The sequence below is a fragment of the Eptesicus fuscus genome, chromosome 14, assembly GCF_027574615.1.
Source record: "Eptesicus fuscus isolate TK198812 chromosome 14, DD_ASM_mEF_20220401, whole genome shotgun sequence".
In the NCBI taxonomy this organism is placed as follows: domain Eukaryota; kingdom Metazoa; phylum Chordata; class Mammalia; order Chiroptera; family Vespertilionidae; genus Eptesicus; species Eptesicus fuscus.
In genome coordinates this window covers 26,326,159-26,398,247 of record NC_072486.1, presented here as the reverse complement: position 1 = coordinate 26,398,247, position 72,089 = coordinate 26,326,159, and the positions used below count along the sequence as shown (strand labels likewise).

General features: G+C 39.2%; 1 protein-coding gene and 2 long non-coding RNA genes across 3 annotated transcripts; 1 reads left to right on the top strand and 2 right to left on the bottom strand.

The window, feature by feature from the left end:
- The first annotated feature begins 36,362 nt into the window (after positions 1-36,362).
- On the top strand, positions 36,363-71,614 carry COL1A2 (collagen type I alpha 2 chain). Its single transcript, XM_008149004.3, has 52 exons — positions 36,363-36,651; positions 39,171-39,181; positions 39,764-39,778; positions 40,410-40,445; positions 41,596-41,688; positions 42,970-43,023; positions 45,925-45,969; positions 46,087-46,140; positions 46,232-46,285; positions 46,603-46,656; positions 47,068-47,121; positions 47,615-47,668; positions 49,220-49,264; positions 49,556-49,609; positions 49,714-49,758; positions 50,101-50,154; positions 50,654-50,752; positions 50,888-50,932; positions 51,080-51,178; positions 51,583-51,636; positions 51,794-51,901; positions 52,281-52,334; positions 52,434-52,532; positions 53,445-53,498; positions 53,908-54,006; positions 54,398-54,451; positions 54,908-54,961; positions 55,114-55,167; positions 55,436-55,489; positions 56,451-56,495; positions 57,915-58,013; positions 59,356-59,463; positions 60,125-60,178; positions 61,039-61,092; positions 61,804-61,857; positions 61,952-62,005; positions 62,104-62,211; positions 62,578-62,631; positions 63,369-63,422; positions 64,384-64,545; positions 65,264-65,371; positions 66,033-66,140; positions 66,529-66,582; positions 66,666-66,773; positions 66,916-66,969; positions 67,353-67,460; positions 67,935-67,988; positions 68,104-68,211; positions 68,524-68,782; positions 68,920-69,104; positions 69,832-70,074; positions 71,149-71,614. The coding sequence occupies exons 1-52, from the start codon at positions 36,582-36,584 to the stop codon at positions 71,293-71,295; spliced, it is 4,101 nt and encodes a 1,366-aa protein (XP_008147226.1). The 5' UTR covers positions 36,363-36,581; the 3' UTR covers positions 71,296-71,614.
- Positions 47,849-54,618, bottom strand: LOC129151410 (uncharacterized). Its single transcript, XR_008558093.1, has 3 exons — positions 54,414-54,618; positions 54,150-54,306; positions 47,849-47,949 (listed from the first exon to the last, which is right to left on the bottom strand). It is a non-coding gene; the product is annotated as an uncharacterized LOC129151410 (long non-coding RNA).
- Positions 61,784-63,319, bottom strand: LOC129151411 (uncharacterized). Its single transcript, XR_008558094.1, has 3 exons — positions 63,303-63,319; positions 61,948-62,031; positions 61,784-61,855 (listed from the first exon to the last, which is right to left on the bottom strand). It is a non-coding gene; the product is annotated as an uncharacterized LOC129151411 (long non-coding RNA).
- Positions 71,615-72,089: the final 475 nt, after the last annotated feature.

The following is a 72,089-nucleotide window of genomic DNA, read 5'->3' as shown; positions in this document are numbered from 1 at the left end:
GAGAAAGGGAGGAGGATCCAAAGCGATAAGACATGAGGAAGAAAGATAGAAACAAAAAACATAACTCACTGTGTTTAGACTCTTCTTATTCAGAAGTTATACCTTTGCAAAAAATGTTGGCTTGGATTTTGGCTGATGTTTTACTTAGTTCAGCACAGGGAAAATTCCAACTTGGCCTTTTCCCTCAGGAACATTTATGAGGAGTTAAGAGTTATATGATGATGTGAAGTAAAGAAAATCAATTCACACATACCCTTCTTCAAAGTAAAAGCAGCTAAATGCCACCAAGTAAATCACCTCTCCTCTAAAAGCTCTGCCTGCTCACCTTCAAAACAATTTCAGTCTACTGAGCCAGATTGATTTGTCACCATTAAAAAACAATTTATTTAACCATTTTGTGCCTTAAGAGTAGTTTGGAACTATATTTAGGGCTGCAATTTCTCCTCTCTAGCAATTAAAAGTTTTAAACCTTTTCAGTCTGATAATTAAAATACCACATCATTTCACCTAAATAATGTTCTGGAAATTTCACCATGTACCCCCAAATCTTGTGTAGACTGGTTTTGCCTCAGCTCCACTGAATCACTCAGTATCATGTTTCTCATAGGCAGCAGCTGAAATGAAATACTCTCACTATGTAATTGGAAAAAGATTCTGCCTCGTTTGCTTCAGCTGTTCCTCCTTGTTGGAAATGCAGAGAGAAGGCAGGTAGCAAGAACACCCTCCTTATGACAATGTAGAAGAAACGCCATCACCACAGAGCCACATCAGCAGGGGCCGGGCTGAGTTCCCTGCAGGTTTCTAACAAGACCCTCACACCTCACGTTCCCTTGACACTGAATGAGAAGAGTTTCCATCAAGCAATATGGTGTGCAATTACAAGACCCATCTTAAGTGCCCCCACTCCTTGGCTCTGTTCCACTTCCAAAATGCTCTTGTTCAGCTTTTCCAAGAAAAAATTTTACCTCTAGCCAAAGTGCCACATGTGCAGAGAAAGAACACATTCTGTTTTTATTTCTTTATGTTTCCATAATCCTGGTAATAAAACAGATTAAAATGAGAATCTTCCTCATTAGGCTGAGGTTTATATGGGAGATGATTTAAAATTTTATGAATTTACTATCACTTTTATTTTCAGTTCTCTATTATTTAGAATTTAATTGTGCAATTCATGAAATAATTATAGCTAGCACTTATTGCACTTTCCAGGAGCCAGGCACTGTTCTAAGTGCCTCATGTATATTAATTTTGTCCTCAAAAGGATCCTATGAGGTAGGGGCTATTATTATCACTCCTATGTTTACAGATAAGATAATTAAAGCTCAGAGAGGTTAAATAACTTGCTCACATCACCAGCTAGTAATTGGTACTCATATCCTAGTGCCTATTATTTATACAGGCCACCATAAATGTGTCTACCACTTCTTTTTTCCTCCTTTTATGTTCCCTGTAGGGCCATTTTTTATTGAGTGTTCTTTTAGAGAATACTTACCTTTAGAGAATGTCATCAGTGAGCGGAGGAGATACAATGGGCACACCCCTAGAGTCACGGAAGTAAGGGAAATAGATTGGACTCAGAGGATCCTTCAGAACACGTGGCAGAGGCAGCCGGTGCTCTCCCGAGTATCTATGGGTTCCTTACTTTGTTAGGTTTCCTTGAAGTTGGAGGGAGCCATGTGACTAGTTCTCACCAATGGTGTTTGAGCAGAAATAAAACCAAGTGAAAAAGTGAACTAGGAGGAAAATGTTTAACTGTGTCAAATGCCACTGATAGATCAGCTATGGTGGGAATTGAATTGGTTATGGGATTTAGCAATAGGGAGGCCATTACTGAGCATAATAATGAGAGAACAGTTTCTCTATGGAAGTCCATTGAATCAGCAATAAGAGTGTAAGAAACTGCTTTGCTTGTGAGTACAGAATCGGGGTATATTGCAGTTAATCAATTATTGGCATGGAGTTATCAAACCTCTGCTGCTCTCTTGCCTAGCCCACTCAGAAGTCTGTTTTGTTTTCCTTGTTCCATTACACATCCACATACTCACACATGTATGTCAAGTTGTCATAAAATGAATTATTGGTTCAAAGTTTTTTAGTCTCCTATAATAGTGCTATATATCTGTAACTTTGCCATAGTCTATGGTAAATAGAGTGTTCTTCTAAGCCCCTTAACTTTACACTTGGTCATGTGATTTGCTTTGGCCAATAGGACATGAGCAGAAGCAACCTGAGAATAAATATAAAAAATTTGCATGAGCAATTGAACTTGCCCTTTTGCACAATTACACAGTCCTGAGATAGTCCACATTCTCAGGGTAGTTCACTTGTCCCCTAAGGACACCCCAAGCTAACCTGCAACCTGCAGCCCACTCCAGCCAACATCGGCCAAATGTCAGCTGACCTCAGAGGCATGAGTGAGATCCAGGTGACTTTTTGCTAGAAGCTGCTGAGTTTTGCCATGGTTGGTATATAGCATTGTGGTGAATATAGCTGATTGCAACAAAAGTTGAGTTATAAAGCTTTCAAATGTCCTTTAAAAATAAGGCACAAAGTTTTGCCTGGATTCTTCTCTAATTAGGAGCCTTAGGTTGATCCCCAAATTTCATGAAGCCACTCCGCTCAGTATCCATACCATAAAGTAAAATTGATTTATTCTCCTCTTTAAAAAAACAACAACAAAAACACCTTAAGGACTGAAAGGGAACTGAGTAGTCATGTCCAACCATCTCTTTTTTTCATCTGAGAATAGCCAGCAGGTGAAATGACATGTCGAATATCACACTACTAATCACATAGCACAGCCAATAGAATCCATATTCTTGAGTGTTATTTCAGGACTATTTCCACTGTGTCACACTGCCGTCTTAATTCCAAACTTAGACTTCTCAGGTTCATGCTATATTCAGAAACAAGAAATCTAGGACTCAACATTATAAATAATCATTCCCTTGTTACCACAGTATCCTCTTTCCCTTTTTACAAACTCCTTTCTCGTCAGTGTCTGAACCACTCTAAAACACACACACATACATACACATGCACACACAAATACACATGCACACATATGCACACACACAAGAGTTTAAATTCAGTGTTAATTCTTTGTTTTGACTGATTCTATATCCTCTCTTCCACCAACAATTAACAGACATCTTTAAATTTTCTTCATTGGAAGATGTTATAAAAAATGGTACACTCGAAAGAATGATAAAGTTATTGAACTAACAACTTCATTTTACAGGCAAGTTGATTGAACCACAAAACAGTTGCCTAAGGTCATACAGTTGGAGAGCAGAAAAGAGACTGCACCCCAGGATTCCTGACTCCTCTCCAGCATCTACATGCCAATCCCTACAATTGATAACTAACAGTACACATATATTTGTGCCTTTCCGGTTACTAACCTCATTATTTTAGGTAAAGCTAAATTTGAACTTTTAAAATATATTAGCTCTAAACATTTTTTTTCTAGAATAGAGAGATGTTTTTATATTAGAATGCAATCCAAATATTCTGAATGAATTTCAAAAGTCAATATGACTTTTACTCTTTAAAAAAGGCCATCTCTCAAGAGGATAGTGACTTGCCTCTGCACTGCTGTAATTTGAAACAAAAAAATAATTTGTATATTTAAAAGGCATCTTTATCTTCTCCTCTATAGAGTTCAATACTTACAAAAGCAATTCATTAACTGTTCCTTTACCTTGTGCCTCCTTAGAAAAGAGGAGAAACTCAAACACTCAAAAACTAAGTCTTTCGCCCAAGGCTGGCTAGAAAAATCACTAATTTAACACACTGTCTCTAAAAGGCTCTGGTGTGAACTTTTGTATATTAGTTCTACTAATAATAACTCCCACAAAACTGGCATTCATTGAAGTTATACTGTGTGCTCGGCACCATGATTGACTCTTATATGCATTAACTTATTCCATGATGATGGTCATCTTAGTATTTAATATTATTATGCTTATTTTATAGATGAACAAGATGAATCTTAGAGGTGTTAAATAACTTTTCCAAGGTGACACAAGAAAATGAATATGCTCAATTTCTAGCAAAGACACCATGTCTTTTTTTTACAAAATACTAGTATTACCAGGTTAGGATAGGGAAAAGATCTTGACTCTAGCAATGAAATAGTGAACCAAATGATTTCAGAGGAAGGTTTTCATGGTGAATTGCTATAGACACACACACCTACTTGTTTGAGGCAATACAAGCCTGTGAAAAACCAAGATTTTAGCTACTTCATAAAGGTAAATTAAAAATTAGCCTTTGATGATAGAAGTCATGATCATGGTTTCCGTTGAAGCGGAAGGAGTACTCATGACTTGGAGGGAATGTTCTGTATTTTGTTGTGGGAGGTTCTATAGGTGTATTTACTTTGTGAAATGTCATTGAGCAGGACACACATAATTTATGCAGTTTTCTATGTGTATGTTTATATATATATCCATATATGTGTACACACACACACACACACATATATATATAATTAAAGTTCACATTAAAATTAATTTAACCTTCAAAAATGTCTACAAACATATGCAGAATAGATCCACCTTTGAGGAAATTTTACATTTATAGGCTGTGAAATGCAGGTTACAATTATGGACTTTAAATATGACAGGTCTTGTTCAGCTCTATCCCAATTAAAAATTTCTAAGCGTCACCATCCTTGTCTATGAAAATAAAGGGACTGCGCTCAATGAGATCGAATATAGTATTAGCTATATTCTTTGTTACTTCATCTTCTAATGAAGGTCCCTCTTTACCTTGTGTATTAGTTAAAAAATAGACACTGAAATGGACTGAAATGTGCAATAGATTTATTGGGGAAAATGTCGGAAGAGGCTGAGAGAGATGTCAGACTGCAGTGCAAGTCTGAACTTTGTGAAGGTGAGAGGGCAGGGGTTATTGAACCACATAATGTCTGAAAAGAACCAGGTTTGAGGAGAAGGAGAAATAATGAATTCAGTTTTGACATATTGAGCTCAATCCTGAAATCTGAAGGGGAAAGATGGGTCTGGAGTGTGCGACAGTGGCACACTTGTAAGTCAGCTCTATATAGGTGGTAATGGAAGCCAGAGTCATAATGAGAGAACTGAGGGACAGAGTATTGAGTGAAAAAAAAGGCCTCAAGCACTGAAGAATCTTTATATTTCTGCTTTGAAATGTTCCATTAGGGAAATCTGATGAATAAGCCAAAGAGGGTAAGAAATGCAGGTTTTGAAGCCTTAGTAAGAGGCACTGTCCTGATGCTTTGCATATAGTGCTATTTTATTTTGAATTTATAAACTGCAAATGTCTTTGGAGTATTAGAAAAAGAGTAAAGATTTTTCCAATTGGCTTAAAATATGTAATTTTGTTTCATAAAGATGAATAAAATGCTATTTTCAACCTTTAAAAAAATAAAATAAAGTCAGGAGAGAGAAGGATGAGCCTGTGAAGATAAGTTCACAAAGAGGTAGCAAGTAAGCAGAAAACGGTTGTGTCCACACAATCGAGAGAAGTAAGAAATGATCAACAATAACAAACACCACAGGCAAGTCAAGTAAGAAGCAGCCTAAAAATGTCCATTGGATTTAAACTCATGGAGGCCATTGTTGATCTTAACAAGAAATGCCACAGCTCAGTGATGGGGACAGGCCAATCTCCCTACATAGCGGTGGTAGGAGGCGGCTAGGGAGACAGAGATGGAGTACAATTCTAAAGAGCAAGGGAGCAGATTGGCTTTCAGAGGATGCAAACAGCTCCTCTATTAAACAGGCGGAAATGAGAATAGATTAGGTACAGATTCAGGCAGAGATATGTTTGGAAATGGGAAGATGAGAGATCACAATCTTGTCTAATCATTTTCATTTTTCTCTGTGAAAACATCATCCTCTGAGAGCAGTGGAAAGGATAAAGAAGTTGGAGGATAATGGAGAACAGAGAGTTTGGAACTGTTTTAAGAAAATGCTGATGGGTATGAACCAAAAACATGCAGCAAATTAAAATGTCCAGTTGCCATTGTAAATTATACATTTATAACAGATCCAATGAGCCCTCTGTGGGACCACCTATAGCCAGGTCGAGCTGTTAGATGCAAACACAGAAGGACAGATCTTTGGGTTAATCAGGGACTGACTTTAGGCCTGATGGGTGCAATGAAAAGCCAAAGGTGAATGTATTTAAGTGGTGTTGGTCATAGTGTTACTGAAATAATAATGCATGGACGTGGTTAAGGAGGGAAGGAAAGGAATGATGGATTAAGAGAATTCAGGATTCATGGAGAGAACCCCAGTTCATGTTTTGTCCTCTAAAGCCAATCAGTTTGATTCCTAGCAAAAATCATGTTAAAAATCTTACATTTGAGTAATCAACTGCATTTGTATTAGCAAACACACACATACAAAATTTGCTTGCTTTCATGAAGTTTGTATTCTAGGAAAGTCAAATAATAATATTTATTCTAGAGCAATATTATCCAATGGAAATATCATGGGAGCCATTTTTGCCATTTCAAATTTTCTAGAAGTCATATTAAAAGGAGTAAAGAAAACAGGCACACTTACCAGGTAATCAATAGGAATATACTTACATTAAAAATTTATTTATTTTTGTCTGAAATTCAAATTCTACTGGGCATCTTAAGATTCTGTTTCTTTTTTATCACTTCCACAATTTGAGGTATTTTAAATTTTAATTAATTAAAAATAAGTCAAAGTAAAAAGTCAGTTTTTCATTCACACAAACCACTCTTCAAGTGTCCAGTTGTCACGTGTCTAGTGGCTACTGTATTGGACAGAACAGTTCCAGACTATAAACTCCTGAAGTCATAGACAGTGTTCACCTTCATAAATCTCCACGTTAGCAAGGCTCTATAGGAACCACCAACAGAAAGAGACATATCTGAAGAGAAAAACGACACAACAGATATAAAATAATGAGCAGAGAAGAGAAATGCTGTATGTATTGAACAAAATAACCTTCTAGAAACCAAATAAATTTTACCCTTTGGACAGAAACATATAGAAAAGATGGTCCTTAGAGAAAGAGTTTCATAACCAACTGGAATCTAATTTTAAAGAAGGGGAAAAAGTCTATTCCAGCAATATAAACAGAGAAAAGAAAAAGGGGTCTTTAAAGAAAGTTTCTGTCTCAACATACGCCAGGCATCTCTTTCTCTGAATTTTACGTGGAGCTTAATTCCTAACATTAATGTATGTTCCACAAGAACAGCGTAAGATAAGAACGTCCATCCCTGTTAAGACTGCAAAGAAAAAGCCTCCCTAAAAATTCCACAGAGAAAAGAGTGGGAAGTTGGGTATCTCTGAGGAGCCTGGCTACTTCCTCTAAATCCTCTTCGGGTGTTTCCTGTTTTCCAAAATGAAAGCAACTTGGAAATTATTTACTTTATGGTGGAGACCCAGAAGAAGAGGCATGGCAGGCTGACTCACAAAAGAGAAGGCTGAGGCTGTCCTTTTCCCCAGGGAAAACTAATCTGAGTCCGATGCAATGCAGTCATTTTTTCCCTGGCACTCTTTCTCTCTGCCGGAAGCTGTGCTCTCTCTCTTAGGCCATTCATCAAGCAGTCCTTTCTTGGTTAGCAGAGAGGACTCTGTTTGAATTCTAACCCCACAATCTGATCCACCCTGGAGAAGGAGAACGTAAGGAAAGAGGAAGGGAGATGGTGTTTGTATTGATATTTACATTTCCCAGAACATATAAAACTTTAAAATTAATTGCTTACCAGACTAGGATCCAACTGGGAAATTGTTTTTTTTTCAGAGAGGAGAGTGACCTGTAGCCCCTTTACATCAGAGACACTGTTTTAATTATTCTCCTGTCTTCACTCCTCAAATGAGCCTCCCCTTAATAATTCAATTCCATTCCCCTCCTCTGTATTTTTAGTCCGCTGAAGTTTAGAACTCATTAGATCATTTTTCATTAGTTTAAAGGTTAATTTTATAAACTTCTGAACCAACAAAACAATAATTGCTTTCCAGTCTATAAACGGATTTTTTTTTTTACAGTGACAATTGCAGGACCAATTCTTGAAGTTAGAATCTACCTGTAGTGGTAAGGTTAATATCCTGATGTGTGGTAGAAGGATGATTTAAAATTTTTAATGATCTTACAGTGGTTGGGTAATGTTTGAATGTTGGAAAGATGACACCTAGGTATACTTCCCACTGGTAGTTTATTGAGGCATGATTTCAGAAGCAATAACCTGAAAAGAAAGGTCACCATTTAGTAGAGAATCATTTATTTCCACTACTTAGCATTTACTAAGAACTGACAAGTTATGAGTCCTTGCATACATTCAGCACTCAAGAACTCTTCTAACATTTCTCTTATCTTTAATCTCCCAAATCAGTATAACAACCTTCCAGAAAGGTGACATGGAATTAGAGTCCGGGCTGGAAATAATTCTACTCTCCTTCATCCAAAAGTAATGTACTACCAGCTCTGTTGTATATGTAAAAATTATTGAGAGATGATTTTCTGTGGGGCTCACATTTCTGCACATTTTGCAACAGAAGCACTGATTGATCTTTTATTCTGGATTATATTTTTAAGGATGTTTCTATAGCAAACAGCCTTGTGGGGGGAAAAGACAGAATCTATCTCTGGAGCAAGGGAAGATACTTAGTGTGTTAGTGAATTAAAGATAACGCCTCCCTAGGAGCAAACACAGGAGTACGTACTGCCCTTTGTGAAATATTTGGGTTCCCCAAATTCCGGATTCATTTCTGTAATGCAACCTACCACATATGCAGATGTGTCCTTTGGCCCGTTTTGCTTTGCATCATCCTATAGAGAGCTCAGGGAACCAGTCAAAAAAAAAAAAAAAAAAAAAAGGAGTTACTTATACTCTGACCATTGCTATTCTAGTGAGTAATAAACAGTCCTTTGTCTCTTACCCGGGCATCTCTGTCCTCTCTCAGTAATCCTTATTAGTTGTCTTACTTATTAGTTAGAGAGCAGGGTAAAATCTCAAACCCTTCACAGTTCTTCGGAAAAATCAGTTAAGAAAAGCTGCACTGCGATAGAGGCTTTGACCACTCAAATACCTTTTGACGTGTTCCTTCATGTTGAGGCTGGAGAGGGCCGGAGAGTGGGGGCTTTCGGGGGACAGCTTCTTACCGGTTACAGCACACAGGTGCACTGCAGACCTTTGTCAGTGTACAGTTTGGGCTCAATATGTAAAATGTGTTTTTGCTGCAACTGAGGACATACACCCTTACAGTGATGTCCTCAGATAGGATACTGAACTGACTGACCACCCAGTGTGATATAGAGTAGACCTTGCTGGGAGTAAGAGATGAGAGGTTCACCTCAATCCAGCATCAAAGGGACACTGAGGGTTTGCTGGAACATACGACGATCTTGCTTCCTGAATATAAAAGTGCTGTCAGAGCATTTAAAACCTTGACTCAAATAGAGACTTGAGTTGAAGACTCTAAGGCAGTGGTTCTCAACCTTTTTAATGCCGCGACCCTTTAATAAAGTTCCTCATGTTGTGGTGACCCCCAACCATAAAATCATTTTCGTTGCTACTTCATAACTGTAATTTTGCTACTGTTATGAATCGTAATGTAAATATCTGTGTTTTCCGATGGTCTTAGGCAACCCTGCTAGCAGTTCTCAACCTGTGGGTTGCGACCCACTGCTGTAGAGAACCGCTGCTATAGAACCTAAGAGCCATCAGAAAACACAGATATTTACATTACATTTCATTAACAGTAGCAAAATTACAGTTATGAAGTAGTAACAAAGATAATTTTATGGTTGGGGGTCACCACAACATGAGGAACTGTGTTAAAGGGTGGCGGCATTAAAAAGGTTGAGAACTACTGCTCTAAGGGTTACTAGTTGAAGAGGGTGGTAACTTCAGTAAATTTTTTCAGTTTTCCAAAACTATTCTTTTTAAAAAAAAACACAATTCACCTTTTCACCTTTTCAAGTGTTTCCCCCAATTAGAATCCAGATGTATGGGGCAAGACACACAAGATGTGAACCACAGACCTGGAATGTCCATAGCTATTCATTGGGTTGGTATTGCCAACCTCAGTATCCCCAAGAAACCACTTCTGCCAGGCTGGTTCTCAAAGGAATGAGTAAGTCACACCGGGGACCAAATACAGAACTAAGCAGGTAAATGCCACGTACCCAGCACCCTTTCACTTGATGTCCGTTCAGAAGCAGTGGGGAAATGCCCTCTTTTCAACCTTCTAAATCCCCTCTGACTCTCAAATTAGCTCAGCATAGATGCTATATAAACAAGTTTAGAGATTAGACCTTTATTCCTCTGGAGTAAGCCCCAGACGATGTATATGTATATGTATATGTATATGTATATGTATATGTATATGTATATGTATATGTATACGTGTAGCTTTACCAGGCATCCCTAAGGGATAAGATAAGAGAGATACAGATCATGAATTCTTGCCACAGGGAGGCCTCCCAAAGGATCTCAGGCCTCTGGAGAGAATTCCCAAGATAAGGGAGGGATTCCACATACCACAGCCAATAAAGTGACATGATGCAGGGAGGACCAAATCAGCTTGACTGAGCCTATCCCTGCCCTTCCCTTTAGAGAATGCGACAAACACTAACATGGGAGGGCTCGTCCCATGCCAGTCAGAACGCACTGCTGCGCTCAAACACTGGGGTTTTTTTTCTTAATGAAAAGGTAAAAAATAACCTCCCCACCCATGAAGCCCTGGAGCTTGAGCTATAGGAACTGACCTCCTCTGACGTTAGCTGGGGAACAAAGAAAAATGACTTCTCTTAGGAATAATTTCACTCTTCACCTTTGATTAAAAGTAAAAACAAAAACCAAAGCAGATAAATATTTTAGGTTAACGTGCTAATTGGCCACCTGTTATGTCTACAATTTTACTCTGTAAAGAAAAACCCTGCTGTCTTTCTACTAACGATGCCTTTAAAAAATAAAGCCCTTCTCAGGAAAGTCCAATTTGAGCATGGCTGTATGTTTTAATGAAGACTTTTGACCCCTGGGAAATATAAAAGGACCATCCAGAAATAGTGATAATAGATTTTCTGTCTTTGAATCCTGGTGGGAAAAGCTTATTTTGAAGAATTTCAATTCTTAATGAAGATACACAACAGATGACAGGACTGATTAACTGCTAAGAGCTCAGTTCTTCCCCAGCCATCTATTCAGGGTTTGATCCCTTATTAAAGCTCAATTCCTAGGTCCACCAGTGAGAGAAGGAAGGAGAATACTGTCTCTGGCTTCAGACTCATAATGGCTTGCAGCTCTGCTTTGCCCACTTTAAGTAAATTGCTTGGTTTGGCGATTTAGACTGTTTTTTCTGGAAACGGCTCATACTTTTTCTGGGTTGCACTCCTAAACCACTGGAAGTAGTCAGGCTGAGAGGAGTCCAAGTACCTTTTTATGACTTTATTTTACCTGCTCCTTTTGAGCACCCTGCACTTAAAATTTAGCAAATACAGAACATAGATTTATTGACAACTGTTTACAATGAAGTCCTCCGGGATGACTCTGCTGTTACCCACTCCCGCTTTCCGTGTTTTACTGCAAAAGAAGAAGCGCTGCCCACTCCAGCTGGTGAGTCCCATGGAAAAGTTGACCACAGAAACATTTGCAATCAGTTAAGACGTTGGTCCCATGATGCTTAGCAAAGGAAGCTGAAGACACTTCAGAATGGAAATAGAATTCTATATGCCAAACCCTAGAGCTCAGCTTTCAGGAGCCACCCCTGGAAGACGTGTATTTTTCTCCTTGTTGGGGACATGGCAAATGGAGATAGCTATGTCTTTAAGATTTTTATTCGCTCTATTCATGTCTGCATCTGTATAGAACATTATCTTCCACTTGGCAGGTCACCTAGACTTGCCCACATCTGTTTCTGCTTTCATTTCTATTACCCTATTCCTTCTGGCCAGAACTCAGGAAGAACTGCAAGTTTATAAGTGCCACGAAGGCATATAGTGGGAGGGAATATTTTCCCTTTTACCAAGCACTTATTTTTGTTTTAAAATTTTCCTACTATTTTTCACTTAATTAGGAGTAATCACAACTGAGTACAGGCTTCTATCAATATTGTGGAAAATGGCATTTTTAAAGAGGCATTTTAGAGTGATATATTCTTAGAAATTTTATTTTTCCTACTGAACTAGAGACCATGGGAGAGGTAGCTCTTGATTGAAAGACCTTGAGATTCAGAGGTAGGCAAAATTCATTTGGATCCTACTGGCTATCTGACCTGAATCTTAGATTTTTCTCATCTACATTTATGTGATTTTTTAAAAAAGTACATCTTTAGGCTTTGATGAAGATTAACTACAAATACATGCAGAATATCTGGTAAAATGGAAGTATTAATAAAGAGTAGCTCTTAATATTTTGCAGTAGCAAAATATGACATTCTGATCACACTCAGCAATTCCAAGAAAACCTTGCTGGTTATCATCTTTATATAAATCTAACTATTATATAGAGCTTTTCCATTAGGCCCAATAGAATATCATTGCTAATAATAAAGGCAAAGGTTTACTGAAGCAGAGAAGTTACATTTGCTTAATGTGAGAGAATGGGCCCAAGGACAATATATTTATGGTTTAGGAAAGAGAAACAAGTTGCTATAAAAGCAATAGCATGCTGAACATGTTGGAGAAAAATACAACACTGATAAGCACAAAAATAAGTCCTGATACCAGAATAACATAAACAGTGATTATTTACTGAATATCCAGAGAGTAGACCTAAATAAAACAGACGGAATTAGGGGAAGAAAACCATTCTCCATCTCTCTCCTCCATTCTCTTGATTATAATTAGCTTTGGCTTTTAACTAAAGGGTAAAGGAAGGCTGCAGCTAGGCCAGGCCAATGCCAATCTTGTTTAACCATTTGAGGTGACTACGTGAAGTTGTCTCAGAATGTCAATTTTAGTTTTGCCTGTAAGTAATAAAATTATGCACGGGGACTCATCTAACACAATCGTAAACATAAAAGAGACTGAAGTTTAAAATAAAGGATGTAAACAAGATTTAAAAAACACACACCACATTTTAGGTGTTTATTTCACTTCTGGGGTCAAGCAAAGTTGAGTGAGATATATTGTACAATTTTGATAGAATTTGCATAACCAGCTTGATATAAAGGTGGCTTCTTCCATGTGGGAAATGGTGTTTTCTGTTTCAGAGGAGACGTTTATGATTCTTATCCTTAAAGCAGTGATTATTTCCTACGTTTCCGAACTATTTTATCAGGCACCCCCAGGCAGCCACACTCATCTATCTAAATTCTCTAAAAATACGTTTTGTTTCTTCTCTCAGGTGAAGTTGACTCTCATAAAGAAAGACAGGGATTCTGGTAAACAATGGAGTTTTTCTTTAATCAGTTTTCTTGTCTCCCTTACTTCCCTCTGGGCCATTTCAATGAAATTAGACTTCACCATGCCATACAAAATAAAGGAAAAGAGGAGTATGAATTAATGAAGTTTGGGTAATATAATTCTTTTAATGAAAGTCAGGCTTATTGCTTTAAAGAAACTATGGCAATTAAAACTAGACTGAGAATTGCTTCATTGAGATTCAAATTTAATAAATAACGAAGCAAGATTTGCAATTAGTTTATCATATCCAGTCACCAGCCCAAGTATTGCCAATGTCTACTTATATTGTAAGTATGCAATCTTATTCATTCATTCTTTCAACACAAATTTATTGATCACATATTATTTGCCAAGAACTATAATAGATGCTAAGGATAGAATGATTAACAGGAGAGAATTATTTCTTTGCCTTCTTGCTTCTTGTAAACTTGGAAAAAACTTTCCTTTGATTAATCTTTCCTCTTATGCTTTTATTTATATTATTCCATGTACTTATATAATCACAAACTCAAAATTAGGTCTAAATTAATAAGGGTTTTTTTCTACTTATTTTTCAAGGGCAAAAACTTTCTCTTTGGCTGTGGGTCTTTAAAAAATAAACAGATTAAAAGCTATCTATCCCTGGCTGGGTGGCTCAGTTGGTTGGAGCATCCCATACATCAAAAGGCTTCAGGTTCTATTCCCCATCAGGGCACATACCTAGGTTGTGGGCTTGATCTCCAATCAGGGCATGTTATGTACTGGAGGCAAGTGGTCAATGTTTCTCTCTCACATCAATGGTTTTTTTTCTCTCTCTCTCCTCCCTCCTCTCTCTCTAAAATCAATAAACATATCCTCAAGTGAGAATTTTTTAAAAAAAGACTAAAAGCTGTCAGAATCTATTTTCTTTTTCTGTAACAATTTGCAGGAAATAGATGACTATTGATTGGAAACGACTTATGTAAGTGTTTTTTTTTTTTCTGTAGCATTGTTACAAGAGTTCTAACAAGCAACAAGTTAAGAGAAATATATGAAGTCAAGAAAATATTATACAGTCAATACGTGGGGGAAATACATTTTGAGGGAAAGAAGCTGAAACCTCCAATAGTTCATAATACCGTTGTTCCAGGTGACAAGATGACTTTGGAAAGTGAAGCGCACACATGTTTTATGTACAGTGCTCAGAAGCACACTGGACGCCCTCAGCACAACGCACTAGCCATAAAGGGCATGGAGTCCTGGACGAAGAAAGGATCTGGTGGCCCTGGTTCTGACCTGACTTTGGGCCAGTCACCTCACCTATGGAGAATGTGGGATATTCCAAAGCACAGGAGTTGAAATCAGAAGCCTGATCCGGTCTGTGACTGTGGATACAGCTCTTTCCAACACGGGCTCCTCTGTCAAAATGCTGAGGTCAGGCCAGAAGTTCTCACAGAGAGCACCGTAAGAAAGGATGAAGTCTGTGACAACATAGGTGGATCTTGAGACTATCATGCTAAGTGAAATAAGTCACATGGAAAAGAACAACAACCATATGATTTCACTCATGTGTGGATATAAAACAGAAAGCAACAAACAAAACAAACACACACACAACAGAAAGGTAGTTATCAGAGGTGGAAGGGGTGGAGGGAGGATGGAGAGGGTAAAGGTGACAGACGGAGGCTTTGGGTGATGAGCACACAATGTAATGATGAGCACACAGATGATGAGTTAAAGAATTGTACACCTGAAACTTACATAATGCTATTAACCAATGTCACCCCAATAAACTTACTTTTTAAAAAAGAGCCTCCAGTGCTAGTATTCTTTATTTCTAGATTAGAATTAATATCAAAGTTGTTTCCCAAGTGGAAAAATTTTATTAAAGTTCTGAATGGCACCTGTCCCACTAATTACTCTCCTTCACACCGCTCCTTTAGAGGTAATTAGACCATCCAAAGGCAAAGAAAAAGATAGTAATCTCCCAAATTTGAATGTTGAATCACAACCCCCAGTACATCAGTATGTGACCTTATTTGAAGGTAGAGTTTTTAAAGAGGTAATCAAGTTAAAATGAAGGCATTAACATGAGCTTTAATCCAAGATGACAGGTGTCTTTTTATAAAAAGGGGACACAGAGATACATACAGAGGAAAGATAATATGGAGACACAGGAGAAGACAGCCACCTACAAGCCAAGGAGAGAGGTGTGGAACAGATCCTTCTCTCACAGCCCTCAGAAGAAATCAGTCCAGCCAACACCTTGAACTCAGACATCCAGCCTCCAGAACTGTGAGATGATACACTTCGTTGTTTAAGTCATGCAGTTTCTGATGCTTTGTACAAAAGCCCTATTAAGCTAGTGCATCCCATAAGCTAGTTCCAAGAAAATAAAAAAGAGGTCTAACTACCCCAAATAGCAGTAGGCTTGGACCCTAGAGTTCTTGCCCCTTCTAAACACACACCCCGGATTGGAGTTTTCCTTTCGTGACATATCTCCTTCTTCCATATCTCCCCAACTCCCCTAAACTGCTTATTTTAACCAGATATAAATACAATGATGTGGTGTCATGGATTTATAATCTGATTTGCCCAAGCTTCCCTACTTCGCCTCCCTGGCCCAGAATAGTCACCTTTGTAAAACTAGTTGGTTAAACTTGACAGTGAGGATCCTTCTGTATAAACGTATGTGGCAGATAACAGGAACCTCTGAGACGCTTGGACAGGAGTGGTGACATGATTACAATGATGCTTTAGGAAGATAATTAGTGACAATGTGAAGAAGGGATTCGGAGGAGAGAGAAATAGAGGCTGAGAAACAATTGCCATTGCTCAAACAGGCGATATGACCAAGTAGTCAACAGAATTAGACTAGGTCAGTGGTTCTCAAACTTGAACATGTGCCAGAATTGCCTGGAAGGCTTGTTAAAACACACATTGTTGGGCCTGGATACTGATAGTCTGTGTTGTTTCAGAAGGTCTGGGGAAGAGGACTGGAATTTCTCTTTTTAGCAGGTTTCCTAAGTGATGCTGATTCTACTGATTTAGGTATCACACTTTGGGAATTACTGGGCTAGACTGTCACAGCTACAATGCTTTAGAAAACTGGGGCCACCATCTTACTTCTTAAAAATCTTTTTTTTTTTTTCAGCTTGGCTTTTCAGAAAAACAGGGTTTATTTTTGCTTTTGAATTTGTTTTGGCCTGAAATATTCAAGCTGTTAAATACACAAGAGAGCCAACTCACTGATAATTGATCATGTAAAATTCTGTCTTATTTGGGGCCATATTAACTAGGAATTAGAAGCCTCAGAACCTAAAACTAAAGGAAAGGAAAGGATGAATTGGTGTCTTCAAATTTGGCAACAGTCTCCTTTAACTTGAAAACCTGGGTGACTACCACTCCTGTTCTTCCGTCTTTCCCACCTCCATGGAGAACCACTGATTTATAATTTTCAAAGCTTTTGCCCTTGATTTTAAAGAGTAATTAATGACTTCAAAAATAATGGTTCTGTTCATCATTCTATGTATGTAGGCTGAGAAAATATTATCCCAATGTACAGACACAAGAAGAGTCTTAAAGAGAATTTTACCCTTGTCTCATTTCTGCTCTTGCCAAGATTTTAATAATTTGCCAGAAAAGATTAATGTTCCAGCTTCAGAAGTTTCCCTTGACATATATGATAGGAACACTATTAGACTGATCATTAAATTTATACAACCAATTTAAAGCAAATTGCCACATAATTAGAGTTCGTTAAAACCAGCCAATCAGCCCAACTTACTTCTCTATTGGTAAATTATGGATTCTGCTTGAATATTCATTCTATATGATTGATCAAATTTCTCTTTCTTTTATCTGTGTTCTTACAATCGACTTTATATAAAGTGGCTTCCAGCTACAGATTCAGCAAATGAGGAGAAAATAAGCTTCATTTTTCTGGTTTCCTTCAAGTGCAAGAAGAGAAAATCCCAAGAACTGTACTTTCTATTGAATTGAGAAGAGAGATGTGTAATAAGGAAAGAATTTGGTGCAACAATAGCAGCAGTGCCACATAGCTGACCGGCTGGAGCCTAGCCCAGCTGCGCCCGACAGCCCTCCCTTCCAGAGAGAAGCCAGCGTGGCTGAACAGGGGAGCCCTGACAGAGCATTCACATAGCCTCCACCCAATACACCAGCCATCTCCTTCTGTAGCAGAATTTAGGTATTTATAAAACTTTTGCTCCCTCCGCCTCCAAATCTTACCTTTTGAAACAGTTTTGTGGCTATCATGTGAGAAAATTAGTATATTGGGTCCACCCAAGCTATCCTTGGATTTAAATGAAAAATAAGTTGCCTTTATTTCCTTGGGGATTTAATTTTACTCCAAAGATGGAGGTTATACACTGACACTTTATCTTCATGAGAGAGAGAGAGAGAGAGAGAGAGAGAGAGCAAGAGAGAGACAGAGGCTGAGAGACCAAGAGACAGATGGACAGACAGAGAGAGAATGGGAGAGAGAGAGAGAGGCCATTCTGAGACCAACATTTCAACATTTCCTTCCTGATTGCTATTTAAAGCACTTATTCTGACTCTGAGAAAATGTAATATATAGTTCCTTCATGTGTTTAAGTGAAGGACCTCATGAGTCATGTGGATTTCTCTACAACCTAAGTGGTTATTATGTTGACCCGAGGGTGTGCCATTTTGTGGACACTTCATCTATGTGTCCCTGCTTACTTGTAGCGAGCAAGCTCAGTTCTGTAAGACACTGATTAGAGGGACAATGGAAGTTGTTATCTACTGGAGGTTGCATACAGCAAAAAGCTCCAACTAGTGTTCACATAATTGAATATGCCGAGCTTTTAGACTTGATTGTGATTTGGGTTTGGAACTTCCGATTCTAGCTCAGGCTCTCATCTCAAAAAGACCAAGACTGCTCCTTATCCTAAACTATTCCTTTCAGGAGCAACACTAACCATGAATCTTGGAGACTGCAAAACCTCCTCTTTAACTACAACAATCTCATTTTTAGTCTTCCCCAAACTGATGTACTAGATCTGCTTCCCTTGTTTACCACCGGATTTCGACTTTACAAAGATTTTACTAAGTGAAATGGCGGCGGGGGATGGTGATGGCCGAGAGTTAGTGCAGCTCTGAGCTGAACGTGAGGGAAGCTGCTGTGCTCTCTCACCAGCTGTTATACATCAAGAAGAGACAGGCTTCTGTAACCCTTTCCTGGAACGCGAGTGCAAAACAAAAGCCAGACATTCAGTTTTCATGAAGATTGTGCTGTGAAAACATGCACACAGCATAACACCTCTTTCCCTCTGAGGTGTAGGTTAGGAAAACACAAATCCGAAATATAGAAAGGAAAAGGCTAGGGCTGGCCTTGCTCCTGGTCAAATCTCAGAAGTGTATTCAGATGTGCTGCCCTTAAGAGTTAAGCACAGGGCACCTCCCAGGAAATGACAAATGGTTCCACAGCCCAAGTTTGGCTCATTCCCCTGCCCCCAATATCCATCCAGACTTCCAGACTTCAAATAGTTCGAAAGAGTGTTTGGTTTGAAATAATTCCTGAGGTTTAGTTTGCCTCACAAACCACATTCTTTTTACCCTCCTCCCCCAGCCCAGTTTAAAAAAGAAAAAATGAGGGAAAGGAAAATAGCTTGGAGTTCTGATGATAGACTTGCTTAAAATTGTCCACGTTGCTTGCTAAGGCAAAAAAAAAAAAAGAAAAAATCTAAAGTATATGACTTTTTCTGTAGTTGCTAAAACGTTTGTCTTCAATTAGAGATACTCGTCTTCGATATTTATACTTTCTTACATCTTGAATTCTTACTGTAGTTTTTATTTTGCAATTTTCCATTTTAACAACTTAATTCCATTTTAGCCCTACCCCCATGAAGACGTCAACTTTTCTGGGAAACCCAAGGTTTCTGAATATACTAAAACCATTAAGTCAGTGTCCATGAGTTTATTTGTTTTTATCCTGCAGATGCCTGGGGTCCACCGTTAAAAATTCTCATTCAGTAAGTCTGATTTGGGGCCTTAAAAAGTGTAATTAGTCCTCCAGTGATTTTAATGCTAAGCTTGGCTTGGAAAACACTCCTACATAGTGTATCCACCCACCCACCCCCACACACATGCACAAATGCACACATTACTCCCACTTAATGACTAGCATCAGAGAACAGTCAGCATTAAGAGTTATATTTGTAATTCTATTGCAGATGATATCCTATTTTTTTCTCTATTGCTAAACTTCTTTAAAAAGTGGCCAGTCTGCCCTCAATATTCCTACTTCGTAACCCTGTCACCCACTTATACTGGGTACAATCTAGCTTTCCTCCTAATAATTCTTAGATCAGTGACCTCTTAATCGTAAAATTCAACAGTCTTCTTCAGTCCCCTGCTTCTTAGGCATATTTCCAGCCATAGTACTTGACCACCTTCACCTACTTGAGGCCCCTTCCTCCTTCAGAGTAGGGAGCTCCGCACTCCCTCAGGTCTCTTCCTGTCTCTTTCTTTGTTCTTTCTCTGAATCTTCATGCTCTTTCTGCTGCAAAAATTCCCCACAAATCTGTCCTTGGTTCTTTTGTTTTTCATCAATTCACAACTTCTCCTCTGGCAAGCTTGTTCAACCCCACTGAAGCTCTCTTTACAATTACAGAATGTCATGGAAGTGACAGTGCGTGACTTCCATGGCTAAGACAGCAGAAGTCTTGCAGCTTCTGCTTTAGTCTCTTAGAACACTCTGCAGGAGCCAAATAAGCACCTCCTCATCAGGAGGCTCCCAAATAGACCTCTCTATTCCTGACCTCTCTCCCAGCCTCCATTTCTCTCCTTTTATAGTTTGCAAGATTCCATCTGGCTCTTCCTCTGTAACAAAGTAACATATTCAAATAAAAATTAATCTTGCCTCCCAAACCCAGTGCTCAGCTGGTGTTTTGTGATTCTGTAAATATTAGCTCAATGTTGATACTTCCACCCAAATAGTTCCAACTCAGTCTCCTCTTTGCTAGTCCTATTGCCAGACTATAAAATGCTGTTTGATTTTAAATATAGGAAAGATTTTTGAGGACAAGAGTATTCAGAGAAAGATTCAAAATGCTCATGATGAGACTGAACCATCCTTGAAGAACAGGAAGGATTTAGGTAAAACAAAGGAGAGATGGGATGGAATCAGGTAAGAAGATCAACATGTGCAGTTGTCCAGATGCAGGAATAAGTATGACAGGTACAGGTATAATAAGAATATCTTTAACTAAAGTTGTGTGTTTATTAGTCTCCAAAAGTAACGCCCTAATCAACAATGCTTCTAGGTAAGCATTCTCTTGGGTAGTCCCATCCTCCTGAATCTCAGTTGCCACTGAAGTTCTCTTTATGATTATAGAATGTCATGAAAGTGACACTGCATGACTTCCATGGCTAAGACAGCAGAAGTCTTGCAGCTTCTGCTTTAGTCTCTTAGAACACTCTGCAGGAGCCAAATAAGAAATTCGACTGCTGTGCTAGAGATGCCACATGGAGGCATTTCTGTCAACAGGCCCAGCTGAGCTCATCTCTGCTAAGGCAACAGATATATGAACAAAGCCATCTTGGACCAGTTGGACATGACCAGCTGCCAGCTGAACCCTGAGTGACCTCAGTTCATACAAAGTAGAACAAGATAATCACCCAGTTAAGACCTACTTGAATTCCTGATCCATAAATCAAAAATTTGTAGTTTTAAGCCACTAAGTTTTGAGCTAGTTTGTTAGGCAGTAAAAGATAACCAAAGCACAAAGGCAAATTTTGTTGAGTAGTTGAAAATAAGATTAAATATGTATGAAGGTTCCAAATTATGGAGAGCCTTGGAAACGTCAAGCAGGGAGGCTCTTCTTGCTGATATAAGATAATAGGGAGTTAATGAGAGCTTTTAAACAGTAGAATAATAATCATTGCATTGTATGAAAGGTAGTTTGGAAGATATACACAAAATGCATAGACAAATGCCAAGCTTTGGGCAATTTTATATAGATGATCTCGGGTCTAAACTTGGCTTTGTGGATATTGAGAAAGTCATTAACTTGAGCTTGCTACTAACTCAAGGGATTGTTGTGATGACTAAATGGGTCATAATATGATAGTACTTTCAAAAACAGCTAGAAAGCTGGAACAGTAATCTGGGTGTAGTGTGACACATTCTTTATTTAGGATAATTGATTTGGTCTATCTCTACCCTTATTTCCAGCCACATTCTGCTACATAATTTGTGCCCTAGCCCTGCTAACTGGGGAGGGTGGCTGCAACATGCCATACCTTTTCTAAACTCCAACATTCTGTTCTTGCCGTGTCCCCTACCTCTAGATCTTTTTCTTCTTATCCACCATGCCATTCCAATCTTTCAAGATTCAGCTAGGGTTTTGCTTCTTTTGTAAACTTTTATTGATTTTTATCGTTTGAATTAATTGCTTGTTTATTGGGGCCTCTACTATATACCGCACTCTATAATTATTTCATTACGCTATAATAATCTATGGTATTAAATAGCATTTGTTGGTTTTCATATTTATCTTTCCAGTGGTAGTACACTCTGAGTGATTTTGATTACCCGGCACATAGTAGGGTCTCAACAAATGTTTTTAATTTTCTTTTTATCAACTAGAACATTAGGGATAGCGACATAAGAAGAATTGAAACAAGTGGCATCCTACGGGGCGGGCGGGGGCGGGGGAGGACTTTATGATTAACTGGATTTAGACAACGCAGATTATGGGAGAGTCTGATGATCCTGAAGTTTCAGATGTGTACAACTAGTAGAACATGATTGCACAAAGAGACTCTGGAAAACTGATAATGACTCTGGATATAATGGAAGAATTTTGGACAGCCTAGATATGAATATGTTGAACTGAAAAAAATGGCAGAACATCCAAATTGAAATATCCAGAATTAGTTGTCTGCATAAGGCTAACATTGAGTTCATAGAACAAGAACCAGCCTTTAGCAGTAGTGCTCTTGTTATCTCTTTGATAAAAGGTCTTTACTGAGGAAATGTACAGAGGAAAGAGGAGGCTTATCTATAGGGACCAAGAGAAAGAAAGGAGTGATAGAGGGAAACTGTAATAGTCATCATTAATAAGACTACCAATGGTGATGTCACAGAAGCCAGGACAATTACCTGCTAGTCAGCAACAGATGGATGTCCTGCATTATCTCAAACATACAAGGTGCAAATCTAAATTCAAATTCATAAGCCTGCCTTTCCTTCCCCCATCTCTGTTCATGTCACCACCATCCACTCAGTGTTCCAAAGGACGTTTAGGAATCTTCACAATTTTTTTCCTTTATCTGATAGTCTCTCAACAAATTCTATGAACCTGTCCTTGAAATATACAAGTCTCCTCCTCCTTCTCCTGTTCAACCCACCACCATCATGTTATGTGATGCAATTGCTTTGTAACTGCCTGCCTCCAATCACAACTCCCTATGATCCATCCTTCTCACTGCCAGAATCAAAGTTCTAAAACACAAATGAAAGCACAGAAATGCCCTGCGGAGAATCCCGCAATGATTCTCCATCCTTCAAGATAAACTTTGTCCTCCTTGACATTATTTACCATAAGCAACCCGCATGTTCCAGCCATGGGAAATTATATGCAATAATTTCAGACACAATATACCTGAAAAGGAATTCATTCATTTTTCAAACTCAAAAACACTCTTCAGCCAAGATTTTCTAACTCAGAAATGTTACCACAACAAGGCAAAACCCTGGTAGTCATATTTAATTCCTCCTTCTTCCTGATTCTTACATCCCAAATGTACCTAATTTTCTTCATCCCCAAAGTTATCACCCCAAGTCCCACTACCATTCATCTCTCATCTGGAAGAGTCTCTTAAAGGGTTGTGTCCCACTCACCTATCTTCAACCCATTCTTTAGACCACAGGCAAAGGTATCTTTCTAAACAAACTCTGATCATGATTAGAGTTAGAGTTAGAGGGTTAGGGTTAATGTTTGGTTAGAGTTTAATATTCTTTGGTGGATTCTCACTGATGCTAGGATATATTTCTTAATATGCCTTGATTATCCTCTGGCTTACCTGAAGCATACCTCCATGGATTCAACCCCATCTCACTGATCCTCCTTCCTTTGGCTAAATGGTACCTCTTTGTTATGGACTGAAGATTTGCGGACCACCCCCTCTTCCCCCAAATTCAAATGCGATGTATTTAGAGGTGGTGTTTGGGTTAGATGATGTCATGAGGGTGAGACCTCCATGAAGGGATAAGTCCTTTTAAGAAGAGGAAGAGGCACCTGAGTCTCTCTCTCTCTCTCTCTCTCTCTCTCTCTCTCTCTCTCTCTCTCTCTCTCTTCCAGCAAGAAGGCAACAGTCTGCAAACCAGGAAGAGTGTTCTCACCAGGAACCAAATCTGTGGGCCCCTTTGATATTAGACTTCCTGGCCTCCAGAACTGTGAGAATCAAATGTGTGTTGTTTAAGCTACCCAGTCTATGGTAGTTTGTTATTGGAGCTCAAACTGACTAAGACATCATTCTAGTTCTGAGTTTGTCATTTCCTCAGAGTCCAGTCTTGTGTCCCATGGCTAGAGTCCCTGCCATGTACTCCCATAGCACCGTACAGATTTCCTGTCCAATGACTCATCACAGTTTATGGTACAGACTTGTTTCATGCCTATCTTTTCCGCTAGACTTTAAGATCAAGAGAGCAGGGATACTCCCACCTTAGATTATCAATGCCTGTCACTGTGCCTGAGACATAGTGGGCACAAAATAAATGTGTAATAAATAAATAAATTTATTCCATCATGTTGTTATGATTTTGCATATTCTTGTGTATTTCCTGCAGTGACAACCTAAAAAACCCTCAACCGCCAAGACTCATCATTTTCTCTTGGGGACCCTACTTAATATTCTTAGGCAAAGTTAGATACCTCTTTTCTGTTTTTCCACAGAAAGACCTTTATCACATTGTTTCTCTCTCACACATCCCCACTAAATTATGAGCAACTTGAAGGCAATTATCATCGTAAGCATTTTTCTCTCCTCAATGCCCATGATTCAATACCTGTTTGTGGAATAAATGGATAAATGATTCGCTTGAGAAAGAGGTAGGTTAAAGTAATATTTCTTCCAATATTGAGAAATGGAGCTATTCTAACTGTTCAATGATTTCAGTTGCTCATTACCATATTTGAAAGGTATTATAAATATACAAGAAACAATATTCCATTTTTAAAAAGAGGTATATAAAATAAGGGTGTAAATATACTCATTTTACATTTCACATTAGGAAACTACCTTCAGTTAATGGTGAAACCATTCTGCCAATTCCTGAAACATGTTCACTACAGTACATATTTTAGCCCGCTCTTTATTTTTAAAAACAATTTTTAGGTAGTGCACATTTCTTAATGCTCTTTGGAAAATCCATCTAAAACATTAAAGACCATACAATTTTAAGTTGTGTCATAAGGTTCCACTATTCTTTCACGATTATTTTTCTATTTTTATTTCTTTGAACTACCAGTATCATGTTCTGACTGTACTTTGTACAAATATTTTGGAGATAAAGTTTATAGAAGGAAAAGATTAAAGTTCCCAGAATCAGTGAATTGTACTATTTCAGATCTTTGCCATTGACTGGTCACAAGGCATTGATGGAAGCACTTTGTGTCTCTGGAACGACTCCATTAGGCCTCACATGAAGTGTAGCAATCAAGACTGTAAAAATATACCAAATGGTCTCTTAAGGCCCTTCTTGCTCCCCGCTCCTACTATGGGCTTTCATAGCTGCCTCGGCTTTCTCCAGCTTGAAGAACATTTTGTATTGTTTGGGACAATTATAGATGGCTCACATTGATTTGCCATATTATTTTTTTAAATATATTTTTATTGATTTCAGAGAGGAAGGGAGAAGGAAAGGGTAATGGAAATACACATGCTTATGCACACACACATACACACATACACTCACTCAGACTGGGACAATTGACATGCACCTGTTCACCTCACATGCACATCTATGGAGAAATTCCATATAGACATGAGGAGAACAGCGAACTCCATACGGACAGCTGTAATGGCCAGGAATCAATTATTTTCTCATTAACATTGTAATGAAATGATGTCAAAAGAAAAGACATTCTTTAAGGACCTGCTGTATTTCCCCTCCTCAGACATTCCTTCTTCTCTTTCATGTTAAATGAGTACCAACTCTGCCTCCAACCACACTAGGTGCTATTGACACAGAGGTGAATAAAACAGGCGAGGTCCCAGCCCTCATGGGACATACCTTAGAGAGCAGTGACACTATTGACATTTGAGGTGAATAATTATGTGTTACAGAGTCTGTCCTGTGTATGTAGGATAGTTAGCAGCATCCCTGACCTCTATCCAATAGTACACCACTCACCCTCCTGTTGTGACAGCAAAACACTCTCTCCAGATATTGCCAAAATCTGGGCAAAAATCACTCTGGGTTGAGAACCACTATTTTAGAGGGAATTATAACAGAAATTATTTTCAATTAGAAATCATGATAAATGTCACCTGCCTCTTCACATGTTGTACCATCTCCAGAGAAAGGGTTTTCCTTTTCTTCCTGGCTGGTAAATTCTTCCAAGATTCAGTTTCAATGTCCCTTCCCCTACTCAACCTTTCCAAGAAAAATCTACCCCTTGCTCTTTGATCTTCCTTGTGGACTCCATTAGACTTTCTTAATAAATTGTTCACTGAATAAATACAAAATATCTTTGTTTTATTGCGAGATCAAATATCTTTGTTCTGTCTCTTTACTCGTCCATCAACCCGAAACCTGTTGCTTGTTAGTAATGCTTATCTCAAAGACCCTGGGGAATTAGCTCTATAATCTTAAAAACATTATATGTTTTCATATTAACAATTTATTACCTTTTTAATTTAAGTGTAGTTAGTATACAATCTTATATTGGTTATATTCATTTCAGATGTACAATATAGTAATCTGACATTTTTATACCTTACTATTACAATGTGATCACCTCACAAATTCTAGTAATCCTCTGCCACTGTATAAACTTACCACAATATTCTTGACTACATTCCCCTTTCCATTTTCACCTGTCTCCCTACCTCCACCCTTCTGGGTTTCACTTATAGGTGGAATCTAAAAAACGAACAACCAAAACAAAAATAGACTCCTAGAAACAGAGGTCACTATACCTTTATTTTCATGTACTAATGCACCGTTTGCTCCCGTTAGGTAAAGTAATTCCTCCCCATTAGTGAATCGACCCTACTTCAAATGTTAGTGAACAAAAGATTCCAGTATATACAGATTTGGTTTTGTATATTTTTTCCAACCACAAGAATCTTAATTTCAATATGTAAGAATTATGAGTCACTCCTATTGGGAATAATTAGGAAAAAGAATGGGTGTTAGGAATAAAAGTAAAGCAAAGCAGATGGTGTGGCAGTAACCGAGGGTTTTGCCCTGAGGCTTTAGGAAATAAGGGAATTTGAGGAGAAATAAACCAGGACCTTAGAATGGCACTCCCACAGCTGCTAGGAAGGAGGGAAGTGATATTTGTGCACAAGGGGCCTGATGGTATGTGCTCTGGGGAGTTATGTCTGAGACTAAGGATGCAGGAGTCAACAATTCCAAGTCGTGAAATCAGAAAGGCATTGTGAATTTGGATGGAGAAACAGCTACAGGGGGAAAAGCCTTTCATATGTATATTACCTTCAGCAAAGCAAAGCAAATTTATGGGCGTTTCATTGAAATGGCAGGGGAGAGAGACCCTGAGAAATTTCTATTGAGCAAAAGGTAAATGGAAAGCAATTGTACCATAACCATTATTAGTAATTTAAGACATGAAAAATGTCACTGATGCTCTCCTTATTTAGCATGCTGTCTTGAGGGTTCTACTTTAGAGATTATACAGAGATTTATAAGGGTTTGCATTCAGGCCCTCTATTACCTTATTTTCCCCATAAAATTTTAAGAGCTTAAACTGAAATATCTACTTATCCCACAATTGGGAAGGAGCTACTATATTTGTGACATTTTCTGAGCTTGGAATCTATATCTTATCCCTGTATCTGTCTCTGCCTTTGCACCTGGGACATCATTGGAACACCATCATCGTACATGGAGCATGCAATCCAAAACAGGACATGGCTAGAGGAACTGGCAAAACTCATCCTCTTCTTTCAGATGGAGATTCTGAGAGAAAAGTGGAGAGTGGGACCACAGAAATGGACTCGGCCGCAGGCAACAATAGGAAGTCAGAAGCAGGGAAAGCATGTAGATAACCAGTATGTGTTGGGCCAAGCCAGGATGGCCATCAGTGAGATAGTGCAAGAAGGAATGCAGGTGTTGCATCAGGTGCTGGGATATAGAGCCCCAGGGAAACACTATTGCAGACCCAAGCAACACTAACAGACATGCACATCGAGGCAGGGTGCTGAGTGTAGGGGCAGGACTCTGGTCTCCATGGTGTCAGGAAAGGGCGATAAAGGGAAGGTTGCCAAGATTATGTTTCAGGCCTAGTTTTCAATATATCTTGCATAGACAGGTTTGTTGAGTGAGTGAATGAATGAATAAGTGAATAAAATGAAGAAAGCCAATCATAGAGGAAACAGGCCCATTATCAAAAGAGGAATTCAGGTGCAAGAAGATGGAAGATATACTCTAAGAATGGGCATACAATTTAGATTGGGTTTCAGATAGATGAAGCCCAGAAAAAGAACAGGGCCACAGAGTGAAATCCAATGAGTGACAGTTAGAAAATGTTACAATTGGAGCTTCTTAAATTCATCGTACACAAGGACAGGACCCGTTTCCAGCTGTGCAGGACTGGATCTGCAGGTGTGCCTAAGGGGCCACAGTTGTAAAACCAGGACTCTGCTAGAAAGCCCAGCAGGGACTCACAGGCAGAAACAATGACTTCTTTGAAGTTGTAGTCCAGCATCTAGCACATCCTGAAATGGGAAAATCTATTTTCTTACTAAGCCTCTTGGGTGCTTCAGAAGGAAAGTCCATTTTTTAAGGCTCCAGAGTGCCATTTTTATTCCAGTATCCAACCGTGACATGGGAACTACAGGGAATAGAAGCATATATCTGTGATGTCAATATATAAATAAAATGTTTGAAAACATCCTCTGAGGGTTGGGGGTAGAGGGGCATTTTCTAGAATGAATAATGAATGGATTTGCAGTTAACCCTGACTCTTTCCTGTCTCACCTGAATTGTTTAATTACCTAGGGAGTGCCACACCAGGTCCGCAGAGTGGTGAATTCCAAAGCACTGTAACAGGGAGAGGTTAATTGGTCCATAGAGGAGCCAAGGCTAGAATCCAGACTTCATCAGCCCTGAGTTGTAACCATTGGGCCAATAACACTTAGCTTTCTCGAAGAGTTCATGTATATCCTTCAGAACACATTTTCCCCTGTAAGCTTAAATAGAGTTTGAATCAACAAAAAGGAATTAAAACTGTCTTTCTTTGCTGTTACAAATGCTGTAAATAAAGAACAATGAATAGTCTTTCAGAATGTTCAGGTACCTATCCCCTTGGATCAAGGAGAATCAAGAAAAGAAGCAGTAAGTTAACATACATATTAGAGAGAGAGCAAAAATGGATTTGAAGGGGGCTTTTTTGGAGTAAAGAAGAATAAAGAAAAGGAGTTAATATTTTCTTAACTGGCCTCTCCCACTTTTTCATCTTGTCCTGCTCACATTTCTTCTCGATGATGTTAAATTTAGATAGATCTCAAGTTTAACCGTTTCTCAGTACTAAATCACCTGGAAGACTGTTAAAACACAGATTGCTGCTCACCCACAGGGTTTCTGATTTAGTAGATCTGAGATGGGGCATGTGACTGGCATTTTTAACAGGTTCAAAGGAGATGCTAGAATCACTGGTCCAGGGACCACACACTGAGAACCACTCACCTGGAGGAAACCTTTAACTTTTCTGAGCCTCGATGTTCTCCTCTGTAAAATAATAACTAATATTCAGGCTGTTATCAAAGGTTAAATATTGCAAAATATTCCAGACAAATGCTTGATGCTGTTTTAATTTAAAGAAAAGAGCAAGAGACTGGGAATCAGGAGATGCCAGGTTTACCATAAGCTACTTTATTACATACCTCTCTAGTCATGTTTACTCATTTATGAAATACATTACTTCATGCAACTAAAACTTACTGAATGCCTGCTATGTACCTGACACTGGCCAGAATTCAGAAATACGATAGGAAAGCAAGCTCTGATTCCACACATTTATAATTATGATTTGGATGACATCTAAATGGTCTTCTAACTCTAAAATTTTGTGACTTTAAAATTAATAAAATTAGCATTCTCTTATTCTTCAATCACTTTGTTCTTCATAACTTTGACTCAATTAAATAAAATCTTTATGAGATATCAAAGAATAATTATGCTATATTGGGTGAGTTGGCTAAAATATGTTCATATATCATTCAAGTAAACTTCATTTGTTAATTGCCACTCTTACCTATCAATCAAAAGAAAATTTTAAGTCTGTGGGTTAAATGGTAAACCGTCAGTGAAAAAAATAACCAGAATTTACAGTTAAGTTCTATAGTCTCCAGTTATGTCATGCCAAATCAGTATTCATTTATTGAGTAAATACTTGTTAAATATCTATTATTCAGCAGGCACTATGCCCAGATCGAGGGTTGGAAGTGTGAATAACATAGGCATCGTCTCTGCTATTAAAGACCTCACATTCAATTGAAGTCAGTCAATGAGCAATTAACTCCTTTAATTAATTCATCAATTATCATTGTGATAGATACTAGATATTAGGAGTACAAGGCATTTTGAAAATGTACAATAAGTGAACTTTCCCCATACTAGGAAACCCAGGAAGCTTCAGACAAATCACTTCATCTCTCAAAGCCATAGGTTTTTGCTTGTAAAATTGGAATAATAAAATACACCCCACTAAAGTCTAGATAATTGTTGGAGGTTTGAGGTAATTTATGTAAAATTCCTGGCACAGTGCTCAGTACACTATATAATAGGTAGTTATGATGTCACATTAACTAACTAAAGGATTGTTCATGCAAGTAGAGAATGGCAAAGGTCAAAATCAAAATTTAAATCCTAAAGAATTCATCAGTAATGCCATTAACTTAATTTTCTAGGTTTTTTTTTAAAGATGAAATATAAATTATATAATTCTAAATATGGTATCACATACAATTAGATCTTTATAATTCTTCTATAGTAATTAATGTAGGAACCAAAGAGAATGTATCTTGATTCAATTTAATGGATGAGTCAATCAATAACCAACACCCAGAACCTTTTTTGCAACTGAGGTAAAGTCTCCTTATGTCTTCAAGTCACTTGAAAAGAACTGGAAAAATATGAGCCTGGAAACCAAGCCAACCAACCTTCTAATAAGTCAGAGTGAACTTTGGAATGCATCAGCATTCCGGTGCTCGAAAATTTAAGGATGGATTTGGAACAAGCTGAAGAAATGTAATCAGCATCTTCTCAAATAAAAAGGTGCACTTAATTTAAAGCTGAAATTTGTGTACCCTAATAGATTCCCTCTGAAATATGGACCATTGACTATGGAATAGTCAATAACAAGATACCACAAAACAATTATATCCATATATTCAGTATGAGTACAAGAATACTCAAGTGGTTATTTCATATTTCTAAACTTGAAAAATGGGGCACTAAATCCCAAATTAATTCTCCCAGATTCAACTGGGATTCATAAGCTATTAGATAAATAGATTCTGTCTACACATTTTAAAGGACCTCCAAAAAAATTGATCGTTCACTACCAAGTTAAAAAAAAAAAGTTGCGAGCACTTAAGTGTTCCTTGTTTCGATACTTAAAAGCAAATGAGGAGGGGAATATCGAAGGAAACCTCAAGGTGAACATTTCAATGGAAGTCTTTAAAATGGGGTAAGATTAAACATCTGCTTTCAATGATCTCATTCTAACATGCAAAATTCTCTTCCTTATTAATCTCAACATCATCCTTACACTATACCCCAGCTTTTTCCTGACTTCTGTTACACAGTCGTGCGCCAGAAACCAAAGTGTTGGCCCACCACTGATGGTATGCACAGTGGTGGTCCCATAAGATTACAACAAAACTAGATTTGGGGTGGTAAGCACACAATGGAGTATATTGATATCGAATTATATTGGTAAACACTTGAAATTTATATATCATTAACCAATGTTACCTGAATAAGTTTTACTTTTTTAATAAAAAGATTATAATGGAGCTAAAAATTCCTATCACCTTGTGATGTAGCTGTTGCAACACTGTGTAGTGCAATGCATTACTTAGCAAGTTTGTGGTGATGCATGTGTAAACAAACCGATTGTGCTGCCAGCTGTATAAAAGTATAGCACATGCAATTACAGTAGTTGGCTGTACCATCTACTAGTAGATTTGCATAAGTGCACTCTATGATGTTCACACAACCATGAAATCACCTAACGCATTTCTCAGGTGTGTTTATTACCTCACTTTTCCACTTCCTTTCAGCTGAATTCCATTCCATTGAAACCATCCTCATTAGGGTCACCAGTGACCTCCACGGTGCTAATTTATGTAACCTTTTTAGCCTTCTCAGAAACGCAAACTCTTCAGCACCCAGAAAACCATGCTCTCCTCCCCCAGACAACCTTTATCTTGCCCTCAGTAATGGAGACACTGGCTTTCTTCCATCCTCATGTCGCTGCTGCTTCTTAGGCACCTTTATAGTTTCTTCTTCTGTTCATTGATGACTTGATGGAGCATTTCAGGGTTTTATCCTGGGTTTCAGTATTGTCCATTTCCATACACACACACAGCCTGAAATATTTCCTCCACTCCAATGACTTCGGTAATCTGATGACTTCTTATCCATAAATCTAGGCCAAGTATACGTTTTGGGCTTCAAGCTTAAATATCGAATCATCTGCAAGACCTGTCCGTTTAATGGTCTACAGACACCCCAAACTCAACATACCCAGATTTGACTTCATTTTCCTCCTCTCCTTTACCCCAAATCTTCTCCTCCTCAAATGTTTCCCAACTGGATGGACAATAATTCCTGCAGGCAGCCAGTTGTATGGCCAGAAACCTGGTGATGCTCCTCTAGTCTTCTTTCTCCCTCAGTCGCCACAAACAATCTTCAGTCTTTTTCTTCTACTTCTGAAATATTTCTAAAGCCCACCAACTTCTCTCCAACCCCACCAACACTACCCTAGTTCAGACCACCATGCCATCATTGTTTTCCTTCAGAATTACTGCTCCCAACTGGTTTCTGTCTCTGCTGTGTTCCCCTTCTAATTATTTCTCTACACGGAAGCCACAGTCATCTTTCTAAAAGCACTCTCTCATTACATAATCTCTGTGCTTAACATCATGCAAACACTCCCCATAACATAGTTAAGAAAACACAAGCCCCAGAATATAGTTTAAAAGATGCTGTTTGATTTGATCCCTGCTAAACCCACCAAGCTCATTTCTAGTTCCTTCCTCTGTTCTCCCCCTTCCCTCCACAATCTCACATGCTGAGACACATTCCTCAGACATGCCAAATATTTTCATGCCTCTGTTCCTGGATTTGTCTCCATCTCTTCTAAATCCTGTTCACATATAAGGCTTGAGCTTGTTGCACCCTCCAGGAAGCCCTCCTTGATTCCAGCCACCTAAATCTAGATTAGTTGTTCATCTTAAATCTTCTCATAAACACATAAGCTCCCTGTACTCCCCATCACAGTACTCTCCACACTTTTCTCTATCCTCCAACACACTAGAAGCCCCCTGAGGGCAATGACCACATCTTTCTGTTTCAAGTCATACACCCACCAATTAATACAGTAATGGGCACACTAAATATTATTTAAATGAGACCATATTACATATACAGATGTAATATGGTCTCATTTAAATAATCAGCAAGAACTGAATAACCCAACTGACATGACGTAGGAATTTCCATGTTTTCCGAAGAAATATCACACAGCCCTCAAAACTTTTCTGATACCATCTTAATTGCTAATATCTACTCAGCAATTGTTTGACAACCAAATTAGCTAAGAGCTAGAACTAGAATGAGATAGTGTGGTATTAATGCTTTCCACAGAGTGGATCCTTAATAAGTGTTTGAAAGGAGACGTCAGTCAGATGCATACTTTGATCAAAGAAAGGAATAGAAGTATAAAACAATATGGCTTTTGCAGGCTGTTCTGCATTCCTTTAGCAGTCAAGTTCCCAGCCATTCTCTTGTCATACTTTAAAGTGTGCCCCAGTTTGTCATCTTAGGTCATAGAGAGCTGAAGAGGCCATCTTCTCTGCAACAGAGAATGACCTAGCAATAGGAACCCAGGTGTTCACTGTCTAGCAGCAAAATGTAGAAGCCTTTGATCTCTGCTTCCCTTCTTCCATCCCCACTCTCAATCTCTACCCTCCTCTATCCACTTTCCTTACTACTTGCTCCTCCTACTCAGTCTCCAACCTCCCCTCGCCCCAACACTCTCACCCCTGCCCCCAGTCACCAAGCTTCCCCTACACTCACACACACCATCACAGCCATCCCCAGGACACTCACTTTAGGCATTGGGTCAGCTCTCTTCCCAGACCCACCCCTAGCCACCCAAAAGCCACTGGCTGTTTGGAGACACGAAATATTAAAGGGATCTGAAATTAAGCATTAAAGAATTCCTTCTATAGCACAAACACTTGATTAACTATCTTTTCCATTGATTGATGAGGAAGAGAAAGAACGGGTCAAAATAGTGTGTAAAAACTGCTAGAATGGGAATCTGTCTCCCACTTTTAAAAGAAAAATTCCCCTTCAGTTTTCTCCATTTTCATTGTTCCGTTTAGAGCAAGCGCCTCCCACCAATCACTGAGGACTGCCTGCTTCAAACCCTGCCACATCAGCAGGGAGGGAGCCCGGCAGCATTTGGTGTTTGCATCAGTTTCCAGGAATGCTTTTCAAGTTCTCAGTTTACTGTGCAGGGACGGTTTTCCTTTACGTTTATAATTGTGCGCTTGAATTCCTACCTCTCCAATTCTCAAAAACTGAGCATTCTTATGCTACATGGGGAATCACAATTCCACTTACCAAAACTGTTCTAAAACGTAAATGTTCCGATTGAGTGTGGATTCATTCTACTTTGTAATCACCTTCCTAGAAACGGACCTGACACCCTTTCAAATTCCTTTACTCCAGGTTATTTCAAAAAGTCTTCCACAGCTGTCTCCCAAGTCACTGCCCTTGCTTAGAGTAAAAGAAGAATGTATGATAGGTTTTGGCTGTTCTCTTTTATTTGCTTATTCTCTTTTTGTTTGTTAGTTCTTTACGTTTAGAGGAAGCAACCAGTTTAAGAATGTTCAGTCCCTTGTTTTATAGTAGCTGCTGATGCGTTAGACAGAAATTCTTCCTTAAAGTACAGTCCCACCCCCCCCCCAAAAAAAAAAGAAATGTGGGGAGAGGGAAGAGATGGGGAGGGGAAGAAAGAAAGATGAATAAAGAACTATGATAGAGATGGAATTGACCTAAAGATGCCCCTTTAGCAATGACTCCTGGGGGACAATGGCACTTTAGTCCAGGGCTGCCTCATAGGGGTGCTGGGCCAGCAGAGGCACAGACCCAGACCTCTGGCCTGTCCTCTGGGCCTGAAATGACACGTCAAGAGGGCAGGGAAAGGGGACAGCCACTGGAGCTCCGGCCTCCCACCCCCGAGTGTCTCAAGGTCAAGGCCCCAGCTCCTCCTCTCCCTGGTGGAGAACGGTAGAGTGGGAAGGGAAGAGCGTTAACATCCATGATGCTGGGACGCTGCTTAGGGTGTTACCAGAGAAGACTGCCCATATCCCAAACGGAATTAGAAGCCCCTCAAGACGGGCTAGGCGGTTTCCCCATCTGTGGAAGGAGCTGGGAAGAAGGCAGGAAGATGCTTGGGGTCCGTGAATGGGCAGCGAGGTCAAGAGGGATTGGGGGGGGGGGGGGGGGCTCACTAGAGGGTTATCTGAGTCCAGGCTCTGGATGAGGCTAGTAAACGCAGACAAGGAGTCTGTGAAGAAGAGGAGGTGGGGGTTCTACCCCCGAAAGAGAGGTGTCCAGGCCCATCTGTGGCAGTCATGTGCAGGCCAGACTCCCTAAAGTCCGCTTAAAATTAGCCTCAGCAGAGGGAAGCGAGGGGGAAGGACTCCCCCAAAGACTTGGTCTAGTGTGGTGTGCGCAAAGCTTGTGCACAAAGCTTATCCTCCCGGGTACTGGGTGCCACGCCGCCCTAACCTGCTCCCCACCCCCCAACAGTGGGCGTCCTGGGACTCCTGCCTAACCCTCCAGAGACAGAACCCCCTTATCACCACCCTCTCTTCCTCTCCGGAGCCAGGAGAGAGAGAGAAGAGAGAGAGAGAGAGAGAGAGAGAGAGAGAGAGAGAGAGAGAGAGAGAGAGAGAGAGAGAGACTGCTGGAAAAGTGGGCGCACACACCCTCCAAAGCGGGAGAAAAGCTAGGCGTGGGCTGGGGAGGGGCGGGGGGCGGGCTGGAGGTGGCGGGGCGGGGGGGGGGGGGGGGATGGCCAGGGCTGCGCCACGTCGTCGGATCCTGACTCCCCCCCTCCCCTGCCCCCAAGGCGCCCGCGGGGCCCTCTCCACTCTGCCGGTGGCCCGCAGGGCACAAGGTGAGGCCGGGCTGGACAGCTCCTGCTCTGATCTGCCGGCTCCCGTCCCCTCCACCGCTACCCCGCCGCCCCGAGGTCCGCACACACTGCCCACGTCGGTGTCTGCTGAGCGCTCCGACGTGTCCACCAGTGTTTCCAAACTTGGAAAGGGCGGGGGAGGGCGGGGGGATGGGGAGGGCGGAGGTATGCAGACAGCGAGTCAGAGTTTCCCCTTGAAAGCCTCAAAAGTGTCCACGTCCTCAAAAAGAATGGAACCAATTTAAGAAGCCAGCCCCTTGGCCACGTCCCTCCCCCCTGCGCTCCCTCCTCTGCGCCCCCGCAGTCTCCTCCCAGCTGTGGCTGCCCGGGCCCCCAGCCCCAGCCTTCCCATTGGTGGAAGCGCGTTTGGAGGCACCCTCGGGCCAGGGAAACTTGGGCCGTATAAATAGGGCAGATCCGGGCTTTATTATTTTAGCACCAAGGCGGCAGGAGGTTTCGGCTCAGTTGGAGGTACAGGCCACGACTGCATGCCTGCGCCCGCCAGGTGATACCTCCGCCGGTGACCCAGGGCTCTGCGACACAAGGAGTCTGCATGTCTAAGTGGTAGACATGCTCAGCTTTGTGGATACGCGGACTTTGTTGCTGCTTGCAGTAACTTCGTGCCTAGCAACATGCCAATGTAAGTGCCTTCAGCTTGTTTGGGGCAGCGGGGGAGAGAGAGTGTAGACGGTTGGGCAAAAAGGAAAAGGAAAGTCTAAACTCAGTTCGCGGTGCAGCTTGGAGGGAAGGCTCTCTGGCATGTAAATGAGAGACATGTAACTTGTCTGGGAAATGAAACCATAAAAAGCCCCGACTCGCCCAAACGTTAGGGAACTTTTCTCTGAACTCGGAGTGAGACTGTTAACTTGATCTGTTCAGGTTCGTGAAGCTCAAAGGGAACAGGTCTTTCCCCCTGTGATGGGATATGACAACTGATGAGAGGAAGGCCCTAACAGGCCCCATAACTGCACTGATGCCCACCGTGTAGAACTTGAGACCTGCTTTGGAGAACTTGAGACCTGCTTTGGAAACCTATCTGTTTTGTAATATAAAACTAACCCCCTAAGGGCTTTTCTCTTCTGGGTGATTTAAGACTTGTCTGGATGATGATGATGATGATGATGATGATGATGATGATGATGATGGTGATGCGCCCTCTGCAGGAAGGACCATGAAAGTGCAAGGGACCAGGCCTTAAGCTAATGGAAGACTCTCAGGTTTACACAGAGAGGTTGTCTGCCTGTCTGATTAAAGCCATTCCCAGTAGCTAGTCAGTGTATTCTGGGGAGGAAAATGGATGCTACTTGGAATGGACACAATTACGAAAAGTTATATTAGCTTCTCAATTCATTACCTGGTTATGGAAATGGTAACATTATTTAATCAAATCTTCCCTGTCTTTTGTTGAGCCTGAGAGTTCAACATGTTTCCAACGACAGCAGATATTCTGAACACAAGTTAGGAAATATCAACACTGATCTGAGACCCAAGAGATTGTTTTGTTTTGTTTTCTCATGACTTTGCCACTAATTTACCATGTGACCTTGGGCAAATCAAACTGAGCCTTTCCTAAAATGCAGGATAGAGATTAGATGGACCCCAAGGCCACTTCCCAGCTGTAGGTTTTATGACCAGACTGCCACATCAAGATAGAGTGAAGAAAACCAGTCCATTTTTGTGTTGAAAATGGCTGCCTAATTACCAGACAAAGATAGTGACTTGATGGAGTTTGAGCGCTGTCGGCCACACCCAACACTCCAAAAAGTTTGCTCCAGCCACATGCCACAGTGTCAACAATTGCATCATTACCATTGCAGTTTTTTGTGTGTTTTCTTCCTTCATCCACTTATAGTATACATACTGTGGATACTAAGGAGTAACGGCATCGAACAAATTCACATTACCAAGTTCTTTCTTTATGAGATCAGAGGGTGGGAGGAAAGAGCTGGCTCCTAGAGAAAAGATGAAACAGACCTAGGGAAGTTTGGAGGCAACTAACTCACCTTCTGATCCACAGCCAATTACGGTCTGGAATGAATATTACCAAATACACATTCTTTAAAATGGCTCAGCCTGCGTAACTAAAAGTCAAATATCCAAAATCATAAGGACTTCCGTTAATCAAGTCCATGCATAATTATCCTTCCTGCTGATGGACAAAATGAAGTAAACATATCATTTTCTTAATTTAAAAGTAATTTTCATAAATTGCCCTTAAATGTCAGTGCTGGATGTGGTCCACCCTCCTGAATTGTGACTATTGCAACAGATGTTCTCACTCCAAATGACACACTTCTTGGCCACCTACTCAAAGCAATTTGGGGGGGAGATTCATCTTATTGCCAACTTGGCCACACTTATATCCTATGTTAACCTATAATTTTTATACCATAGGAGAGGAATTCAGTCTTAAGGACTTAAAGCAATTATGACAAAGGAGGGGATATTATTTTAGTGTATTTTCCCTGTTATTTTTCAAGATTTTTAATCCAGTTTTTCCATTTATACAGAGCAATTCCTTCTAAGGGGAAAAAGTAATACATATTGGTAAAATTAACTTACCTATTTAAGTGAACCAATTTAAAGCAAAGTTTCAGATGTCTAAATGAATCCATGTTCCTGGTGACTAATTTGCCAGTTAGACTTTTTTGGAAAAAAAAAAATAACATTAAGATTGGCACAAAATTAGTGAAGTGTACTAAGTAACCTTAAGGTTTTATAAAAACCAAAGTCTACTTTAGGTAACATACTTTCCCAAATCTTCCCTTTTTCACATTTACATTAAAAATTATCTAAACCAGAAATTATTTCTTCATCAGCCTACTGGTCTTGATACCTGTGTACTTTACCAGCTTAATTTCTAAGCATTAGAAATATCCTTCAGACACATTAGTATTTCACAGATTTATAAAATAGCAAATAATTAACTATTCAAATCAAAATAGTTCCATGTTAATATTTCATGCAAATCACCTTGCTGATCCCTGCCATACTTTTGACCTTCATAATTTCCAAGTCATTAGAATATCCTTAATTAAAAAAAAGCAATTGGTTCTTTAATTAGATAAGTTAATTTATAGACTAATATATCTATTTGATTGATACTGGTCAATGAAATAATACTAATAACTATTTCCTATTTTCCCATTTCTTCTACAGCTTTAAAAGAGGTGAGTAAAATTATTTTGATAATTTTTTTATATACTTTGATTGCCTTGGCCACAGTAATGTCCTCTTTGGGGAAGGCTACCTTGGTTTTGACCAAACTGGATTCCCAAGAAAATCATCAAGAGTTATGTCGTCAAACCTTTCTGGCTGCCTTAGAAAGTACCCACCCCCATTTCTAAGATGGGCGGGGCTACTGAATAAGACCAATCTCATAAGAACACCCATAAGAAATAGAGAGTAAATAATCCAGTGGAAGTTTGGGTTTTAGCATCAGCTACCATAGAGCAGAAGACCTCACAGCTAGAGAATCTTGTCATTCCCCTGGAATTACTTGCAAGTATTATGAACAAATACTTAGTTCATGAATTGAATTTGAGGCATAATTACAGATAAGTATATATTTTGGTTCTATACATATTTTATTTTATTTATGTAATTTAAACTTGTACTTTGAAATTTAAAGGTAATATTAATTCATATGTATATTTATAACTATATTTGTATACTACATGAAAATAAGATTCATTTAAAAATACATGTATACAATTTTCCTCATAATAATCTTTCACTTATTTTTTTTCTAGGAAACTGCAAGAAAGGTAAGAGTCTAATACTTCTCAATAGTATCTGAAATGATCAGTGATAACTTTTAATTCTACTAAATTTATAGTAGACTATAGAAGAAAAAGACTTTGCCAAGACTTGCCCACATAACTATGCATTAGCTACACCATAAGATAAAGTAGCTTTGATGTTTAAGATAAAGTTTTATCTTCCAGAATCATCTCTAATTATACTTATAAAAAGTGGTGATCTACCTAGTAAAGACAAAAAGAAAGACTCGTTTTTATTCTGAAGATGAAATGACTATTATGTTAATTATAGGTAATAGATGAAAGTTTATTTTAAAGGGCTTTGACTATATAAATATGATGTTAACGATGTAACAAAATGGTAATTTTACCCACAGACACCATCTTTCTAAAAATAGTAGTTATAATATTGGCCTAATGACTGGGGACTAGAGTCTCCAATCTCCCAGTTTAAAAATATTACATGTAATTATAATAAAAACAATATACTCTTGTACTCTGCTATTTTTTATAGCTATTATCTAATAACATTGTAGTTAGATCAGTCTCACCGACTAATTTCTATTAAGAATGCTTTGCTTGTTCACTGGAAATTGCTTAGACATTTAGAATTGTGCTATTTGTATCTTCCTTGTAGGGCCCAAATGGAGATAGAGGACCACGTGGAGAAAGGGTATGTAATTTTTGAACTATTAAAGGGCTTTGGCCCGTAATTGAATAATTACACACTAGAAACTACCGAAGACTGACAATTTATAGGAATATTATATATCCAGGTAATTGTACCACCTTTTAAGCAGATAATGCTCTACTACAGAAGAAGCAAATGAGCATTATTATATATAATCAATATTCTTTTCAAGTTAAGATTATCCTTCAAAAAAAGCAAAACTATTACAGACAGCCATGTTCTTTGCATGGTCTTTCTTTCTTTGTTTTTGGATGACCTGTCCAACACACACATAATGGAAATGTATCTACCTACCACCACATAGTCCTAACCTTTTTAATACATTTGTTTGCTTTTCAATTGAGATGTCTTATGTAGCTGGGAATAATAGTGAAATATCAGTCAACCTGTCATAAATGTGCAAATTAGGCTTACATTTTACTCATAATATGCTTAGATCCCTGCTATGTTTATTTGGCATATATGGTTTTGCATTATCTGATGCTTTTGCCAATACATAAATACCTGTATCTTATATCTTTTGGAAAGTGCAGACTTAAACGTATTCTGCTCAAATGAAGCATTAGAGATGGCATTATGTCGGTAAATTACTTTAACGACATAAGTAGTGTTAATGGTAGGAAATCTGCAGGATTTTCTACCCTGCGATAAAACTGCTTTATTAATTATCACATTAATTAATCTGTTATTCATACATAACATACCAAAACAATGGAATAAGTTCATCACAGTCAGAAACTGACAATCAATATGCATAGCTCATCACTTTGCACTGTTACCCACATAAAGTTTATGGAATCATACATTTTAGCTATAATTTCTACCTTTATTTGAATGCTGGAGCTCCATTATGAATTAATATTCAATGGCTGAAATAGTCCTGCTCACGGAGAAACTACCTTGCCTTGTGTCTTCTTCATATATCAGTTACTAAACCTCCTTCTAAAATAGACTCTTGTCATAAGTCAGTTTTAATCAGAGACAAATATGGCATATTAAACTTCCACACCACTTGCACATTGAAAGGCCTGAACAACTAATTTTACCACATGTATTCTTAGGTATCCTTTTTCATGTATAAATTCCTATGGGATCTGTCTAATCCTGACCTAATTTGCTTTTTACATAACAGGGTCCACCAGGCCCACCAGGCAAAGATGGTGCTGATGGTATCCCAGGCCTTCCTGGCCCACCTGGTCCTCCTGGCCCCCCTGGTCTTGGCGGGGTAAGTGTCTGCTGTAGTTTTAACATTTATCTAACTTCAGTTTCTTATACCTCTATTGGAAGAAGACTCATTGTACAATTTATTTTTAGCAGTTAAGTTTGCTATGTGAATGTTAGTATATTTTATTTCATTTCTTTGGTTTCTTCATTCAAAATTCTGCCTTGCCCGTCTCTTTATGAGCTCCTGCCAATGACAGGACTGGTCTTTGTGTGCACTGAAGGTGGCTGCAGCCCTCACGACCATTATTTAATTTGAGAATTTAATATCTTTCATCAGTAGGGCACAAATAAGAGGTGTTGCATTATTAAAGAGCTTGATTAGGTTGAATTATAACTGAAATCCTTGCTCTTAAGCAATTTCGCAAACATTCTACTCTTTTTGTTCTCCTTGGCTTGAAGTCTGCTGAACCAACATTCAAGCAGTTCAGTTTTAATTTGCTTGAAACTAATTTGAGAAAAGTACATTTCCCTTTTTCATTAATATCTTCTTTTAGCTTTATGTCCTTAACAATGACATGAGTGCCAAATGGCCTCACTGCAGGAAGGAAAACATATTTGTTTAATTGGTTAGCACTATGAATCAGAAGTCTGCTTCCAATACTCAACTGTATGCCAGTAAAATAAGACCTTTCTCCCCCAAAGATCTTATTATGATTGCTTATCTAGTGGTTGCATTAAAAGGCACCTTCTTTAATAGATCTACCACTATAAGAGAGATCTTTAACAGTAAAGTTATTACTGTGAACTATTTTTAAAAAGTTTAATCTTCTAAGGGGCATTTTAATTTAATTTCCCTCTAAACTTGAAAACTCCTTATATCTTTTTTGAAACTCCAGCAAGAAAAAGGTCTCTTAGTCATTTTGTATAGTTCTGGAGGAGTGAGGCAACAGGTGGACATGCAGAGTTGGTCTCAGCTTAATTATCAGAGGCCTACAGTGACTTTTAAAGTTTAGAAAACTCCCCTTCCTCAGTGGAGGGGTTGGAGATGGGAGTGGAGAGAGAGGGTGAACATAGCATGAAAGGGCTTGAAAAATAAGGCAGGGGAGCTCCCCACTTCAAACTAGGTATGGATTAAATTTAAAATGTGTGTATTTCCCTGACTTTTTAGGAATTTAGCTTGATATGGAATTCTAAAGTAATAATTATATCAAAAGCATTGCTCCCTTTTAAAGAACAACCGAAATATCTTTACAAGTAGAATAAGAAAATGAACTACATGGCTGGTAATTATTATGCTTAAGTTTAATATATACATATGTTTGTTTATTTTATCCTCCTCTAGAACTTTGCTGCCCAGTTCGATGGAAAAGGAGTTGGACTTGGCCCTGGACCAATGGTATGCTTATCTCTTTTTACCTTAGCCAAAAAATTACTGAATAGAGAATCTCTTTTATGTTAAGTTTCACATTGCCATTTATTTAGCTACCTAGATAGCATTCAATACTTAGATCAGATAAAAGCAGCAACTTTTTTTGGTATTCAAATACATAAATAAATCTAAGCCTAGTTTAAGGGAGTTCAATTTTCTCTACAAACATGCCTCCTTAGAATAAATCAGATATTTATATCAAAGAAATAATCTCTGGACACAGTAATCATAACTTAGATAAATCAATTTGATTCAAAAGAGTGACTACTCTGATTAAATTTTTTACACCCTTTGATATTGTTTCAAATTTCAAGCATCGTTAGAGACACAGAAGTATTACATTTTATAAACTTGTTGGAAAGGATCAGCAAGTTCTAGTCCAGACCATTCATTTTATAACTAGAGAGCTTAAGCCCTTTCCCGAGGTCATGCAGGTGGCTAATGAAAGACTAGGACTAACCGCCAGACAAGATGTCTGATATTGGATGGCATCATGCATCTAGTGCTTGGATAAAATACTAATTTATTCAACAAGTATTTCTCAGGCCTTCAATGAACCCCAAATTGTAATATGCATTGGGGATATAATAGTAAATATGATAGATTCTCACCCTCCCTCAAGGAGTTGGAAATGTAGGAAATGTTTCTTTTTATTAATTTTGATTAAAATTCTTTTTTAGTCTATTAACTACAAATTAATAGGAGAGAATGTGAGTAAAATTTAGCACTTATATCACTCAGCACAAATATTCATCAATATATGCTATAATTTGAGTGACATTTAGAAAAGTTTCCTATATGATTATGACAATGATGATCTATCTTTAATAAGTGAATCTTTTAACAAGCATTAGTGAGAGCTGTTAAGGAAAAAAAACTGATATGAGCATGCAACAGTATATATTATGTATAAAATAGAGGGAAAATATGTTGAAGTTAAAACATTAAGTTGATTAACCCCTACAGTTTAATGCACACATAAAACTTAGGGATTTTAATTAATTGTTTCCAAATGAAGGTATTTATCTGCCCAGAGCTAACATGGTCCTTGAAAAATAGATTTCACCTGGATAATGCATTCAGTACTCTATCTTCAGGAGAAGATATTTGGCTGGAGTTAATGGTCCACAATAAACTAATACACTATAAGGGCAAGATAATATTTTCTGTAAATTAAAACTCTCACTTGAAAGTTATGTGCCTTTAATTGATGATTTGCAATTTCCTGACTTTTCCTGGTAATTTAAAACCTTCATGTAGGAAATTAAGAATTAGAGATTTCTTTTTGGCTTTGTTTACATTGGGTATTTGAAGTTAGCCATTTCAACTAATGCTGGACATTAGTTGAAATGGCTAATTTCAACTAAGCAGTACCTATATTTCAAGAAGAAGTTAAAGGGTAAAAAACAAATCACTAAAAGAAGTAATAATAAAAGACTACATAAGCCCAGAAAATTAATATGGATTTCAGATTCCCCTGACTTTGGAACACCTCTCTGGGGGGCATAGACAGAGTGTTTTACTTTTAAATATCAATAAAATATTATTTAAGCTTGCACATCCACACACATTCACAGACATATGTAATCAACAGATATGTGTTTCACAAATAGGAAATATAGGCAGCAATAAAGCATCAAAATAATTTTCCATGTTCGAAAATCAATAACTGTAAAACCCTAGAGGGTTCTTCCCTGAATTAATGAATAATCATTGTCTGTCTCACAGCCTCCACAAAATAAACTCCTTTTTATGTAAATGAACTTGTGGCAAATACATGGAAAAATGAATAAATATAATTAAAAATTCATGCTGTCAAAGGAAATTATTTTTTAATGTATACCTAAAAAGATATTTGGATTGAAAAGTGACAGTTTCTTTGAATGTCGAGGCAATTTCCAAGACCAAATAAATAATTCTTATAATTAAGATGATGTGCCTTTTCATAAAATTCATATTATTTCACTCTTGGCATTAACACAGTGGGGCAGGCTTGACAGCAGAGTCCCTATGTGTCATGAACAAATTACCGGAGACTTGTCTGTGTGATATTTTCAGCAATAAAGAAATGGCCCCTACAGAAGAGCTTGCATGGGCATTGATTACTGCAAAGGGAAATCAAGAATGGATATTTACCTTGCAAACTAGTAACACTATTTTACTCTACTTATGTGCTACAGAATAAAGAACAAAGGGGAGAGTCATCGGTTTCCATTCAGGCCATATTTTCAATAATAATATTATACAATAGACTCGTCCAGTCCGATGTTTCAATAATATTTTACTTTTCCTTTACCCCTCATTACATCCAATTTTGTTTGACATTTTCATCAGTCACCGACAGCCCTTAAAGGAGCTATTAGGTTATAACAAACCTCCCTCTAGTCATTAAGAAGGATTCTCTTATCCTTTTCAATTTATGCCCCTGGGGCAATAAAAAATATCCATTTCTTAGCGAAGGATGACTTGGGAGATGACGTATGATCAAGGGAATCCAAATGGAAATGCTTCGTCAGCTGCATAGAAGGCAGGCACGTATTCTGAACTATGCAAGACTGATTCACTTCACTGCATTTGAACAATCTCAGTATGTCCACTGTGCATAATTTTAAGGGCTCTGTGGCTTTCCCATCTAATTTGCATTGAGTTCTACTGATTTGGGTTAGTAACGAAGGAAAGGCAAAGGCAGAGTAATAGTGGAGGAAACTTGGGTCCTTAAATGCTTCCTTGGAGAAGGGCAAAAACAAAGAAATAAAACCATGGCCATTCTGTCCAGCTGTCCCATTACAAAACGTCTATGGTGATGGCTTTAACCCTAACCAGGGCCATGACCACTGTCAGTGCTAACTCTGTCTGTCCTGTTTCCAGGGTCTGATGGGACCCAGAGGCCCTCCTGGAGCAGCTGGAGCCCCTGTAAGTACAAAAAGCCTGTGGAAAAATAAAAAAAATAAAGCCTTTATGTAAAAAGCTCTTATGTAAAACGATAGAATTAAATAAAGGCTTGAAGTGTGGCGTATTGTTTTCTCTTAGGGCCCTCAAGGTTTCCAAGGACCTGCTGGTGAGCCTGGTGAACCTGGTCAAACTGTAAGTACATTCATCTCCTTTGTGATAAATACCTTTTTTAAAAAAATGTATTAATATATCCTAACACAATGATGGGTCTCCCATTCTCTAGGGTCCTGCGGGTTCTCGTGGTCCAGCTGGCCCTCCTGGCAAGGCTGGTGAGGACGTAAGTATTTACTCTTAAGCATTTCCAAGTGTCATTTAAATCCTCCTGCCTCAACGAGAGTTCCTAGCTTCAAATGAAGTATTCTGCCAAGAGCCAAATATGCCCGATATAACTGTCCCCATATGGAAAACAGCATGTTAATGAAATATTAATTAATTGGATTATATTTAAGAAAATAGAATTGTTAATTAAATATATATTTGGATCCACATTTTTATGTGATGCCATTTTTCCCTATTGTGAAAACCAAGATTCCCCCACTTTCATTGGAGAGTTTGCCAAGGAAACGTTAACCCTATAACGCTTTTGTGTTTCAGGGTCACCCTGGAAAACCCGGCCGACCTGGCGAGAGAGGAGTTGTTGGGCCACAGGTAAGACTTTTTACAGCAGTAGATAGTCCAAACATCAGAAGCATCTCACATATAAGATAGTTGCTAAAACTAAAATCAGTCTAAATAACAACCTAGAGGTCTGCATACTTATAACACTTATTGAAGGCATCTGACAAAATAAGAATATGGACATAGTTTTTATTAATGCAAATAATGTAATATCGATTACAGCAAACATACTATGAACTGCTAAACACAGTATTTTCTACAAACACCACAGTAATCGTTACTCAAATAGAGCAAGTTAATTTACTAGTCTGTGATTAAAATATATTAGTCTTTGATTCCAAGCTCGAATTTTGATAAGAAATCTTTTGGAGAGAATAAATAATTGACTTTTTATTTGGAACAAAAACTTCATGTGTCTTCTTTGTGTGTGTGTTTTTTAAGGGTGCTCGTGGTTTCCCTGGGACTCCTGGACTTCCTGGCTTCAAGGGCATTAGGGTGAGCACATTATTTTCCCCATGAGAGAAAATGTTGATTATTTTTAGGGAAAATCTCAACTATGTTTAAAATTCTGGGTGACACATATTTGCATCCAAAGTCCTGGAGTTTGCCAGAGTGAAGAGAGTCAAAGAGTGAAGGATCGCTGGGAAGTAGCTTCTTTCCATCTGTTCATAGTTGCCAAGGAGCAGGGATCTCTACAGAGAAAATTGTATAAAATGGCTGAAGAGGTATTTACAGCATCTAAAGATAGGGAGATGATTAACGATGGAGAGGACTAAAGAGAGCAGCTCGTCTATATCCTTCCATTTCCCGTGCAGGGAGCTTTCCTAGGGAAAAGGGGGGCATTTGCCAGGTGCTGGAACCCTGGGACTGCATTCTACCGAAGCCGTCACAGGAGTTAGCCAGGAGATAGTAAGGGCAGAGACAGATGTTTGATTTGACCGAGCGCTGTGATGGAACAACATTTTAATAATAAGGATTTGCCTTTCAGGGACACAACGGTCTGGATGGATTGAAGGGACAACCTGGTGCTCCAGGTATTAAGGTAAAATACTAAATCAGAAACGTTCTTTTTAAAACAATTGCTTGTAATTTCCCATCGCCACCAGAAAGTGTATTTTGACCAAAAGCTACTCATAGTCTAAAGAGTATCTTATTCTCTCTTCCATACTTCAAATCCCTCAATGGTGGGAACCATGGGATTTCTGTGACAAAAGGCCAATTCTTAATAATATTTATTTAATTCAATATCTGTTATACAGTTGAGATTCAATGTCAATAATTTTTTTCCTTCATCTCCTTTCTTCCTATAATTTCAGTTGATCTCTGCAGCCAAGATAAAAGTAAACAGACATAGAGTCACATATTAGGCCACTATATGTTATTTTAAACTGTAAATTCTTCTTTGCTTTGCACTAATTAGATAGATACATTCATGTCACAATACACTTTTCAGCCTCTTTGCTGTGATTTATCTATTCACACTCAAAAAAATTTTAATTAGGTAATTAAAGTCTCAGAAGTGTGTTATCTCTTGGCTAGGCTCTTCTCTGACAGCGTTTTCAACTCTAAAATGTTCTCTCTTCTATTAAGGAGATAATGTGATATTAAAGTGAATACCAACGTAATTACAAATTAATGAGTAACGAATACTAGCGGGACCAGAAATGAACATGAATATGGAGAATCTGTCCTAACTTTCCAGCTGCCACACAAATGGATAAGGTCAAACGCGTTCTCTCTAGAGCCTAATATAATAGCTCAGACTACTAATCAAAGCATCATGAAATGGTAAAGCTTGCAAGAAGCTCTGGGGACTTCCTCTTTTTACATCTGAGGGAAACTGAGGCTTAAAGAGAACGAGTGACTTGTCCAAAGTCACATTTAGTGATTAGAAGCACACAGGCTAGAATTCCTGACTCCCATTCCAGTGCCTGTTCCCAAAGAATACACGTCATATAGAATCCTACAAATGAAGGCTCCTTAACTGATCTCTCAAATCCTGTTTCTTCTATGTCTAAGTCAGATTATCTTGAAGGAAAGTTCTTTTTACCTGTGCCATGGCATCAAATTAAACCACCACTACCCTCACCAGCAGGTTTTTTACTCAAGCATATAGATTGGAAATAAAGGACAGCTCCAAACATTATTACTAAGTTCAACTTTTCATGTATATTTTACAAAAATAAAAATAATGAGTGTTAAAATAAAGAAGGTAAAATATGGTAATATGAAAAGCAAATGTATCTTCTGTTCTTTCTTTTTCTGTAATCATTTCTAATATTTAAGCCTAGTCTGAATGATAGCCAAAATAAAAAGGGGAAATTGGAGTGGGGGTAACACTCAACCCCATCTCCCTAGTGCTGTGATAGTTGGTATTATCCAAATAAAATCCATATTTTAGAACATTTTAAAATGTGTGTGCCATAATTAACAGTCTATATGTGTAAGAAATGTTACAAAGTATATGAATGGTTCAAATGGAAATAATAGGGCAAAAATTGCCCAATCAGAAAAAAAGTGTGTGTGTGTGTGTGTGTGTGTGTGTGTGTGTGTGTGTGTGTGAGTAACAAAACCTCAATTGTTTTCCATGTAGGGCGAACCTGGTGCCCCTGGTGAAAATGGAACTCCTGGTCAAGCAGTAAGTAATAATTACCTTATTGTAAACCTACACGTGTACACTCCTTGCAAGCTGGAACTCCTTTAATGTTTTTGCTAATTAATATTTCCCTCAGCATTGTCTTCTTTGTTATTTTTCTAATAGCCTTCTGCATACTTCATTGAAATCTATTACCTTTTCGTTGGAATTCAAATAAGACCTATTTACTTCTAGTGGATTCTTATGCATGTTAGAAAATGGACAAAGTAAATGATGACTGTGTCTTTTTTAAAGTTGGTGCTCTAGATTTCACTGAAAATATTTTGCTTTTAGGGAGCCCGTGGGCTGCCTGGTGAGCGAGGACGAGTTGGTGCCCCTGGCCCAGCTGTGAGTGCTTCTGTTTTTATTCATTTTCTTCATCCTTTTGGAAGATCTTGTAGTAACTGCTATTTAACTTCCCACTTGACTTTTCTCCTTTATGTTCTCCACAGGGTGCCCGTGGCAGTGATGGCAGTGTGGGTCCTGTGGGTCCTGCTGTAAGTTTCGACACTGAAGCGTGGGTGGTGGGAGCGATCTCCTTTATTAATTGCCTATGAAATAGCCCCATTTTAGACATCGGTGGGGTCTTTTGAAGGTTCTAATTATACATACTACCCCTGGGGCTTTTGAATGATGTATTAAGTAAAATCTACTCTACCTTGGATACCTTGAATGTCTTCCCTTTGCGAAGATACTAATGGCAACAGACCAGCTGTCAGTTTCTTCTCTGCCAATATTAAATAAGAGCAAGCCCCTCTAAGCCTTGCAATATTCTGTTGTTGTTGTTGTTGCTAATTTACTGGGAGAAAATTTCTTACCATGTTCTACTTTGATTTCAGGGTCCCCTTGGGTCTGCTGGCCCTCCAGGCTTCCCAGGTGCCCCTGGCCCCAAGGTAAAAACACGGTGCAACTGTCATTATATTGATAAACTTCTATAGGGATGAGAAAGATAGAGAATGAGTTTGCAGATAGATAATTTCAGAACAGGTACCTTCATGGATACAGAATGTCCAGTTTTCTCTCTCCAGCTTTGAAATACTTCACCTCTCTGCACTTGAGCGCTATGAGTATAGATAGAGATGGCAACATAGAAATGATCCCGTGGGCCTCCTCTGGGGTAGACTCCCAAACTAGTGGGGATTGACTAGCTGAGAACCAGAGTCTCTACCATAGGGACACAGAGAGAGATGAAGCTAGCAGTGGTAGCCAGGATAGTAGAATCAGGATGGTAGCCAGGAAAATAAGATTCCAAACCCAAATCTTGTGGTACCAGACTAGATAAGGGAAATGACTGCAATTCTGAAGAAATTTCATAAAATCGGTGTCCTAAAACTGGAGCTATGCTACTTCATTACGTGCTGGCTAATGCCCCAGTGTCATTCCCTCTTTTAGGGTGAAATTGGACCTGTTGGTAACCCTGGTCCTTCTGGTCCTGCCGGTCCCCGTGGTGAAGTGGGTCTTCCTGGTCTCTCTGGCCCCGTCGGACCTCCTGTAAGTAGCCACTGTCATTAACCTCACTTGGTGGAAGGGGGAGAGAAAGAGTGAAGCTGGGGTCAAGGAAGAAGACAAATATTTCTATTACCTGATAACTTTCTCCCTTCCTTTTTTTTTTTTTTTTTCCTGTAGGGAAACCCTGGAGCCAATGGCCTGGCTGGTGCTAAGGGTGCTGCTGTGAGTATATGGTGGGGATGGAGGCAAGGAAGATGTCAGAAGGGGGCAATAGCTCAGATTTGCTGCTGTGGTTTTAATGGCACTAAGTGAGTGCTGCCTCTCCTGCCCGTGGCTTCAGGATTGACCACGCTGCATTTTCCTTCACAGGGCCTGCCTGGCGTTGCTGGGGCCCCTGGCCTCCCTGGACCCCGAGGTATTCCTGGCCCTCCAGGTGCTGCTGGTGCCGCTGGTCCCAGAGGACTCGTTGTGAGTGTCAGGGCTGTAGCTCTCATCATCCTGAAACCCCACCTCTACCACCCTTTCATTAGCATCTAGACTTCCTCTGGTAGTTTCATGATTATCACTTTTTTCTTCCTTAGCATTTTTGACTGGTATTTCTTCTATAAGTGCTTGTACATGTATGTACAGTCTCTCCCTCCTGCTATCCTAGACTATCACCCAGAGGTCAGCGAGGCACATTTCAACACTATCAGTCGTGTCCTTTCCACCAACACTATTCCCCTGTGAGACATTTCCACATGAACTGGGCACATTTCTTAGAGAACATGAGTTTCTCTTTACCTTGATCTATAAACATTCCAAGGTGTTTGTCTGCAAGAAAGTTGTGACACATGTCTGTCATTTGACCACTGTTTTGTATTCAACCCTAGGGTGAGCCTGGTCCAGCTGGTTCCAAAGGAGAGACTGGTAACAAGGGTGAGCCCGTAAGTAGTTCTATTATCATAATTTTATGAAGTTATTACTTTTTTAATCCCCAAAGTAATACTTTAACTTTTTCTCCACCCGGATATGACATCAAAATGATTTTTCCTATTCCCTCCTCTTTTTTTTTTTTTATTTTTTTTTTTTTTTATTAAACAGGGCTCTGCTGGAGCTCAAGGTCCTCCTGGTCCCAGTGGGGAAGAAGGAAAGAGAGGCACCGCTGGTGAAGCTGGCCCCGCTGGCCCCCCAGGACCTGCTGGGCTGAGAGTAGGTTCCAAATGCTCTTGACCAGACACACCAGAGACAGATGATAACACCCTTTCCCTGGGTGTTAATTGGTCAGAATTATTGAGTGCATTTTCTAGACGGAGGAAGCATCTGCTTTCCATCTGGTGTATTAAATCAGTGACTCGCGTTTCGGCATGTTATAAAATAGATCTGGAAACAATGATGACCCACTTTTGCAAAATGCTTCCTCCAGACATTCCTTTGGTGTCCGGGTAAAAGTTTGCGACTTGGTTTGAGTCCATATCTCCCCCTTAAGGGAATCAAGATTGCTTGCATCATGCCGTGTTTCAATAAACTCTGCCCCACCTGGTTCAAGGACCGTCTCCAATGCTCTTCTGCTTCATGTACTTTCTTACAGGGAAATCCTGGCTCTCGTGGTCTTCCTGGAGCTGATGGCAGAGCTGGTGTCATGGTAGGTTGTCTATTACTCATTTCCTGGGAAGGAGCTTGAGGCTTCTGGTGGTTGCTGTGTCCTTCACTTCAGCCCTGCCCCTCCCCTTCTCTTTAACAGGGCCCTGCTGGTCCACGTGGTGCAACTGGTCCTGCTGGTGCTAGAGGTCCCAATGGAGATGCTGGTCGCCCTGGAGAGCCTGGTCTCATGGGACCCCGAGTAAGTTTCCAATTGATTCTGAGCAAGTAACACATGTCACTGTTTCCTTTTTAAAAAAGATGAATATTATTTGAAGGCGACAATAAAATAAATGAAAAGTAAACGTGTTAGCAGGCTTGATGATGGTTGCCTTTTTAAATTTAGCTTCATCAAAGCCTAGTAGAGATTTTTTTTACACATTTGGTTAGTTCATAAATTTCCTATTTATTACTTGATACAATGGCTATGAGGTTTGGGGAAGAATGGATTTATTTTCATATATCCAAATTAGGTTAGTTCTATCAGCATGAATCTTTTATCTCAATTGGTGAGTTTTATATAAGGTATTCGTGAAATGTATTAGGGCTATACATTATCAGTTTATTAGATTCATAGTGAAATCATTTTTCCAGCTATCACAAAGTGCTGTAATGTATTCAGCATCACACTTGCTATGGAGAAATGACCTTGAGACCCAGAGCAATAGAGTAATTTTTTTGCCTCTGTTATCTCTTATGGATGGATATCAACTGTAACTGTACCATAAACAACTGATAAAGACATCAAACATAGCAATAAAAAAATCCACTTTGGAAAATTGCTTGCTAAAAGTATTTGTTTTCCTATGATGAGTAAATAACATGATATATTTTGCCCATATAGTATGTTGCTCAACAGTGTCTTGAGATATCTATAAACAGATCAGCTGTAAAAGGAAAGGCACAAAACAAATAGAAAATAAAAGATTTCAGGGTTCTTTTCATATTTCCCAGCTAGTGGCTAATACTCCAAATGATTTACCCCAGGCAATGAACAAAAAAAGTAGGGGAAAGTGCTTTTGTGAGATTTCAATTAATTGGTGCCTCATGAACATACTAATTGTAGTATGTGCATGAAAGTGCCAATATGAAAGCATCTTCATTTGCTTTACAGGGTTTTCCTGGTTCCCCTGGAAATGTTGGCCCAGCTGGTAAAGAAGGTCCTGTGGTAAGTATTGTTCCTTTTCCATTATATTTTCAAGGACACTTATTGCACCCTTATCAAGTCTATTTTGTGGCTTATTTATACAAGAATACGTTGGAAATAAATATCAGCCATGTACATCATCTGGGAACACAAAATAATGGGTTGCAATTACGGAGTCCAAACGAATACAGGACTGAAAAGAAAGAAGGAAAAAGAAAAAAACATGACAGGGAACATTGGAGAGGGTGACAAGGGTATGAAAAGAATTGTGTACTTATGAAATTGACTGGCTGTGCATGTAACGACATCCTACTTAGAAAAGGAAAAGGGATTCATAATTCATAATTCATCATGGAGATGCTGGATCACAAGCCTGAGGTCGTGAGACCCTGTTGATGCTGGGTAAAGTTTCAATCAACTCTGGTTTCAGGGTCTCCCTGGGATTGACGGCAGGCCCGGACCCATTGGCCCAGCTGGAGCAAGAGGAGAGCCTGGCAACATCGGATTCCCTGGGCCCAAAGGCCCCACTGTAAGAATCACCACAACCTCCTCTCCCTTGGCACTTTTATTTTTGGGCCACATTTCCCCAAAACTCTGGCATTTCTCTCTTGCCTCAGTTTACTCTGTTTCAAAGGGGTTCCTCTCAACATGGGAAAATTGCAAGCCACTTACCATATTAAAAGTTGGAGTCCAGTGTATCACTCACTGTACACCTGCTGAAAATCCACCTCCCGAGTCATGCTTCTGCAGACACAGGTGTACCTTGTTGTATATGGAGCTGCAGGGCGATGGATCATAACTTAGACAACAGAATTCAAGGACTAGGAATCTAAAAAACAAAAGCAAGAAATGAACATTTCAAAATTGTTATGGCTAATTTGCCATTTAATGTGTAACATTTTTTTTAATGTTTATTACAGGGTGATGCTGGCAAACCTGGAGAAAAAGGTCACGCTGGTCTTGCTGGTGTCCGGGTAGGTGCTAATTTCTGTGTAGATCTATCCGCGTGGTATTCATCTAGGACACTCTTCCTGTGAGGCCACCTGACATCATCCCATCATGTTCTTTCCAAGATGACAACCCCTGGGATTCTTTTACTATTAAAAATGTTTTGTTTTTTTAAACCACACTTATAAGGAAGTGAGCTATAACAAAACAGAATATATGTCAAGTCAGAATTATTTATGGATGCATTCGGATTTTATTTAATTCATTCTCTGACCTTCATTAATTGCCCTCTATCGATGGACTTCCAGTGAACCATATCAAAAGTTGGTAGATGGTATTTGGGCCTTAGCAGGAAACCCAGAATGAGTTTAATTCATGCTAAAATGACAAACTTTGTTTTGAGCAAGTAATGCCTGAGGCTTTGAGGCATCTTAAACTGCCTGACTCTTGGTGACCCTGAGTTTTTCTGTTAAACATTTTAGGGTGCCCCAGGTCCTGATGGAAACAATGGTGCTCAGGGGCCTCCTGGACCACAGGTGAGTATTTCTCCCACTCGTGTTCTTTTCTGCCCTAAAATAAACATAGTCCTGCAAAATGACCATCTCCTTTTTTCAGTCCAAAAGTTGATGTCACTAGATAGTAATGGTGCCATCTACCATTATTTATGCTGTCTTTGTATCACTTTCAGGGTGTCCAAGGTGGAAAAGGTGAACAGGGTCCCGCTGGTCCTCCAGGCTTCCAGGTAAGTCATGTAAAACATGCAGAATAGCGCCTTTGGTCAGACTATCCATCTGCAAATCACCATACCACTCATCACCACCATAGAGAACAAGCTTTCAGAACTGAAGCAAAGAAGGTGCATTTTTTCAAGGCAAACTTTTGTGTAATGCTTCACTAACACACAATAGTTAGTGATCATGTTGATATTAGAGAGTTCCCCCCAAAACCCAAGTATTAGCAAACTGCCTGAGTATAGCCATAAGATTGAGATTGGTGTTTCTTTCATCTAGGGACTGCCTGGCCCTGCAGGTACAGCTGGTGAAGCTGGCAAACCAGGAGAAAGGGTGAGTAAAACAAGTTATAGTAAACTCACCTAAACTTGGGACTTTCCCTGTTTAATACTCTACTGCAGTGTAATTATAACATGCTAAAGGAAACTTCATATTTAATATGTTAATGATAGTGTTCTATATATGTTGGTACTGATGGAGAGAATGAGCCAGGTTACCCAATTTTGTTTAAATTACTTTGTTTTGAGGGTTGAATGAAACATCACACCATGGAAGTAAAATAAATCAATGAGCATTCCACTTAGCCTTATTTTTTGTATTGCTCTTGGTAATGTTAAAACATAAATCATGTCCTTCTTCGTAGTGAAAAAAGTAAATGCACTGATTTTTCATCAAACTAGACCATGAAAAATTGGTTTTAATGTTTTTCTTGGCATTCATACATGATACTGTGGTCCACAATCAGAGCATGAGTTCTGAGTCATTTTCTCTGTAATTGTGATGAATGTTTCTCAATTCAGTTACATTATGTGGCCTGGTCTCCTCTGTCAACAGTCAGACATATTGAGGAGACAGCTGGTCAGTAATAAAGGAGATATACTTGGGTATACATTTTAACTAGGTAATGTGCATAATATGATCATTTCTATTAAAAAAAAAAGCAGTCTGTTAATGTAACTAAAAATAAGTAATGTCCAATAGTGTTCATCATTTTTTATCATATTATCAAAGGAGATAGTCTGTTTGGTCACTTTTCAAAAAACAATACACTAAATAATAGGAAACTTAAATTTCCTGATACCAGGTTCTAGGATAGATAAAGCTTGGTTCAAAAGGATTCTCACTTTTTGTATCTTTCCATACACCATTAAAAGTTCTCTTGTTCCTAATATCCCATGTAAGGCGGACCTATCTGACTTTAACTCTTTTAAAACTTTTCTAAACATCAGTTTGTAAGTAGATTTAAAGAACATACATAAATTTCATGCTTCATTTATTTCATGTTTTTGCCTAGGGTCTCCCTGGTGAATTTGGTCTCCCTGGTCCTGCTGGTCCAAGAGTAAGTGTTATTTAACTAACTTTCATAAACTTTTGTGCATGTGTTTTTAAAACAAGGGCTGTTTTCTCCTAAAAAATCTTTGTTTTTTAAATAGATTTTTATTGATTTCAGAGAGGAAGGGAGATGGAGAGAGAGATACAAACATCAATTATGAGAGAGAATCATTGATTGTCTGCCTCCTGCATGTCCCCTACAGGGGATCGAGCCTGCAACCCAGGCATGTGCCCTGACTGGGAATTGAACCATGACCTCCTGGTTCATAGGTCAACCCTCAACCCCTGAGCCATGCTGGCCAGGTTCTCCTAAAAACTCTTGATGAACTTGCAAAAAGTTCCTGACATTCTTCTGTAGTCAAACATCATCTGTAGAGAGCATTTGAATTTTTAATTGATAGTAGACTTTTTTATTTATTTAAAATATTTCTTATTAAAAAACCATATGGTTATAAGAAACATAAATGACTAATATTTTTATTGTATTCATGATTTATATAGACAAGCATGATATATTTATAACAGTGGCTCAACCTTAGTCAAGAAAAATTAATATCTTACTAAGTTTTAAAGTTAATTTTTGCAATGTATGCTGATGAATTTTTAAAGTCTAAAGCCAAAATCATGAGTTTACTCTTAGAAAAAATAAATGAATATACCTATTTAGTTTGTCTGTAGTCATTAGAATAGCTGGGGTGATTAGCTTACCCCTAAAGTGTCCTATTCTGTGGCTAGTTATCATATTTCTAGGATGCCCAAGCAAATTTAGTATCACCAAACTGCAGTATCATAGGACCAAGTTAGAACAAGGGACTTTGAAACAGTAGCAATGTGGACTTATTTGTTAAATATTCTGGGCCATAGAATGTTATGGCAGAATATTTACATGCAAATTGGGAGATATTTTAATAGATAGACACAAAAATACATATAACATAGACATATAGATATGTCTCCTCTGGTAAATATTGTCACTGTTGCATAATTATTGCATGCAATTATGAAATGGAAACATAGATATGATATCTAATCTTATTATCACCTGGCATTGCTATCCACCTAAAATGACACAATATTTCCCTTTCAATATTTACATAACTGGAATCTCTTTTTAACTATGGATCTATCATAAAAAAAGGAAATAAACAGAAAAAGGAAATTAATTCCAAAGGCTGAATATTATACTCTAGGAGCAACAAATTTTGGAGTTGTAGCCATAGAATATTAGAGCTGAATGAGATTTTAGAGATCATCTCATCCCACCCCTTTATCTTACTGGTAGAGAATTGAGAAGCAATAATTATAATTTGCTAATCAGTAGCAGAACCAGGATTCAACAGCTTAATAAATATGAACTCTGATGTGTAAAACAGTATCTCTGAAAGTCATGAACACTGCAACACTTCTGCCAATCCCTTCTTTACAGGGGGAGCGTGGTCCCCCCGGTGAAAGTGGTGCTGTTGGTCCTTCTGGTCCTATTGGAAGCCGAGGTCCTTCTGGACCCCCAGGGCCTGATGGAAACAAGGTAAAATTTCATGTGATATATTGCTGGTTTGGCCCATTATCCTCTAGAATATGTAGATCCTTGACAATAGTGAATTCATTGTTTTTCAGATTATGTATTGATTTCCAGTTCTATGATGGTGGCCATCTCAGTAAATAATAATCCAATTCCAGTGAACCTGAATTATTTCCAAAAAGGGGGAATCCCAGTCTTCTACACACATAAAAAAATTAGTATGGGTTTTCACTATTTTCTTATCATACTGTTTATAAGGTCTCTTTCTGTTCCTGTCTGGGCTAAGAGTCTGTTTTAATCTCCAGATACATTTAGATACTATATTTAGAGAACAAACTTTTACCTTCTCAATATCCTGCTTCATAGAGTAAAATTTCAAAGAGTAGTCTAAATTTTAATAAGAGACTTTTTAATGATAAAAAATTAACTGGACAGTACCTTCACCCCAAAAACATAAGCCTGAAAATCTTATTTCAAAATGGAATCTAGGGCTTCCAATTTTAAAATAAGTGAAATTATACATTTCTGAAAAACTTTAATCAGAATAAAGAGAAGACACCTGATAATACTATTGATTCTTATCCTTAAGAGAAAAAATGTAAAGATTAGCTGCAGAAAGCTATTCTAGTACTAGTATATGGAAGAATATTGGGGGGAGTGATAAAAACAAGGTAAGAGAGAAAGTGGGTGGGGGCATGCGTAGGGAGGGGTTTGGGATGGGAATGGGGGGTGAGGACAAATATGTGATACCTTAATCAATAAAGAATTTTTTAAAAAATGAGGATTAAAAGCAGATTTAAAAAAGAAAGAAAGAAAAAAAGAAAGTGGAAATCAGAAAGTAAATAAGGCTCATCTCAGAAGCTGGTAGACAGGTGTTAAGTATGTGGAACTGTAGAGCTTGATATAGAAATGGAAGCTATAATCCCCACTCTTAAGGAGATTAAAATGTAAACATCTCCTCAATCAGTAAGGTCTCTTTCTGTTCCTGTCGGAGCTAAGAGTCTTATTCTTGAGAAATGTTGGTTGGCAAGTATTTTTCACTCTCTGCCTCCTATTATCCAATCCTATCCTTTTCTTTCCCTGCCAGCCTCCCTGAGGAGGATTGGGGGCAGGTTATAGAAAAATCACAGCACCAATTCCCACTCCCCTCTTCTCCTCAGTCACTGTCATAATAGCATCTTCCTCCATTACATTCTCCCTTCTTTCATAGCCCTCCTTTGTGTCTCTAAGTAGGCAATGATGCTATCTATTAAATGTTTCAATTGGAATCCTTCAAGAGTTTGAATTTTCTTTCTTTTTTTCTTTTTTTGCCACTGAAATAATTGATTTCACGTATGTTTGATTCAAGGGTGAACCTGGATCCGTTGGTGCTCCAGGCAGTGCTGGTGCTAATGGTCCTGGTGGACTCCCCGGAGAGAGGGGTGCTGCTGGCATCCCTGGAGGCAAGGGAGACAAGGTACCCTTTTAAGTGTTGGACTTGAATACATATTGTTGATGAACTCTAGCGAGAAGGCTGCACAAGGTTGTCCAGTATTTTACAATTCTTGGCAGGTGGTCTAGTAGCATTTTGATATCTACGCATGTATGTTTCCCCCTGCCACCTAGCACCTACGCATTTCTAAACTCACTAATCTGGCAAAATTCCTTGCTACCATGGAATTTCACACAAACAGATGGTGTTGAGTAATACATGAGGCTCATTTTAATGCCACTAACAATAATGCCTCATCCTGCCCTAATTAATGGCAAAAAGCTATATTAAACAGCTGTCAACCGTGCTGCTGCATTAGTTATGCCATAGGAGGGATCGGGCACTGAGGCCCGCTGTGACGTTACCTTATAATTCTGTCCACATGAATTATGCTTGATTATGCTTCAGGAGGGTCATGGAAATTAGAAAAGAATATTTAGCAATCATCTGGAAAGGTCTTTGATTATTTTCCTTTTTTTAAAAAAAAATTCCTCCTTCCATACATGTAGAATGGTAGGGAATCAAGGCATTACTAAGATTTTCAATGACTGAGATATTATAGTTTGTTCTGTGAAAACACTTCAGCGTTATTTTGATTAAAAACTTTGGTTGGAAAACAAAACATGGCTCCTGCTTTATATTTCAGGGTGAACCTGGCCTCAGAGGTGAAATGGGTAGCACAGGCAGAGATGGTGCTCGGGTGAGTAAAATTTTGTCTGTTGTTTGTGCTTAGAGTATGTTTTTGTACCTCACTCAATTTGAGTTGAGAAGCTTTCCAAAACAGAACTGACAAATAAAGATTTGAGTTTAGTCCAGGAGTCTCCTATCCCTCTAGGTCTACGACTAATGATACCATTTTACATGTTCCAAAAGCAAAAGTCAAGAGGACTCACCACTTTGAAAATCACAGCCTGAATTTTCTACCTTCCTCATTGTTAACTGAACAAAAGTAAAAACTACAAACCAAAAACTCTGGGGTTACTGGAACTTTAAAGGATTGCTGAAGTCATTAGAGGGCTTTAGAAAAAAACACACTAACTCCTACATTTTAAGAAGCCAGAACCTCCTAACCAGATCCTGTTAATGCCATGGAGATGCCAAAGATAATCTCATAATAACCATACCACAGCTCTTAAAAGCCACAAACTACCTTGGTTTCTTCTTCTCGTCTCTCTCTTGGAGCTGATATCTCACTATGGCACATTCATAGTAGTCCTTTCTCTGAATCAGAAAGTCCTAACAGTTCCAAACAAGGCCACACACTTGCTGCTCTCCAGGAAATGTGATAAGAGCAGGGAGTTCAGATCTCCCCAATTCCTAACCTGCCCTTGCCTTACACAGTTCCATAATCTTTACCACTGGAGCACTCTCCTCCTGAAAGTGGCTTCCAATAGTATTGATAATTAGAACTAAAATGCATCAAAGGCTTTCATGATGTCACCTAGAGTGTGCAGTGAAAGTGGTCTGTCTGTCTCTGGATCAGCACAGCGAGGGGATAGCAGGGGTCACTGTTGATGGTATGAGAGGTTATTATAAGACCTGTTTCCTTTTTGGTACTAGGGTGCTCCTGGTGCCATGGGTGCCCCTGGTCCTTCTGGAGCCTCCGGTGACCGGGTAAGCATGCATTTTCTCTGAGTTACAACTCTCCGCGCCAATAGCAGTAGCTAAAATTTCCTGCCTGCCTTAGCTCCCAAAGCCATAGTAATTCATTTTTATGGGTTGGTTTCAAACCCACCTATTTAAAAACCTGTGTTTTGTGATGGGACAGCAGAAAACAAATACTGTGTGTTTAAAGTTCTCTTCCTCTTCCTACATATGTGCCCGCTATGTGATCTACACTTTAATCCTTGTCATTTGTTTTAAAGTCTTACTCTGTTGCTCATTAAAAATATCCTAACGCACTGAGCCTTCTTAAAGCCTGCAATTGTAGAAAAAGAAAAAAAGAAAGAAAGAAATCAATAAAATACATAGTGTGCTCATTTCACATTGAACACTGAAAATAGGCCTCATTTATTGTACTGCACAGATTGCAGCAAATAGATCAGCCCTGTGTTCATCTAAAAATTAGAATGTCCTCTTCCTGGTATTGTAGGCACTGATTTATAGAGTTTTTGCAAGTGTATGACCAATACCACTTCGGCCCCCAAATTGAATACAAACATTAAGCAGAGTCAGAACCACACTTCATTTTACTCTATAGATGTGCATTAGTTATCTCTCCCAATGCATCTGCAAACTCTGACAGGGGAAAACTGTTTAGCACTGTTACCTCTCCTTCCATTTGTGTACAGCACACTAACAAGCTCATCTTTGGCCCCATCACAGGGTGAAGCTGGTGCTGCTGGTCCCGCTGGTCCCGCTGGTCCTCGTGGGAGCCCTGTAAGTAGAAACCTGGATCATTGTGGACACTCATAACTTTGAGACATTGATGGACCTAAGATGCTAAGACACAAAAATGCCTTCTCTCACCTAGGGTGAACGTGGTGAAGTTGGTCCCGCTGGTCCCAATGGATTTGCTGGTCCTGCCGTGAGTATCATGTAATGAAGGTTAATCTGAAAACATCCCAAGTGGGTAAGTGAGTGAGTTGGGACTGCCTGAACCATAAAACTGTTTCTGTCCAACAGGGTGCTGCTGGTCAACCTGGTGCTAAAGGAGAGAGAGGAACCAAAGGGCCCAAGGGTGAAAATGGTATTGTTGGTCCCACAGGCCCTGTAGGAGCTGCTGGACCATCTGTAAGTTGAATTCACTGGTGCTCAACAGCTACCTATGAAATCTTAGAATTGCACATACATCAATTAAATTCCTACCATACACAGCAGAGAATATGCCAGATAGAAGATTCTCTTTAAAATAAGAATTAATATTTGCATCCTGCTTTATGATTTGTAAAAGTCTCATTTATATTACCTTTTTCGATAATCCCATAGGGTGGTAGTATTGAAGTAAGAACACTTATTTTATTTTGTATGACGCAGATAATTATTTTTAATTTCTATATTTGCTTCTAAGAGATATGAGAATGATTCCTTTGAATAAAAGAATAACAATTGCAAGAATTGTTTTGTGATTTGATCCAATCTTCTTTTGTTTCCATTTAGGGTCCCAATGGCCCCCCAGGTCCTGCTGGAACTCGTGGTGATGGTGGTCCCCCTGTGAGTATTTAAAATGGACTCATAACTTTTCTTTCTTTAAAATCTAAGAGGGACATATTTACACAATAGAATACTATGCAGCTGCAAAAAAGAAGGAGCTCTTACACTTTGAGACTGCATGCAGGGACCTGGAGAGGATTATGCTAAGTGAAATAAGCCAGTCAGAGAAAGACAAGTATCACATGATCTCCCTTATATGTGGAATCTAATGAACAAAATAAACTGATGAACAAAAGAGATCCAGAGACATGGAAGCATGGAACATGATGAATCTTAGAGGGAAGGGGAAGAGAGGAACCAAAGAACTTATATGCATAACCCATGGACACAGACAATAGTGTGGTAGATGTGGGTGGTGGTGGCAGGTGCAGGGTAGAGGTGGTTAAGATAGTCATTAAGGTATACACAACAAGGTGTAATAATGGCATAGTGTCTTATCTTCTTGCTCTTACAACCTCCAGTAATATGTTAACATTTCTAAAAGGACCATCAGAGCTTTATTTCAAAATATGGGTGTTACAAGTGGAGGAATGCTGGTGAGGAAAATGGCAGAGATGGAGGGTCTTGGGGTCCTGATTTCATAATACTCTATATGAGGCTGCCACTACCTACTCCTTGGTCCATCCCTTTGTCACATAGTATTGAGGATTTGTCAGAATTTTCCATTTTACCTGAATCTTTGAAGTTGGTGCTGATTGTAGAATTTTAATATGGAATTTTAATGTGCTTGGTTCTAGGGCATGACTGGTTTCCCTGGTGCTGCTGGACGTACTGGTCCTCCTGGACCCAGTGTAAGTAAATCACTACAAAATATGTCTTCATACACTCTAGCCAAAAGACCTGGCCTCTGGTGGGAAACTAGTGAGAAACTCTGTAAAAATATGCTACTAATATTTAGCTATCACTTTCCTAGTCTGAAATCAGTTTTTCTGAACCGTTAAGGCAAATTCATCACAAATTATATCTTATAATATCAATTTAAGAGGATTTTATTCATGTGAACACAAGTTCCCTTTTAGGGGCATAGTCTTTTTGTTCAAAATAAAAAACAGAACAGTTTTAGTCACATATCAGATATTTCTATATCTAATTACCCTTTATAGCCAACATTCTGTCCCGTTGTTAAGGTATAATTGTTCCTGAATTTAAAGGTAGTTTGGCCTCTAATTTAATTCTGATTCAGACTCTTCTGTCAGGACTCAAGAGAATTTAATTAATTACCAAGGATTAAGTCTTCTGGTTAAGGTTTCAGGGGGGGAAAATAGCAAAGATGTTGATTTCTTGGAATCCTTTTACAGGTTCATAACAGAAAAAATCTTCATTCCCTGTAGGCATTTAATTAAAGCTAGTTGAGAGCATATGTGATTCCTCATTTATGAACAAAATGCCAGTATTGGCTTTCTTCAAAAAAATAAATGACTGGAGTCCTCCAAAACCCACTCATTTATAACCAACTTTATAACTTTGCTTAGTTCCAATATGCCAGGTTACTAGTACTACAGCATTGCTTCCCCTCGCAGATATTTGCCGTAGCTTCTACCTCCGTTCACTTTATTACAGCCTCCAGAGAAGGAAGATGGGAGTTGCTTCTTTCTATAAGAAAGAATGTTTAAAAATCTAAACATTTCTCCCAAATGGCCAGGGTACTATTTTGTCATTTCCCCTGCATCTTAATATCAAAAATCTCAGCTGTTCTCTTCCAGGTCCATGATGATTAACAGACAGTAAACGACCTTGTACATTCGCCCACAGGGTATCACTGGCCCTCCTGGTCCCCCTGGTGCTGCTGGTAAAGAAGGAATCCGTGGGCCTCGTGGTGACCAAGGCCCAGTTGGCCGAACTGGAGAAACAGGCGCGAGTGGGCCTCCTGGCTTTGTTGGTGAAAAGGGTCCTTCTGGAGAGCCTGGTACTGCTGTAAGTGATTTTAAACTCCTCTTTCCTAATACCTTGTGTGGAATCAAAATCAAACCCTTACACAAATCTTCAAATGGTGTATGTTTGTTGATGAGCATTGCAGGCTCTTGAGTAGAGCTCAGTTAAGCCAGGAAATCTGTCTAGCAGATCTTGAGGGTCATCGCTTCAGCGGATGCTCAGAAGGCACTAGATGGGAATAACGATAAATGAGAAAACTCACTGTTTTACCAAAACAGCCTTTAAGTTCTTGAGGGCACCTTACTGATACTGGGATTAGAACAAAATCCCAGTGCAGTGGTCATCCTACCGTCTATTAGTTGATCTCAGTAAGCTACCAATTCCTTAAACGTGCATTGTCCAATATTATTCCTACTCTGAAATGTGCTTTTGTTAGACCTGGTTCAGTTAGAGGCCAAGGTCAAAATTTGCTTGCTGGCATAGATTCTATCAAAACTCTACTCCATAACCCGGATAGCTAAATTAATTTCAACCACATATTTTTAATGTTGTTCCGCTGGTTTCAAGAAGGGACCAGGTAGAAAAATATACATGCCAAGATGGAAACTCATTGTCATCACTAAAGAAAAGACATCCAAGGATATGTCCTGCTAACTGCACTGTTTCTAAACTGAGGATAGCTCATTCTCATAACCCTCAAGCCAACCTGTTATCAGCTATGGTCTTTACAGTAACACGCAGTCTTCTTCATCTTGTTCAGGGACCTCCTGGCACCCCAGGTCCTCAGGGTCTTCTTGGTGCTCCTGGTATTCTGGGTCTCCCAGGCTCCAGAGGTGAACGTGGTCTACCAGGTGTTTCCGGATCTGTGGTGAGTGTTTGACACCATTCTTATTCTCATTAACATAATAAAAGATTTTTAAAGCTGCCACTTCACATGTGACAGATTGATCACTGAATAACTCCACTTAAGATATTTTATTCATGGCATTTCCTTTATTCAGATCACATGTCACTTCTCGAAGAAGCTTTAATACCACCTTACTTAGACACATGCAATAAAGACACAGCTTAACATTATGCAGAATGATTTTTGTTCTTTTTACATGCTTAAGAATGACATAAGCTCTAATTGCATTTACTCCCCTGCAATATGAAATGCTAGCATCATTTATCCTGTGGGAAGAATGAAACTCTGAAAGTTCTGAATCATCCCATTAAACCTTAGACGTTGACAGCAACTAGGAACCATCTCATCTCCATAAGCTCTCTCAACTTTATGAATTCATTTCATTTGGGCTAGCAGATAAAGCTAGGCTCACCGTATACAGCGGACATTCCAAAACTACAAAGAGCAGGGCATCTTAAGTGTGTAGGAGAAGGGTGAGGGTGACAGTTCTGACCATTTTGTAGCCTATTCATTTTCATTCTTTCTTCAAGCTGAAAACTCCTGGCTAGGGTCGTTCTGGGAAGGTGAGATTGGCATTCCGTTCAATGAGAGAAATGCTGTTTTGTCTTCTCTGCCTTTGTAGGGTGAGCCTGGTCCTCTCGGCATTGCCGGTCCACCTGGGGCCCGTGGTCCCCCTGGTGCTGTGGGTAATCCTGGAGTTAACGGTGCTCCTGGTGAAGCCGGCCGTGATGTGAGTCCAACCCTTGGTTTGTAAAATAAAACCTGGCAATATTTCATTGTGTGCAGCTTTATATCCTGCGCTGAGGTTCACTTGTTCCAAGTTTCTAAACATGGTGTCAGTAATACCTACATATACTGACCACTCCTAGTATTGAAAATAAGAAAAATTACTTGGGATGCAGGGTAGGTCTTTAAATAGTATACGTCAAAGCTGGCCAAAATATTAAGAAACACCTCTAAAAAAATCTAGGTTGGCAAGGTGTTGTTCCTATTTTTAACAGTCTGAAAGGGGTTTCACTATTGAGTTCTGGAAGTGATGAAGGCAGAACAGCTGAACTAAAGGGGCTGGTGGGCTACAGAGCTCATTAAGTGCCTTTGTTGGTGTGGTGTCTTCACAGGGCAACCCTGGGAGCGATGGTCCCCCAGGCCGTGATGGCCAACCTGGACACAAGGTCGGTATACCTGTCCATCTTCCTCTAATTTAAAAGTGACTAAACTATAGGCAAGATGCTAACCTTCATTTTGCCTTTGGTAGGGAGAGCGTGGTTACCCTGGCAACGCTGGTCCTGTTGGCACTGTGGGTGCACCTGGTCCTCATGGCCCTGTGGGTCCCACTGGAAAACATGGAAACCGTGGTGAACCTGTAAGTTGTAAATACCAGTTTCTTAATGCTGTCATCCCCATAGGCTTTACTTCTGACTGCCCCACACCTGGGAACCTGGGAGGGCCTGGGAGGACAATCTTGGGCATGCGGACAACTTGTGTTTTTCTCTTCCAATTCACAGGGTCCTGCTGGTGCTGTTGGTCCCACCGGTGCCGCTGGTCCAAGAGGTCCTAGTGTATGTACACAGTGAAGATTTCTTTACAAATGAACATGAGGAGAAATCTAGACGGTCCATTAAGAAAGATAAATAATATATAGGCTAGACTTTGTTGTTGTTGTTTTAATTTAGTGTCCCTGCTGAGAATTGTTACAAATAGCTTTCCAATCACAATTTCAAATATCTTCTTGCTTATTTGTATTAAATAATCACGAAGATCTAGCCAACATTAGAGACAGCTCAACTAAAGCAGATTGAGATGGGAGTAGCATACGCATGGCTTTTAGACCTTTGCATGTCTTGAGTTGCCTTTGTAAAGAAATTCAACAATAATTGTTGAAAAGTGAGTGTCATTTTTCTAAAAAGGTAAATGTCCTCTATGCCCTACTCTTTCTCGGCAGGGCGCACAAGGTATTCGAGGCGACAAGGGAGAGCCTGGTGAGAAGGGGCCCAGAGGTCTTCCTGGCTTAAAGGGACACAATGGATTGCAAGGTCTTCCTGGTCTTGCTGTAAGTACAATGAGGGCATCCAGCATATATGCAGATTTTAAAGGCCTTCCACCCAAAATGATCTTCCTTAGATTTTCACTGGTATTATTCTAAAATGTCCTACCTCATATTCATTTGCCATTCTCTGGCTAACTTCATCTCTTGGAGATAATACTGTTTCATCCCACCATGAAAAGGTGAGGGTTAAGGGAGATAAAAATACACATATATTAAAATCTCCTGGCAACAATGTCCTTCAACCTCACTTAAAGTAAATGTAATTAGAGGAATGACTAATATTGCACTGCTGAAATAGCTTGCAGGGAAAAAAAAAATTGAATATAACAGACATAATGGGAGAAAAGAGCCCCATTTTACATTTTCAATTTTCTCAATCCAGAGTTCATTTGAACTAAAGTTTTCCATTCAGCTTTTTAAAAATCTATTTATTGGCATGTGTTCTGAAAATGTGATTTTCCTGTTCTCTCTTTAAAGGGTCATCATGGTGATCAAGGTGCTCCTGGCACTGTGGGTCCTGCTGGCCCTAGGGTAGGTCACTCTACGAGACAGCTCTCTCTGAAATAGAGCCTACAGACGGTAGTGAGCCCCAGGCCTTTGCTGTCTTAGGGGGTTTTCACTGGCTCACAAAGCCCTTCTTCCCTAGGGCCCTGCTGGTCCTTCTGGCCCTCCTGGCAAAGATGGTCGCAATGGACATCCTGGTGTGGTCGGACCTGCTGGCATTCGTGGCACTCAGGGTAGCCAAGGCCCTGCTGTAAGTATTATTTGGGGAAAGAATAAAGAGCATCACTAAAGACTAAACCAAGATAATTATGTCAACACATTAAAGTAGTCCCCTAGTTCCATGTTTTCCATAATATCTAAAAGTGGTCTGTGTATAATGAGTTGCTTAAGTCCATCCCTGCATGTATGCCTGGGAGCAGGCTGTTTATTTACATAAACTTGATTCTTTTTTTACTTATTAAAACATGCTTTAGTGCGATGCCCATCTGAAAGCCTGCCGTCATTGATGTCTCTCAGGGTAACCAAATACAAAGCCTCCTCTTTCTCACTTTCATCTTTGCAGGGTCCTCCTGGTCCCCCTGGCCCTCCCGGGCCTCCTGGCATAAGCGGTGGTGGTTATGACTTTGGTTTTGATGGAGACTTCTACAGGGCTGACCAGCCTCGTTCACCACCTTCTCTCAGACCCAAGGATTATGAAGTTGATGCCACTCTGAAATCTCTCAACAACCAGATTGAGACCCTTCTTACTCCCGAAGGCTCTAAGAAGAACCCAGCTCGCACATGCCGTGACTTGAGACTCAGCCACCCAGAGTGGAGCAGTGGTAGGTCAAGATGCCCAAGCCAGAATGACCCTTCTCACAAGCTGGGCTTTTCAAAATCAGTTCCCACTGATACTTAGAATGAAAAGTAAAACCTCAGTGAGACGTTTCATGGTCCAGGTCTTGTTTTTTTCTTAAAGGTTACTACTGGATTGACCCTAACCAGGGATGTACTATGGATGCTATCAAAGTATACTGCGATTTCTCTACTGGCGAAACCTGCATCCGGGCTCAACCTGAGAACATCCCAGTCAAGAACGAGTACAGAAGTTCCAAGGCCAAGAAGCACGTCTGGTTAGGAGAAACTATCAACGGTGGAACCCAGGTGAGGAATCCCACAAACATTCCTTCCCTTGCTAAACAATATTTTGTTAGGATTGTTTGTTTTTTAATCCTTTACTGGAATGGACTTATTAAAAGAACATGCTTTTTTGGGGATTCCAGTTCTATCTTGAGTTACACATTCAAGACATATTGATTGAACATATCCATACAAATCAAAGTTATTACTCAAATTTGACTTAACTGATAATCACTGGAGAAACTAATGTCATTTAATATGAAGGTGTACTGACCATGCATATGTATTTTCAGCATATGTGCTTATCTAAATTTTTAATTAACCTTTTCACTGATTTTATTGAATGCCTACTGGTGGGAATCACAGAAAAAAAAAAATGATCCATCCAAATTTCGATCTCTGCTCTTTTATTCTAAATAAGAAACATACACAAAGGTACCTTGTCTGAAAGAGGTACCTTTCTGAGCTGACCTAGCCTCAGCTTGGTTGTTCCCAAGGCCCTTCTAGGTAACTAATACTTCAAAGACAAGTGGACTCTGTTTCCTTTAATGGCCAGTGGGAGAAAAGAGGGGACATATGTAATACTTTCAACAATAAATATTTTTTAAATGATAAAGTAAAATTTCCTTATTCTTAAGGTTCAAATCTGACTTCCTTGTTTTTCCCTATACCAGACTATTTTTTTCCAAATCGACTCTTAGTATCTGAGTCCTTCTCCACTTAATTGGAATTTCCATCTTATTCTCTGTAGTTTGAATACAATGTTGAAGGAGTGACTACCAAGGAAATGGCTACCCAACTTGCCTTCATGCGCCTGCTGGCCAACCATGCCTCTCAAAACATCACCTACCACTGCAAGAACAGCATTGCATACATGGATGATGAGACTGGCAACCTGAAGAAGTCTGTCATTCTGCAAGGCTCCAATGATGTTGAACTTGTTTCCGAGGGCAACAGCAGGTTCACTTACACTGTTCTTGTCGACGGCTGCTCTGTAAGTAAAAGTGAAATATGGGAATAGTGAATAGCACTTAGCTGAAGGGCCGGGGGGAGTCCTAGTTTAGAAACATACACAAAATGAACAGATAAATGAGTGGCCTAACTTATTTAATCATTTTACATTAATTTATTTATTTAAATTCAGATGTTAAATCCAGAGTATTCTTATCAGATCTTTCTTGCCTTCTGAAATTCTCTGAAATACTGAAATATATACTATGTCCATATATTAGTTGTTTTTCTTTTGTATTAGTTTCTTCTCTTTCCTTAAATGATAATTTATGCCCATAACTTAAAATTACTTGAGGTTTAAAGGACCCAAGCTATAATTTATAGTTATATGTATGTTATTTTACTTGCTAGCGTGGCCTACATTTAAATTTGTTCATGGTTTCTCTACAATCCTATATAATAAAAGGCTACTATGCAAATCAACCTAACGGCAGACGAGTTGCTATGACTTACACTGACCACCAGGGGCAGACGCTCCATACAGGAGCTGCCCCCTGGTGGTCAGTGCACTCCCACAGGGGGAACACTGCTCAGCCAGAAGCTGTGGCAAGCGCAGCGAAGGTGGTGGGAGCCTCTCTTGCCTCCGTGGCAGTGCTAAAGATGTCCAACTGCTGGCTTAGTCAGTCAAACATCCCCCAAGGGCTCCCGGAGTGCAAGAGGGTGCAGGACAGGCTGAGGAACCCGCCCCCCCAGTGCACAAATTTTGTGCACTGGGCCTCTAGTACACTATAAATGGAAGAAAATTTAAATATACTGATAGCAATACTTCCCAACTCCCCCGCAGACACACTTCCATCCTGAAAATGATGATGTAGACATAAATCACTTGGAATATGTATTACAATGTTGTTGTTGTTTTAATTAGACTGGTAGGAAGCCTCTCCCCCTAAAGACACCCCCCTGATGCTTCTGTTTCAAAGATGAATGTCTTGATCTGGGACACATGTCTTCAGAATGACACAAGTGAAAATACAGTTCTTATATATTCAGATGATATTATATTCCAAAATATTGCTGCTTTATGTATATTTTTTCTTCTCTCTTTTTTTTTTAACAGAAAAAGACAAACGAATGGGGAAAGACAATCATTGAATACAAAACAAATAAGCCATCTCGCCTGCCTTTCCTTGATATTGCAATTTTGGACATCGGTGGTGCTGACCAAGAAATCAGTTTGGACATTGGCCCAGTCTGTTTCAAATAGTTGAACTCAACCTAAATTAAAAGAAAGGAAATCTAAAATAACAACTTTCTCTCTTTGCCATTTCTTTTTCTTCTTTTTTTCACTAAAAGCTGAATCCTTCCATTTCCTCTGCACATCTACTTGCTTAAATTGCGGGCAAAAGAGAAGGAGGATTGATCAGAGCATTGTGCAATACGATTTCATTAATTCCCTCTCCCTCTCCCCTCCCCAAAAGATTTGGATTTTTTTTTTCAACACTCTTACACCTGTTGTGGACAATGTCAACCTTTGTAAGAAAACCAAAATAAAAATTGAAAAATAAAAACCATGAACATGTGCACCACTTGTGGCTTTTGAATATCTTCCACAGAGGGAAGTTTAAAACCCAAACTTCCGATGGTTTAAACTACCTCAAAACACTTTCCTGTGAGTGTGATCCATACCATTAGGTGCTGGCCCAGACAGAGATGAGCTGAGGTACTTGTTTTGTTTTGTTCAAAATACAAAGGTGCTAATTAATAGTATTTCAGATACTTGAAAAATGTTGATGGTGCTAGAAGAATTTCAGAAGATACTCCTCTGTATTGAGTTGTATTGTGTTTTTTCCATTTGATTTTGCATCAGTAATTTACATCTTATCCCTGAATAAAAGTATGCAGATCATTTGCCCAACATTGTCCTCTTCTTTAAATTCAGCATTTGTTCTTTGCCAGTCTCATTTTCATCCTCTCCCATGGTTCCAAAGAAGCCTTGCTTCTCAGACAAGCAGAAAAATTAAATTGTACCTATTTTGTATATGTGAGATGTTTAAATAA

Coding starts and splice junctions, on each gene's coding strand:
- COL1A2 (XM_008149004.3), top strand. CDS start 36,582: ATGCTCAGCTTTGTGGATACGCGGACTTTGTTGCTGCTTGCAGTAACT. Junction 50,155..50,653: donor CAGGTGCCCCTGGCCCCAAG/GTAAAAACACGG, acceptor TCCCTCTTTTAG/GGTGAAATTGGACCTGTTGG. Junction 62,212..62,577: donor TAGGAGCTGCTGGACCATCT/GTAAGTTGAATT, acceptor GTTTCCATTTAG/GGTCCCAATGGCCCCCCAGG.